The 72,089-nt window shown below is 44.6% G+C and overlaps 1 protein-coding gene across 1 annotated transcript; it reads right to left on the bottom strand.

Moving 5' to 3' along the window:
* Nucleotides 1–65,353: 65,353 nt before the first annotated feature.
* LOC117848934 (protein CURLY FLAG LEAF 1) lies at nt 65,354–68,326 on the bottom strand. The gene is made up of 2 exons (XM_034730561.2): nt 67,890–68,326; nt 65,354–66,303 (listed from the first exon to the last, which is right to left on the bottom strand). The coding sequence occupies exons 1-2, from the start codon at nt 68,097–68,099 to the stop codon at nt 65,737–65,739; spliced, it is 777 nt and encodes a 258-aa protein (XP_034586452.1). The 5' UTR covers nt 68,100–68,326; the 3' UTR covers nt 65,354–65,736.
* Nucleotides 68,327–72,089: the final 3,763 nt, after the last annotated feature.

Below are 72,089 nucleotides of genomic sequence, written 5' to 3'. Positions count from 1 at the left end.
TTACTCATCACCTCCTGGGAGGTCGAGCTCTGGGCCTTCATATTGAGTATCACAAATCTGCTCCACCCCAACGCTAGAGTAGCCAGGTGGAATCGGCATGCCATGGTTTGTATGCCCTAGCATGATTGGTAAAACACTTTTGTACGCCATCTATACATATAGGATAAATAAAGAAGTTATTAAACTCCCAAGGCATGGATCAATTGAGATAATTGTATAAATTATATATATGTATACCTTAATAGTGAGATTGCCAAATGGTCTGTACAGCTCACATGAGGTGCGCTTGAGTGATGTCATCCATAGAGTACCATTGGTTGTCTTGCACAACCATGGGTAAGCTTGACATGTTTTTATCAGGGACCCCTGTGGAAGCACAGCTGCTTTGGCGTTGAGAAGGGCTAATGACATAGTAGGATCCGGCAATGCTCCAGATTGGGCCATCTCAGTAACTGCTAGGGCCACTTGCCGATTAATTTCTTCCTGCATTCTTATATCTTGTTCATGCACTTTAGCTTCTAACATGCGCCGCCACCACTCCTCTTGCTATTCCTTTCTTCTCTTCCGGCTTCTGTATGTGTCGATGTCCCTACGGAAAGCAAACTTCCATGGAACCACCCCGAAGCCTCGGCAATGTCCTGGCTGTTCATGATTCTCGAGCGCCAAAGTCAGCTCATCGTTCTCTCTATCAGGCTTGAACTTTCCTGCATTAAAATCTTCAATGTTTTTGATAAGCCTGAGGGCCTTCTCACGTATTGTTTTGTTGAAAATAAGTGTCCCATCCTCAAGGATAAGGGTGCCTCCATGAGCGTAATAACAATTCTTTGATCAAATGGGCCACTTAATAGTCGCTGGTACGATACCTTGATCGATTAGGTCTTGTTCCATCTTTCTCCATTTGGGAATTGCACTCCTGTAACCACCTTGCCCTAGATGATGATGGTACTCCTTCTTCTGGGCATTGCCTGAGTTGACACGAACCTTGTTCGCACTATCTTCAATCCTCTTGTATTCTAGAAATGAGTTCCAATGATCTCTTAACTTTGTCCAGTCATTAAAATCTGGAGTTCGTCCCTTCTTGATATAGTTCGCATCCAGATTTTTCTTGAAGGTCTGAAATTGGGTTCCCATCTTCTTGAGCGTCCAGTCTTTCACAACTTTCTTATCAACTCCGTCCAGAAGTGTGAAGTGTTTCTTGACATCTGCCTACAACATATCTTTCTATCTCTACGGGAGCACGTATGGATCATCTTTTTTACCCTTCCATTGTCGAATGCTGATGGGCACATTGTCCCTTACAATAGCCCCGCATTGACTCACGAACTTTCTAGCGACTTTTTCAGGAGCAATTGGCTGGCCCTCTTGTGTCACTTCAGTGATGTGAAGCCTTCCCTCCATTATCTTTGTACGACCTCGCGATTTCTTTCGCTTCATCGATCTAAAGGGCTAAAAGTTCAAGATTCGTTAATTAGTACATAGTAATAATGAATATGAAGTTATAGATGGGGTAAAACAATGAAAATGATATATACCTCGCCGGAACCTTCCATCACGGCAATGTCTTATTCTGCATTGTCATCAACGTCATGCTCGGGCTCATCATTGCCATCACCGTACATGTTGAGGAACATGTCCGCCTGGCTACCCTCATCCTTGGTGTAGGTTCTTGGAATGTTTGAGCCACTACCACCAGCAATAATGTGCTCCATTATATACCTTTCATCCTCTTCGTCTCCCAACTCAACTAATAATGGTATTAGTTATTCACACATGTAATCATAGATACATTAAATTAAAGATTGTCTCAAGTAGTACAGTAAATGTATATGCATGAAATCATACAACAACTATGAAACCATACAAAACTTATCATATATAGAATCATATATACACATAGACACATGATTGAAAATATACACTTAAAACCATACACTAAAACTTGTACAATTTATTACATGAAATTAAACATTAAGAATATTAACATGAAATAAATACACATGAAACCATACATTGTACTAATTCACTAAAACTTGTATAATTTTATTAAATGAAACTTACATGAAATTAAACATTAAGAATATTAACATGAAATAAATACACACGAAACCATACATTGTACTAATTTTCTATAATTTCCTAAGCATTTATACTAAATTTTACTAGTTTCAAGACATTTCCACTAATCTACAAAATTATACAAATTTTCTAAGCATTTATACGAAATTATACAAATTTCTACTAAATTATACTAATTTCCCGAGCATTTATAATAAATGATACTAATTTCTACTAAAGTATACTAATTTCCAATGCATTTCTAATAATCTAATAAATTTTACTAAATTATACTAATTTGTACTAAATTATAATATTATCCTAAGCATTTATACTAAATAATACTAATTTCTACTAAATTATACTAATTTCCTAAGCATTTATACTAAATTATTCTAATTTATACTAATAAAGTATACTAATTTTCAAAGCAATTCCACTAATCTACTAAATTTTACTAAATTCTACTAAATTATACTAATTTCCTAATTTAATATACTAAAATCCTAATTAAAAAAAACTCGGCTTGTGTCAGCGCCCGATTGGTGCCGTACTTATCGGCAGACGGGCAGCGGGGGCAGGCCGGGGTATTGGGATGGCGGCGCAGGGTGGCCGCGGCGGATAGTGGCACGCGCGGGGGGGGGGGGGTGTGCGCCGAGCATCATCGGGGCCGCGCGGGCGTCGCGTAGGGGCCAGCCGGAGGAGAAGGGGTGGTCGGTGGCGGTGGTGTGGCTGGGGGCGTGGTTTAGTCCAGGAGGGTGCCACCGGGGAGGAGGAGGGCGCTCGACTGAGAAGGTACCGCAGAGAAGCTGCAGAGCGCAGAGGCGAAGGAGATTGTTAAGACTGGCGGTGGCGGTGCAGCTGGGTGCGGCGTCGGGCTGGGAGGGTGGCACCGGGGAGCCGCGAGGCGTAGAGGCGAATGAGATTGTGGCCGGTAGCGCGACAATATGCGTGGGGGGGAGGGGTGGTCGTGCCAGGGAGTTGGGGCGCGGAGATGAAGGTGGCGGTACGACGGTCTGGGAGCAACGATGACGTCGAGGTAGACGCCCGCGGAGATGACGGTGGCAATATGGTGGCTTCAGAGGCGACGAGGATGACGAAAGGGCATGGCGGGCGATCAAAACGGCTAAGTCCCAGGAGGGAGAAGGGGTCAGGATAATTGTACCCCCCCCCTTTAGTCCGGTTGGTAATACCACCCGGGACTAAAGATCCTTAGTCCCGGTTGGTATTAGCACCTAGGACTAAAGGGGGGGTCTTTAGTCCCAGGTCGTAATACCACCTGGGACTAAAGGGGGGCTCGCGTGCGGGAGATGAAAATGCCCCCTTTTAATCCGGGGTGGTATTACCAACCGGGACTAAAGGGTACTCTCCTTTTTCAATTCTCACACTATACCAGCTACAATTCGATTAAATAGATTTGATTTTTTTATATGTTCTAAATTTCTTTTGTACTTCTATTATCCAAGAAAAATGGTAATATTCAATATTTGAACATGCAAAAATATATTAATTTATCAAATAATTATTTTTACACTTTATTGATAAAAAATCTGGTAATAAATAATTTGAGAATGAAAAATGTATCCAATTGTTTCAAACCTCATAATAATTTTTATGAAGTCCCAATTTCCTCCCCTTTGCATTTCCCGCACAACCTCATAATAATTTGATCGAATAATAATGTGATGACCCAAAAACTCACATAAAGGATGATCATATCTAGTGCATTACATAAATGAGTTTTTCACATCACTAAAATATAATAGAAAGGTTCTCATATATGACCATAGAGCATTACATAAAGGTTTACCATAGTGCATTACAATGCAATGTTAAAAAACTTCTTCTTAATGAAAGTTCCTTCGTCATGATCACAACGTAAGTACGGAGCCTCTTTTTTGGCTAGCATGATGCTTGGGACAACTTCGACAGCGAATGGAGGCATGCCATCAAGCTGATCATAATCATCTGACTAGTCTATTTTGTTCTCGACTTCCACAATTTTTCTTTTACCTGGAAGAACTATGTGGCGCTTTGGCTCCCATGATTTTTCTTTATCTTTTGAATTTTTCTTAGGTTTCCTATACATGTCCTTCACATAGAAAACCTGATGCACATCATTGGCAAGGACGAATGGTTCATCATTATCTCCAGTCTTAGTCAGGTCCAATATTGTCATTCCATACTAATCTTTCATTATGCCACCTCCAATCAGCTTCACCCATTGGCAACAAAATAGAGGGATGTTCAGTGGTCCGTATTTGAGTTCCCAGATCTCTTGTATGAAACCATAATATGAGTACTTGCTCCCATTGCTGTCTATGGCATCTACATGGACACCACTATTTTGGTTGGTGTTTTTTTGATCTTGGGCTCTCGTGTAAAATGTATAACCATTTATCTCGTAACCTTGGAATTTCATGATTGTGCTAGAAGGTCCCCTAGCTAACCAGACGAGTTGTTCGTGAATTGCAGAGTTACCCATAAGGTGTTGACGCAATCAAGAGGGGAAAGTATCCATGTGATGACGTAATACAGGCATCGGATTTTGTCGGGTATTGGAAAAATAGAATCTGCTTGTATTCCTTGATATACGGAGTCACCAAGGATGATTGTTGCAGAACCGTGAAGTATACTTTATGGAACAAATCACTACCATTGCTCAAACTTGATTTGCTTCCAAGGGTGCCCTTTCCCCATAGCCTCCCCTCGTGGTGTGAAACTGAAACCCCAATCGAATTAATTGAGTCAATAAAATCAACACAAAACTCAATGGCCTCCTCTATTCCATATCCCTTGACGATGCTTCCTTCTAGATGAGCACAATTAAGAACATAGTTTTTTAGACTGAGATGAACCTCTTGAAAGGCCACATATTGTGCAGGAATACTGAACTGAGAATAGTAATCTCTTTGACTAGGTGAACTAGGAGGTGTGTCATAATATTGAAGAAGGATGGTGGAAATACCAACTCAAAGCTGACAAGACATTATACCACATCATTTTGTAGCTTTAGTAGCTTGGTTGGATCGATTGCCTTCTGTGAAATCGCATTGAGAAACATGCATAGCTTTACGAGTGCCAATCGTACATTCTTTGGTAGAATACCCCTCAGTGCAACCGGAAGCAACTGGGTCATCAACATGTGGCAGTCATGGGGCTTTAGATTTGTGAAGTTCTTTTCTTTCATATTTATTATTCCCTTTATATTCGAGGAGTACCCACATGGAACCTTGATACTATTCATGCAGTCAAACATGCTATCCCTCTCTTCCTTGCTGAGAGTGTAACTAGCAGGACGTAAGTAGTGTTGTCCTTTATCTCTCTTCTCGAGATATAGGTCATCTCGTTGCTTCATATGTTTTAGGTCCTATCATGCTTCCAGTGTATCTTTTGTGTTCCCGTAACAACCCAGGAAGCCTAGCACGTTCATGCAAAGATTTTTCGTTAGGTGCATCACGTCTATTGTGTTGTGGACCTCTAGGATTTTCCAATAAGGTAGCTCCCAAAATATAGACTTCTTCTTCCACATGGGTGCATGTCCGTTATCGTTGTTCAGACCTTTTTCCAAAGACTACCCTTACATCCTTTATCATCTCAAATACTCGCTTTCCATTACAATGTGCGGGTTTTCTACGATAGTCCGCTGCCCCTTTGAAATGCATCCCTTTCTTTATGAACGGGTTGTTAGCTGGAAGAAATTGACGATGACCCATATACACGACCTTCCTAAAGCGTTTCAAATACATGCTGTCTGTGTCGTCTAAATAGTGGGTGTAGGCCTGATATCCGTTGTTTGTTTGTCTTGAAAGGTTACTCAGCACAGGCCAATCATTGATGGTTATGAACAACAATGCTCGTAGGTCAAAGCTATCTTGTTTATCCTCATCCCACACACGTACACCTTCTTCCTTCCAGAGCAGTAAAAGTTCATCAATCAACGATCTTAGGTAGACATCAATGTCATTGCCGGGTTGTTTTGGACCTTGGATAAGCATCGGCATCATAATGAACTTCCACTTCATACATAGCCAAGGAGGAAGGTAGAACATACATGGGGTCACAGGCCAAGTACTATGACCACTACTCAACTCACCGAATGGATTGAATCCATCAATACTTAAACCAAACCTTATGTTCCTTGCATCACTTTCAAAGTTCGGGAATACTCTACCAATTGATCTCCATTGGGCCCCATCCACAGGGTGTCTCAGCATGTCATCTTGCTTACATTCTTCTTTGTGCCATCGCATTAACTTAGCATTCGCCTTGTTTCTAAACAAATGCTTCAAATGTGGTATTATAGGGAAATACCACATCACCTTCGTGGGAACTCTCTTCTTAGGAGGCTGCCCCTCAACATCACCAGGATCACTCGCCTGATCTTATATCACCGCGCTCTGCACACAGGACAAGCATCCAATTTCTTGTATTTACCATGATAGAGGATATAGTCATTAGGACATGCGTGTATCTTCTGAACCTCCAATCCTAGAGGGCAAACAACCTGTTAGCTTTATATGTTGTGGACGACAATTCATTATTATTGGAAAGCATATTCTTTACAATTTTCAATATCCCTTGAAATGCCTTATCAGACACACCATTTTTTGCCTTTCATTGCAACATTTCCAATGTGGTACCTAGTCTTTCTGTGCATCCCGTAGCACCTGACCAAGATTGTCAATAGGGTCATCTTCTGCAAACTCTTCTTCATTAGCCTCACCCATTGTAGTATCTGCAAAAGCTTGGCCTGCAGCCTAGTTTGGAATGTTGTTATCATCCTCCTCTTCTTTGCTGTCTTCCATTACAACGTCTCTTTTGCCGTGCTTGGTCCAAACCAAATAGTTAGGCATGAAATCGTATCTAAACAAGTGGCTGTGAAGAGTCCCCCAGAAAGAGTAGCCCTTATTAATGCATTGGAAGCATGGACAACATATGAATCCCTTCTCTTGCTTGTTGGCTTTGGCCACTTCAAGAAAATAATGCAAGCCAGCAACAAACTCCTTGATCTGTCTCTCCATGTTGTACATCCGTTGCCAGTCCATCTGCATCGTATTACATGAAAAATGGACATAGGTCTTCGTATTAGATAAAGAACTTGATCAATATTGATAATTTACACCAACCAACCTTCATAAAGATAAAAACAATTCACATGAAAATTACACCAATCAACCTTCATATCATTCACTAGGTCGACAAAATGAAAAAATGCTAGAATTCTAGAACAAGACAATATATATATATATATATATATATATATATATATATATATACATACTAAGGATCACATATGCTCCATAGTAGACTTCACGTAGTCAATAATCCTAAAATAATGATACAACATAGTAGAATATTCACCCTCCAAGTCATCTCTGCACATGACTCAATCTTCTCTGAAGTCTATGGAGAGTAACGTCCACTCCTCTAGTACCAGAAAATAATGGTAGAATAGAAGATCTTTGAGTTCACATACTCTGGCTGAAAATCGTAAAGGAATATTGAAATAATTGTCCAAATGTCTTTTGGAGCAAGTGCCAGATTTCATAATAGAAGTATGGTGGCACACAATAGCCTGTCCAGGCAAAAAACCTGTTCACTGAGCAAGGCCCATTTTGGCAACCCAAAACCAACCAGAAGCCGGTGTGTCAAGGTCAGTGAACAAATCTCTACCTGAACAGGCTATTGGGCCATCATACTTCTATTATGAGAATGTGGCTCCAAAAGGCATTTGTAAAACTATTTCAAGATTCTTTTATGATATTCAGCTAGAGTTTGTGGACTCGAAGTTCTTCTGTTCTACCATTATTTTTGGATTCTTGACTCCGTGAAGTCTACTATGGAGCATCTGTAGTCTTTAGTGTATGTTTGTTGTCCTGTTCCACAATTCTAGCATTAAGTTGACCGGTGGGTGGGTTCATGTCACTCTAATTTAACATGCAAACTATTTATTTACTAAATTTTATTGCAAGGACTAAATATTAAAATACATTTACTCTATTTTTTACCTCAATTTGATTGCAAGGACTAAATATTTAAAACATATTTACTCTATTTTTTCCATACCTAATATTGATTAAGTTCTTTATCTAATATGAATCATATATAACAAGCAAGCTATCCATCCATCAAATTCTAGCTCAAAAACATATATAAATAAAAAATCCTCTCCGTTCTCCCTCATTATAAAAAACTCATTTTTCACTATGTCTAAAGCATAAAACAAAGCATAATAATAATAAATAAAGGGAGGATGAAGTAGCTAACCTTTACAACACTTTTGATGAGTGAAATCCCCACAAAATTGATGAAAAAAAATCGGGCAGCACCTCCCTAAGCCTGCCAAGTTGCCATGGAGAAGGAGAGCCCGAGCTCTCTGTGTGAGTGGCTTGGGCTCGGAGAGGAAGAAGGGGATTTTATAGGCCAGGCGTTTAGTTATTACCAACCGGGACTAAAGAGCTTCATCTAGTCCCGGTTGAAACTACCAACCGGGACTAAATATTCTGTCCCAGTTGGTAACACCAACCAGGACTAGTTGTGATGTCTTTAGTCCCGGTTGGTGTTACCAACTGGGACTAAACGCCCCACTAGATTCCTCTTGATGCTTCTAGCTTTACTAGCCCTTACAACTGGGACTAAAGGGGACTCTTTAGTCCCGGTTGATATTATCAACTGGGACTAAAGATAGATGCTGTCGGAGGTGGCCGTCGGTGGTGGGAATTTGACCCGGGACTAAAGCTGTTTTAGTCCCGGGTCCAAAAACAACCAAGATATATATCCAAGGATCAAAAGCCGTTTCTCTACCAGTGTATATTTCATTATTTGTCCTATATATCTTGTCATGTTGGTGCACCTCATATCAAAGTTATTGTGTAGACAAGTAAAATCCCCCTCCTACCCTCTATATGCTACGCATCCCTCCGCTATCTGCATGTTCGTCTTGTGTCTCCCAATCCATCTCCATCCCAATCCAATGTCACTTGGTTCTAGTGAAGGGAAGGAGAAGATTAAAAGAAGTTTTAGGGGAGGTGAATCTAGCTCATTGGTGTGAACTCGTGGAACCAATCAGCATGAATTTGGAGGTAACTTGTTGATGAATATTGGATAGGGCATGAAAATCGATTGAAACTTGTTGACGCAAAATCTAGATTTCAGGCTCTTACGTTGGCAACACGTGAGGACCTGGGAGATCTGATTAACTCCAGTGCAGGATCCATTCTACTCACGAAGGTGTGCGACGTGCCAGTCAATTTGACTGCAATTGACAAAGGAAGGCTTGGTAAACATTAAATTCTTGAGCCGATAGGATGCGAAGCCTATGAACTCATGGGTGGCATTACTTTGAATAAACACCATTGTAAAAAATGCATTGAATATGATCATGAGGCACATGTAAAATAACAGCATTAATGACATGTGCCATCGACTGGATGAGCCAACGGGCTAAGATGAATCTAGGATTTAAAGTAGTAGCCATTAACACATAACTTGTCTACCACGCATGTGGCAATTCAATTAACAAATCTAATTAATGTCATGAGCCGATAGATTGGACTTAATCGAGAAAGTATGGCGTCATAGAGCATTAACTTTGATTTATTAACCTAAAAGACTAGAGTGTGGCAAAAAGGCCTTGCACAAGTAGCCATCGGCTCGATGACGTCAGCCTACTACTGAGATGGATGGATCAGACTGAACCGAGACAGCATCGGCTCAACAGCAGTAGGCTAACGCTAAGGATCCGAGGGCTAGTGATACGAGGTGCGAGGGTAAAAGATCTATTGGATATAATTAATATAAAGAAATAATTAAAACATGTAAGGTTAAATTAGCTGATGAGATTAGATAACTGGTGAGCACATAAAAAAACAACTAGGAGATCGATACGATACAACACTAATCGGATCTAGGAAAATTTGATAACTTTAAGCATTTGAAATAACTAAGAGATCGACGTGATTCAACTTAACTAAATCAAACAAACTTGATAACTAGCCTTACGATAAGAGGATCAGAATATCATACTGAACCGAGAAAGTTCTGATAGAGGTAACGACGTAATGATCGATAAGGATGGTACTTACAAGCTCGTCAGAGGTCGAAGCCGATGCAGCCCTGCTCACTAGAAGGCACTCATCGAAAGCTACTCTACTCCTACTCCTAGGATTTGTGGCGTGAAGCCGAAAAAAGAACTTGTATTGATGAATTGTATAATTATTCTGGTACAATGCCTTGGGTTTATATTTATACCCTAGAGCAAGCTACAATCCTAGTCAGTTACGATATGAACCATTACAATGAATCCAAAAGTTAACTAAAAATAAATCTCCACTCTTTCCCTTATGTGGTGGAGACACCGCGCTTGTCTTGAACTCTTTCCCCAATTCCCATTGGCTCTTGAGACCTATTCTCCATCGGTTGACACTGGTCAGAAACTGGTGTCAACAAAACTGAGCATATGAGGAATCAATTTGTGATGAGATTGTTCTATTTTTTCTATTGTTTTTGGCAAAATCATGTTTGATTATTTTTTTGCAGCTTGAACGGTTACTTGAAGAACATAGGGAGGGGGTGGTGGTCAAGATTGGGCTATGATGCCACCATGGCTTGTACCTGATCTCGTGTTGCATTTGGTCGGGTTCAAACACAAGTGGAAAGGGGAGGAAGTGGTTACTTGTCTGGATGTTAACCATAAAACCCTAGATGATTGGATGCTGATGAGGTACGTTAATGTAGCAAGACACGTAGAATGAAGGATAAAATTGAGTTTTGAAGAGAAGCGCAAGGACTGGAACGGTAGTTTGGTTAGTCCAAGGACGAAATTGAGACTCAGTTGAAAGTTTGAGATGCTATTCCACCAAAAGAAAAGCACAAATTGACTTTAAAGCCTCTAATAGTACACACACTTGGATTCTTGACACTAACAGTGTAATGTCGCGAGCCACCCTACTATAGTTGTGTAGCGTGCTATGTGCAATCACCTGTTCTTTTTTTTAATCGAACCAGGAAGGAGGGCTGCCAATTATATTAAAAAGAGGATGAAATTTAGACTGGACGAAAATAACAAATGGGAAGGAAAAAAAACACAAACACCGCAGGTTGGATTGGGTCATCCACACATGCCGCACCACACCATTGCACTCAACTCAACAACACATCAGTTAGTTGGATTGGGACATCAACACGTGCCGAGCTCCACTCATCTCAAACACAATCTGCTTGGTCGGATTGGGATATCGACACGAGCCACATAACTGCCCTCACATCATGGCAGCCCCTCAACACTCGCCACCATGGCAACGGCCCTACCACCACCATCGGTCCCCCAGCACCCCCAAACGAGCAGCGCTGACCACCATATGAAGCCAAGGACCTGTGCACCACTTGTGCCATCATAACCGATGATGTTTAGCACCGGACCAACTGCTGCCATGCAGAGTTGGTCACCAAGAACCGCTGCAAGTCGTGTAGCCATCACACCATCGTAGCCGCTTGCACCGTCTCCGATGTTGTTTTGCACAGGGCTAACCTTGCCAAGGAAGATTAGCCACCGCAGCCCACCGCAAGCCGCAAAGCCAACTCACGAGTAGCCACCATTGACTGCCACTAGGCCGCTTGCACCATCGCCAACCCATCAATGACCACCCCAAAAAAGCACACACCAGCCACCGCCGTCGATGGATCCTCCGAAGCGATGTCTCCAACAAGAGAAACAATGTCCTTAGACATCGTCATCGCTGCTCCGACTGGAGGACGACTTTCACCATGTTGATGGCAGTTAGCGCATCAATTCATGAACCACAAACGCATGGATCAGCTGTAGCTTTTCTCTTAGAGTATTCCCCCAGGTTTATTAATTCGTGGAACAAGTGGATTGCTGGCTCTCACTTTATACTAATCTTACCAACCAAATAAGACAATAAGGGTTGTGTGGAGAGACAAACCAATCTAAACTAAGCAAGGAACAAGAAGCAAAGGTTGACCAAGATAGATAACAAAGATAGATATGTGTTCCCTCCCTAGGATCTAGGTTCACATGAATATGCATCTACTACACAAAAGGGGTGCTGCCTTTACTAGCTATTACAAAGATTATGTGCTCGCTCTGCTCTTTCCCTCCTGCATACCGTCACTACACATGGGTACTCAACAACGTCGCTCACACATCTATATCAAAGCGTCCGCAAAGTTAAGCTAATGACCATGATTACCACAAACTCTACTAAGAATATGCGCTGATCAGAACACATATGAATGAAGCATTGCAATGACATAGACCATGAAGAATTGATAGGCATAAAGTACATGTAGCAGTTACATATCAAGGATCCAAACAATCCTAGGGATGAACAGAGACTTTACCCCATCATCTTACAGAGATTGACGCAAAAAGGGGTGAAGGAGACTCTGGAGAACGTTGTCACCGAAGATGGCGGCAAGAGGGTGCAGGAATAGCCTAGGTCGATCGGCCTAGGGTTCCTCAGGCCGATCAGCTTGAGGGCTTCCTTGCACCTCCTAACTCCCGTCAGCATTGGTTGGTGCGGTGAACTGATCTAATCCCTATTTTTCATCTTGTGGTGGTGGCAGCTAGGTCTAAACTCATCGGGATCCCCCTACTTGTTGAAAGTCCTTGGTATTTATAGTTATCAGCATCGGTTGGGGTGCCTTCGAAGCCAAGTTTCTGGAAAATAGCCCTAGGAATGTCATGGGCTTCCTCCTGGTGAAAGGGCATGACGATCGGGGCCTGAAATGGGCTAGGCCGATCGACCTGGACCCCCATGGGCTGATCATCATGCCCTGTTTTGGCCTCCAATGACCGAGCACTTCATAAGAAAGTTGTAGATCTCGTCAAGTTATGCAATGTTTCCTATAAATTCGCCCCAATCAAAGTTCGGATGAGGAAGATATGGCCCATGCAAGTTTAAGCTGCTCCTGTGGGCTTGCAGTTCAATGTTCGTGTTTGGGCCTTCCAATATCCAAAGTTCGAGCCCAATTCTCACTTGTAAGAAAACCCTTCAATTATGTTGTAGTTCCTGTGATTTTGCAATATGATCCAAAATTCAATACATATGCAATAATGGAGTTATTTCAAGTTCCAAGTGGCGGGTTAGTATAAGAATATGCGTGAAAACACTAGTTAAATGGCACTAAAAGTGTGTTAATAATGAGTGTCAACTATTCCCCCATGCTTAACCTTGCTCGTCCTCGAGTAAGTCAATTCTTGCTTAAAAGAAATTAATGTTGCCTTTCAATGTCATCCCTGTACTTAGTTATACATGACAAGATATATAGCTCCCTCTCAAGTGTTTAGTATTAAAGTTCAAGTTGTGACCGGCTTCTTTTTCGTTATGGAAGATAGACTAGCAATAAAGAACAAGTCACAATAAAATAAATGCAATGCTCTTCAAACTTAAGTCAACTTCAGACCCTTACCTTGTTTCATTGTGAAGAGTTTTTCAAAAAGATGCATCTCCAACATAAGTGAGATTCTCTTACAAAAGTTCATGGAAACACTCACCTCATCAAGTCACTCAAACCTATACTAGATTATTTTCAACCTTTTATACTTATATATGAAAGTGGAAGGCTTATGTGGAGCTTGGTAGGTAGAAAACAATCCTAGCAAAATATTTATATCTGAAATATTATCAAACTAAGAGAGAGATCTATTGGATTTACTAAGACTTATCAAAAAGGCCATGGAAAATAAATGTTGGAGAGGGAGAGAGATGGAACACACACATTTAGATAGGTGGACATGTGCAAGTGGCAAATGAATGATCCCGAAGTACAAATGAAGTCCTCATTATCAGATTGCACATGGTTGGAAAATGAGTATGGATCAATCCTTAATCTTGAAAGTACTAGGAACTTTTAATGAAGCTCAAAGAACTGAGGAGCACTTTATTATTTTATTTATTTTTTGTTTTTCATTCCTTTTTCTTTCTTCTTTCTTTCTTTATTTTTCCACATTTTTTTTCTTGTTGCTCCTCAGAACTTCTTGCAACATAGTACTTTTCTCAGCAGTAGTCAGAGATAATGCGATGACTCCTCCCCCATGCTTAGACAATCCTCGTCCTTGAGCATGAAAGGGGAAGAAAGATAAACTACTGAGGTAAGTACCAAAATCTTCAACCTTCACCAAAAAATTATTTATTCCTCTGGAGGGTCATCCACGCCAAAATTCAGAGCGTTCAAGGGTGAAAACCACCCAGGCCAATCGAACTGAGGGTGTCTGGGCTGATTGGCCTAGCCCCTTCTTGCATCTGTTTAAACAAATTTTTATTCCATGCACTGGTGGACGCATCCAAATATTATTTTTCTTAAAAAGGTTTTGATATATGTTTCGGATCTTTGTTGAAGTATTTTTCCATACTCAATAATAGGTTATGGTCAAGGAGGTAATCACAAAAATGATAATTTTGGTTTAGGTTGGATGCCCAGCAAGGTTTGTGAGATTCGTGATGTGGAAATTCACAATGCATGGACATAAATGCTAGCAATAAAAGGTTACACAAAGGAATGACCAGCTTCTAAGTCTCAAACCACAGAAATCAATCCTAATCCAACTCATCAGAATATAATTTTGCAATCTAAAGGTTTCATCATGAAAGTGCATGTATGTATATAGGCTTTGGTAGGGTAGAACATTTCAGGAGATTCACGAATGTAGGTAGTATAAGAATTAATGTTTCAATAAAAGCAAGATAAGTTATAAAGTCATCAGTAAACTTAAATCAGAGAGCAACTAAATGAACGTGGGTCTAGAATATACTCATTTAACCTCCACAATTAAAAGAGTCAGTATTTAAATCAATTTAAGATCATTTTTTAGAGAGTAATTAGTCAAGGCATATATAACATCATGTAGGTAAAACAAAGCGGCAACTTTCATCATTTTTCCATAAGCAAAGACAATATAAAACATCGAGGTGAGCACATGGTCATGCCTTTTATTGCAAATAAAAACAAAACTAGGTTGTCCTCCTAGTGGCCATGTTATTATCACACAAATGTTGCACTAAATTGAAGGTTAAAGGCATATGTATAGACAATTAGAAATAGATGGAAAAGAGAATGTGCAAGAAAAATTTACCGTCCTGTTGATACTTGTGATGAAGTGTAGTGAAGCCCCCCATGCTTGAGCATTGTCCTAAGCATAGAAGAAGAACAATGAGCATCTTTTGGCAGTCATAATCCTCATACTCCATGTGTCATTTTCATCCAGCAAGTCCTCCCCCATGCTTAGCATTTTGCTAGGCATGTAAGAAGAAGACAAAGCATCTTGTGATCATCCTTAATGTTGTCTTTTATTGTCCATTGTGGTTCCCTTCTAACATCTTCATCTGTTAAATTTTTCATGCTTGTGTGTCCATGTGACAATGCTCTGGAGGGTGTAATTCTGTCTTAAGCTTCATAATTTCCTCATGTATGCTCAATGGAAGCATTGCTCAAGCTTCTCTTCATTAATCTCCTCTGTTTAGCTATCATCATCTTGCAACCACCTTTTCTTCATGAATTTTCCCATAAATCCAGAACAGAAAATATACCAAATTATAGAACTATTAAAATGCGTATGAAATTACCTTTCTAGCGAGTGGTCTTTCATCAAAAACGGACTTCATATGAGAGAGTTATGCCCGTTTTACTTTAGCACAGCGCGCTGTCTAGAACCGATTTCAGGACGTGTGACGTTCGATGATTTGGCCATAACCGCTTGTAAGAACCTCCAAATGCCTTGCCGCTTGATTCGTTGGAAAGAAGACTTCATAGGGCTTCTGAATATCAAAAATATTTTGTTGTTTGCCTCTGAGGTGATGCAAAAGTTTGATGACAACAATAACTTCGAGTGCATCGCTCTGGAGATGTTGGGGATCTTAATCTTGTGGTCTTTAGGGCACAATGCCGTGCATCCTTCGGCTTCAAGGTCATCACCGTTTCGGCACAGGCAACTATTATGGTAGCAAAGGTGCTTCATCTCCATAATTCTTGCTTTTACCGAGGTGATGGGATCATAGTAGGTTTCTGCGCTTCATGTTAACAATCTGGATGGCTTTCTTCCTTGGTCACACCTCAGTCACCATAGAACTTCATGAACATTTTGCAGGCTTCAAATTTTATTGCCTCCAAATCTGATTACCATCGAATCATATTCCTCTTATTTATCATCTTTTTATTGTGAGAGCATCTTCATCATGCCTGCAAAACAATTCAAGTGCACATACTACTCCCAGGGTGACGATTAGGAGTAGAAACAATGGCCAACAATCCAACAACACATCCTAAGATTCTTAACTTGTGGCATAATTAGTCTAGTGAAAAGAAAGTTAAAAATCTAATGGCTGTACATGAGTGCAAGGTGTATATGCATATGATAGGAAGGCATATAAGCAAAAACAATGTTTACGCCTAGTTCTAAACACCATGTTTACAACTAGGTTGCTGAATTTCTCCATAGCCATAGAGATTAATTAACCAAGGAAAAAACACCATGTCTGTCCCAAGATCAATAATTCTTTATAGCATAAGAAAAATAAAGAGCATTGCAAAACTTATAAACCAACCAATGCAACATGAAAATAAAATGGATAGCTAGCAAGCTCCATTAAACGGCATGATGACGGTTTGGAATCAAATTTAAACACCACGTTTACACAAGATTGCTAAAGGAAAATGCTAAAATCAAACATTATTGTGAATATAAAGGCATTCATCATTACGTGTAAAAAACAACCAAGCCAACTATATGCGAAGCATGAATGGAATGCAATGAAGGTGCAAGAGAGCTTCAGGATGTAAACATTATGATGATGGCAAAATGCAATGCATGCAGAAAAATAAATATGAACATGAACATGATGATGATCTAAAGATAAAATAAAACCTAAAATAACTAGCCACAAGTTAATCATCATAAGGTGGTGCCATGCATTTTATTCTCTAAAAGAAACAAAAACTCAAAGTACGGGTTGCCTTCCGAAAAGCACTTTATTTAGAGTCATAGAGCTGGACTTTCTCACATACCTTCTCATTATCGCAAAGCCATGGTCCCTTATCTAAGAGTTAAAGGCATCCATGCAGCTCTCATTCACTTCCCATACTGTATATGATCATTTAGACTCAATAGAAGACTTGCCCAAGCTATTTTCTCTCACATCATCATCTCCTTCTTCGTCGTTCTTCACTGCTGCCTCTTCTTCATTGAATTTCTCTACATCTAGTACAGAACATATACCAAACTTCTAATCCATTGCAAAGTGTATCAAATTCCCTTTCCAACAAATGATCATTCCCCTGAAACAGACTCCGGATGAAAGAGTTACGTCCGTTTTACTCTGGCACTACGTTCTGTCCCGAGCTGATTTAAGAACGTGCAGCGTTGAAAGATTTAATCATAACTCTTCGTACGGATCTCCAAAATTAGCGATTCTTGATGTGTTGGAAAGAATACTTGATGGAGATTATCAATATCTTATTTTCTTCTACTGTACATCTTTGATCATGGGCAGAAAATTGATTGCAACAGCAACGTTCATCCTGAGATGTTGATGTCTGACTTGCAACTCTTTGGGCATGACTACTCCACATCATTTGGATCTCATGGTCCTGCATGGTTAGTGAAATTTGGGCCATCTCCCAGCAAGTGCTCATTTAAGGTCATTAGCTTGACCAATCGCAAAGCAAGATCGATATTTGCAAAACTTATTGTAAACATAAGCATCCATAATCACAACCACAATTAATTTGCAAAAGAATATCTTGGTGCAATTAAATGTAGCATATGTTTCTTGCATAGCACTAACATCTCCATAAGGCAAAGGTTCTAAAGGCATAAAAGAAATATGTTCAAATAAAAGCATTGACTCTTTATCATTGTCAACAAACTCTAGCCTATCAACATGATAAACATAGGTGCAAGGCACAGAATTTAATATGTCTTTCATACTATTGGTTGAACATAGACATTTCAAGATATCATCAATGAAACCAATAGTACCTTGAGAGTTTGATGTGTACCTTAACCTTGGAGCTTTTTCAACAAGAGTGATTTTTGGTTCATTTACTGGAGTTGAAAGCAGATTGATCTCAATAATTGGAGGTGGTTCTTTATCATTGTCTTGCAATTCCTCCAGCTCTCCATCATGTGGAACATGCAGTCCATGAGCAACATTAGCAGGAACTTCTTCTTCAAAGTCTTCATTATTTGGGATCTCACCCACATCTTCATCTTCAAAGTCTTTTGTATTGCCTTCATTATCTTCCATGTGCCACATGTTATCAAGATCATTTGCTGTAGACTCACTCTTTTCTTCATCTTTGAGCACACCATGTCCTGATTCTCTGGTGTTCCAGCTTCAATAGAACACACGCTATAAACTTGGGCAGAGGGAACTTCTAGATGTGCAAAATGCTTGCTAGCCAATCGGCATGGACACCGCCTGGCCTGTTTCTACGTTTTCTCTGTGTCATCTTTCTCCCACTCATTCTTCACATTGTGTGCTCTTGGTTTCTGAAATTTATCCTCTGAATCTTTACCCATATCACCAGAATTATTGGAGAAGAGATCTTGAAATATTTTTGCAGTTGTCTTCAAGTCGGAAGTTGTGGCGGAATCGTCCGATTTAAACTGGCTTAAGTGCACCTAATCACTATCGGAACATCAATTACTCAAAACGCACTTAAAACAGTTTAAATCCAATAGTCCATCGAGTGTCCCTAGGACGCCTCAAATCATCCATAACTTGAATCGTAGCCATACATAAGGATCGCTTCCACAAAGGGAAAGCATCAACAAATATTATATTTTTACATACATATTGAAGGTGTGAATTATTACAAACCATAGATTGAGACAAACTTAGAGTTTCGAACATAAAATCAGTCTAAGGGGTAAAGTAATTAAACAACTAGGTTTCACTCTAGGGTATTACGAGACTCGTAAAATACCTTAGTTCTTCGGGCCTTCCTCTTCGGTAGACCCCTACTCCGTGTCTGAAAACAACAACAAGGGATCCGTTGAGTACGAAGGTACTCAGCAAGACTGTCCCGTCTAACTAGTATAGATAATTTTAAATAACGTTTCAAGGAACATAATAGCTTTTTAGTGTACTAGCTGACTCACATTTTGGCAGAAAGCTTACTACTAGTGGAACCTTAGTTTTTTTATTTTACTCAAGATTAGTTCTTACTAACCAGTCTAGGTGAATAAAACATTTTTATCAAGTGGAACTAAACATCATACAACAATATTAATTCAAGGAGAACATTATATTCAACTTGATTACTCTACGATGCTTAAGTGATGATCAAGTGCATTCATAACCGAGAATTGTGGTGATCCGGACCGATTTACATCCTGCAGGAGGATACCTAATCACCAGCCATGCACAACTGATCGGGTTGCACATAATGACCTTTCGATTAGCCATACCCAAAGATCGGAAATATAATTACCTGAACCCAGAGACGCACCCATACATGGGACCCCATGTCTGGCCTGATCTCCATGTGAGTTTCAGGCTATGCCCCTACCTTTCTTCCGCATGTCAAGCACGGGTAAGAACATTTCCAATCAGAGAGCCAACTAACCTACCAGGCTTGCTAGTCCCCAAAGACAGTAAGCAACTAGTTAATATCACTTGATCAGTAGTTAAAACAACAAACGGGCCTTAAACAGATTAATCTTAGTGGATAGAACTACCACCTCTAGCTTCTATCCACATCTTCAAAAATTGAAAGCTATTTTCCTTGATCAACATGTATGACAATATTAACGTTAAGTGGTTGAGTAACAAAAGTTACTTCAAGGGAAATCTAAGCATTGCTAAGCATGGAATGGTTACTAATTATTTGAACAGGTGGCAAAGAGGTCCTACAAACAAGGTTGGATCATGCACAAGAGTAGGTTTCAATCAACTGCTAGACTTAATCCATAAATAAGGAAATAATCAATAATTTGGACTCATGAATAATAATTTCTGAAATTAAATAGGTGTAGATGCACCGGGGCTTGCCTTGGTTCACAAAAAAGTTAGTTTCTTCTAAAGATTAAGTATTTATTTAAATACCTTCATTAAAGGCACTAAATAAATACTGAAATTTTTATTACCTTATCCTAGGGTTTAAGAATTTTTAATGCATAAAGGAAAATAAAATACACCTAATAAAATTGGTTTTACTAAATTTGGATAATTCTGCAAATTATAATTAATTAAATATGAAAATAGAATTTAAATCTAATTTATAAAACTATAAATCAATTTCCTCCCCGAAAACCCCCTTCTCGAACCTTTCTCACTCACCCCCACCGTAACTCATACTCACTAACACGTGGGCCCAGAACTAAGCATAGTGCCCCCGACCCAAACCGTGGGTTCACCGGTGGGTAGGGGCGAGAGTTCGCTACCGGCAAGTGTGGCGGAACTGCTCAAATAAACTTAGCTAAAACACAATTAAGTCGTCTGCCACGCGATTTTGTGCTTTAATCACGTTAACTCGGCAGTCCGTCGGATTTCATCCGATAAACCACTACACAGGATCGAGAAAGCATAGCTCACACGGAGGTGAGTGGTTCCAGAGAATACAATAGATCACCCACATTAAACCAGTACATTAATTTATTACAACACCAGGTTCGAAATTCAACAAAGTTTGTAGAGTTCTTAGGCAGCGGAAATAAACAAACAGAAGCTAGCGCCGAAGTCGGATGTCATGACGAGGCCAATCATAACATCAATGGTCCCTGTCCTCGCCGTTCGAGGAGGGATCCCACTCGACCGTCCACCCAGGAGGAAGCTGGGGAGGCCAAGTGCCACTTGCAGCAAACTCAGAGCGTCAACATCACCTGAAAAGATATGCCACAACAAGGCTGAGCGACTACGCTCTACAAGACTTAACCGACCGGTGGTAGCTACTCCACCAACACCTAGACATGCAAGCTTTTTGGCTCTAGGTTTTGTTTTGCCAAAAGCAACTAGTGTAGGTCCTTACTCTCCATATTTTAGCCACAAGTTCTACATTTAATTACCAATCTAAGTTAGCAACTATACTAAACAAGCATAGTTGTCCAAACAATTAGGACAGAAACCATGTTAGATCATCATCATCTATCATTCTTACTCAGTGTAGCATAGCGATCAAGCAGTCCCAAACTGTGAGAGGCACATGAATTGATTCGAATTTCTTAACCATGCATGGTGAACCTAATCTCATGACATCCGCGCACCACGAAGGGTCGCTTCACTTGTTGGCCATCCCCATCAATTCCTAGGCGCGTGTCAGGTCCAAACCGCCTTTGGCATGCAATGCTCCACAGTCCCGGTCTCTACCGTACTGTGACCGCACTTGCACCCACATGATGCACCATGAGAACTACGTTCCAAGGATAGCAGGGGTATAAGCCACTTGCCAGTTCAATCAGGTACTAGGCTTCCCCATCCCATACTAGGTATGACATTAGTACTTTCAAACATTTGATCACGAACACCATCACTTTTTGACCTTAATCCAATTTCATGTAGACAGACGGGGCAATCCACCGACCACCAAAATAGTTCACAGAGCCCTGCCCCGTTCATCGTCCTTATAGTTGTAGCATAAGTAAAGCAATCAACTCCTATAACTCGCGAGTGATAGGAAATCACTCGACTTTTACCGAGTCCTATTTAGCAAAACAACTACTCAGCCTATCATACTAGTGTTCAGATCAAGGGGAAAATAAGTCATGCATCTACGGTTTCAATCAACTCTTGGAATGTAAATGCACACACATAACAACAGAAGGCATGTGCAAGTATAGAAAAACTAGGTTATGCTTCGGGGCTTGCCTTTAAGTGGGATGGTAGCGAACTGGTCCTCGGCATACTTGGGCTCGGCTCCTGCAGGTGGCGGCTCAGCTACGACTTCTTCTTCGGGCACCGGACGCAGCTTGTACGTGCCGTCTGCGAGGTTCAGCTCTACACGAAATGTAATGCAAGGGTAAAACACTTAGACGGTGATTTCAATAGTAAAAGCAAGGACTCAAACCCAAAACTATAGCAAAACTATAGGAAAAGGTGCGAAACTCACTTTATCAGATTCTACTCAGAACGAGGATTCCAACCAAAGTGATTTCACATTTTTCTAATCTTTCCTCGATTTAAGATGGAATTTCCAAGTTTCTATCGATTTCATCCGAGTTAAAAGAGTCGGATCGGGGAAAACTTACGATCTGACCCATAGACTTAAGGAATAACTGTACCAGGATCCTCAGATTTAATACAGAGAAGTCCTCGGAATTTTACACAGATACCATTGGTCAAAAGAAAAAGACACAACCGAGCCCTCGGGCGAGGCGGACAGCACTCAGGTGAGTCGGACAGGGTCGAGAAGAGTTGGAAAGGGGTCGGAAGCTCACCTTCGGTCGTACTGATGAGGTCTCGGGGTCGGGAAGAAACAAGCCGAGGCGGAATAGGGAACAACGATGGCTCGGCGGCGATCCGGCGAGACAGGGGCCTCAGAGGCTCCTTGGGCAGGTTGGCGAGCTCTTCGAACGGGTCAGCGAGCTCCAGGCGACCAAGGCGAAGCTGACGGTGAAGGAGTCGCTGCGCGGGGCTGGCCGGAGTGGCAGCTCCAAGTGCGGCGGTAAGGTTCGGCGGTGCTTCGGCGGCGGTGGTGCTTCTCGTGGACAACAAGCAAGCTCTAGAGCTGCGCGAGAGGATGGCGAAGCGGCTGGTGGGGTCGGCAAGATGCGGGGTTGGGTGGAAGGGGGAGAGAGTTCTACGATGAGCTCAGGCGGCGGCGCTTGAGCGCGAAGCAGAGGAGTGTGCAGCGGCGAGTGCGGTGGTGAAAAACAAAGTAGGTAGTGCGGCAATGGTGGTGGTAGCTAAGGGAACTCTGGTAAGAGGCTTCGGTACCCCTTTTATAGCTATGCGGAAGTGTTTGGAGGAAGGAAGCAAGCTCGACCGTGCAGAAGGATAAGATCAAGGGAGAAAGAAGTGCTCTGTCGCGGCGGCGATTGGTCGGCGCCTCCATTGGCAAGCTCGGACGCAATCTTGCCCTGGTTGGGCAGCAAGGATTTGGGAGCTGGGCAAAGCGGGTTTGCTGGGCACGTGGATCTGCCAGGTCTGCGGACATGTGTGGTCACGGCCATCAATGGCGGCGGCACCATTGGCGGACAGGAGGGAGGGAAGGGCACTGCAAGCAAGGGCGCTGCAGGTGAGGTGACAGGGCGAGCGGTGTGACGCGAGCATACGCGGGACTAGCGGCTTTGCCGGGGCATGCTACTGGCAAGGTGGCGGAGGAGCTATCACTGGCTACGTGGTGGTTGGTGAAGACGGCAGCGTCGTGGGGCGCGCGCGCGGACAGCGCGACTGGGGTGTGACGGGAGGGTTGGAAGGCGTTGGGGTGCGCGGCCGGGATCCTGGTGGGGCGGATGCGCACGGGAGGCGAGATGGTACCGGCGCGGCGGCGGCAGGTCTTTGGTTGCGGAGTGGCCGGGGCGACAGCGGAACTGCGGGCAGTGCGCCCGGCGAGGCCGGCGAGGCCTCGGGCGAGACGAGACGGGACAGAACGGAGGGCCGTGGGTCGTCGTCGCGCGCGACTAGGAAGCGAGGCGCGTCGACACATCTTGTCGCGGCCGGTGATTGGGTGAGGCGACGCTCGCTAGCGAAGTCATGCCACGCGGTGGCGGCGCTCTGGAGCGCGGCGCACGCGCGCTCTGGCGCTGTCTAGCTGCCGGATCCGCGAGATCCTTCACCGGGCCCAACTTCAAACTTTAGGATCTCCCGATTTTCAAACCGCACCACGCTGAATCCCTTTATAAGAGTTGTAGAACACCAGACCAAGGTCCAACTTTTGTTACTTGATCGAGTTCAAAAATGCGGTGGATTTGGAGATTCAAAGCTCCAAAGTTTGGAGGAACGACGGTTTTCGAGACTTAGAGAAAAATGGTGGTTTGGCTTGTTTAGGGGTCGGGGCAGATTTCCAGACTTAGCCGGCATGGCTATAGGGGCTGAGTTAACCCAACTAGGGGACTTTGACCTGGATGTTGCCAAAGCTCTTCCTTAAGCACAAAAGGGGTTGTTCTTACGATTAAAACACTGTTTAAGCACCCGGATTGTTACAGCCTACCCCCCTTAAAAAGAATCTCGTCCTGAGATTCGAGTGCAAGGACAACTAGTGTGGTTTGTGGGTCTTACCTCCTTGGCTGAAAAGAAAACCATGGAAGTGTTTATTCAGATATTCCTCTGTTTCCTATGTCGCTTCATCTGCAGTGTGGTTACTCCACTGAATCTTATACATCTTCACAACTTGTCATCGGGTGTACCTCTCCTTACGATCGAGGACTTGGGCAGGATATTCCGCATAGGATAAGTCGGGTTCAATTTCAAGTTGTTCCTGCTCCAAGATTTTAGTCGGGACTCGGACACATTTCTTCAGTTGAGAGATATGGAAGACGTCATGAATAGCTGAGAGTTGTTCGGGTAGTCGGATTCGGTAAGCAACGGGTTCACATATTTCCACAATCTCATAAGGGCCAATGTAACGGGGAGCCAATTTCCCTTTTACCCCAAACCGTTGTACACCTTTAGTCGGGGAGACTCGGAGGTATACATGATCACCAATGTCAAACTGCAAGGGTCTCCTCCTTTTGTCGGAATAACTTTTCTGCCTTGATTGAGCGGCCTTGAGATGTGCCTGAATCACTTTTATTTGTTCTTTGGCTTCAATCACCAGATCAGGTCCATAGGTTCTTCTCTCTCCTACTTGTGACCAACTCAATGGTGTTCGACACCTTCGGCCATACAAAGCTTCAAATGGTGCCATTTTTAAGCTAGACTGGTAGCTATTGTTGTAAGAAAACTCTGCTAAGGGTAAGCATTTATCCCAATTCCTGTCAAAGTGTATGACGCAAGCACGTAGCATGTCCTCTAGGATTTGGTTTACCCTTTCTATTTGACCATCAGTCTGAGGGTGGTAAGTGGAGCTACGAATTAGCTTGGTGTCAAGTGACGATTGTAGTTGTTCCCAAAAACATGCCACAAATTGAGCACCTCGATCAGAGATGATCGTCTTTGGAACACCATGCAAGGAAACAATACGGTCCAGGTATATCTCTGCATATTTCCGTGCTCTATAGGTAGTGTGAACGGGAAGGAAGTGTGCCGTCTTAGTGAGGCGATCCACTATCACCCAAATAGAATCGTGGCGCTGAGAGATAATGGGTAATCCCACAATGAAATCCATGCTGATATCTTCCCATTTCCAAGATGGAATAGGTAGCGGTTGCAAGGTACCTGCTACCTTCAAATGACTTGTCTTGACACGTTGACACGTGTCGCATTCCGAGGCATAGCACGCAATCTCCGGTTTCATTCCACTCCACCAAAAAGTTTGACGGAGGTCATGATACATCTTATTGCTATCAGGATGAACCGAGAACTTGGAGAGATGTGCTTCATCTAGGATTTGCTTTTTAAGATCAGGGTTAGACGGAACAACGAGTCGGTCTATATAGTACACTATCCCATTTTCATCTTGTCGGAAATGGTTATACCCCTCATCCTTCTGTGCAACTTTCCCCTTAATTAGCTTTATTTCCTCATCTTTTAACTGTGCTGATCCAATCTGGTCTTCTAAGGTAGATTCAATGGCAACATGACCTAAGGTGCCATGGGGAATGATTTCCAAACTAAGTTTTCCCATCTCATGACATAGGGTTTCTGTGAAGTTAGTTGCCGACAAACAATTGCAATGAACCTTGCGGCTAAGAGCATCTGCTACCACATTGGCCTTGCCAAGGTGATAATGCACTTCCAATTCATAATCCTTGATTAGTTCTAACCATCTTCTTTGGCACATATTAAGGTCCGCTTGAGTGAAGATGTACTTGAGGCTCTTGTGATTGGTGTAGATATTGCAGTGAGTGCCCATCAGATAGTGTTTTCATATTTTTAAAGCATGAATCACTGCTGCCAACTCAAGATCATGTGTAGGGTAGTTCAGTTCATGAGGCCGTAATGCTCGTGAGGCATAGGCAATGACTCGGTTGTCCTGCATAAGAACACATCCAAGTCCAGTGCCAGAGGCGTCACAATACACGTCGAATGGCTTAGTAGCGTCAGGTTGCGCTAAGACGGGGGCAGAAGTCAAGAGTCTTCTCAGGGTGTGGAAGGTTTCTTCACATTTATCACTCCACATGAACTTGGCTCCTTTCTTTAACAACTCCATCATAGGCTTAGTGATTTTTGAGAAATCCGGGATGAATCGCCGATAATAGCCTGCCAGACCAAGAAAACTTTGAATTTGATGAACCGAAGTGGGTGGCTTCCCGTCCATGACCTCTTGTACCTTGCTAGGGTTGACTGCTATGTCATCCCAAGAGATCGTGTGTCCCAAGAATTTCACACTTTCTAACTAGAACTCACACTTGGAGAATTTGGCATAAAGCTGATGATCCCTCAAACGCTGAAGAACCACATGAAGATGCTCGGCATGTTCTTCTTCGTTCTTCGAGTACACCAAGATATCATCAATGAATACCACAACAAATTTGTCCAACTCAGGCATGAACACCGAATTCATGAGGTACATGAAATAAGCGGGTGCATTAGTGAGTCAAAAAGACATAACCAAGTACTCATAGAGTCCATATCTTGTGGAGAAGGCAGTTTTGGGAATATCACAGGGTCGGATCTTGATTTGATGGTAATCGGAGCGAAGATCAATCTTTGAGAACACTTTAGCTCCAGCCAACTGATCAAACATGACATCAATGCGGGGAAGAGAATACTTATTCTTGATAGTCACTGCATTGAGGGGTCAGTAATCCACGCACATTCGTAGACTCTCATCCTTCTTTTTCACAAACAAGGCTGGACAACCCCAAGGTGAAGTACTTGGGCATATGAAACCTTTCTCCAACAACTCATGCAATTGGGTTTTTAACTCAGCCAGCTCTGCCGGTGGCATTCTATAAGGTATCTTGGAAATAGGGGCTATGCCGGGGACCAACTCTATAGAAAACTCCACATCTCGGTCGGGCGGCATGCCTGGCAAGTCATCAAGAAACACAGCAGAATACTCACAGACTACAGGGATGTCTTCTAGCCGTGTCTCAACTGCGGGATATGCACAAGAATTTACACATTCTTGGCGGGGCAATTGGACAATAGAGTTGCCCTGGTGAGGTGAGTTAATATGGACAGTTCGGGCTGAGACATCCAGCATGACTTGGTGTCTAGTCATCCAATCCATCCCCAAGATAACATAATTCCCTTCTAGACCAAGGATGATGAGATTTTCCTTAAAGAGGGTTTTGCCTAGCTTAATAGGCACATTGACATTCATCTTAGCTGATGTGATTTTCCCACCCAGGTAGATATCATAAAAGACCCTTTTGTTTGACATTCTTTCAACCCGTATTTGTCACTATTTTTTCTCCGAAGATGACAGTGACACCACAAACAGCTGACTGAAGAACTGTACGCCTATAACTCCTCAAAGTCGTCCATGTAGTCCACCAGATTATCTTGGTCTGAACAGCAGTTATGCAAGGGTGAGTACACTTATGGTTGGTACTCAACAATTCATGGGGAACAGTGTCATGTAAGGTCAATCAAGGTGAGGTTAAGGCATAATCAACATTAGCTTTTAATTTAGTTGGTCAAATTTTATTAGCAGTTAACTAAGTGTAAGTTTATACCATCCGAAATTAAATCAGAACATAAATAAAGTAACAACATATGCATGAATGAAATAACAAAGACTTAAGTCCATCTTTCGATAGTATTATCATGTGAGGGTCCAGGCCGCTCTTAACCATGAGCACGGCTGATCGATCAGTTTTACACTCTGCAGAGGTCACACATCTTTACCCACAAGTCGTGTAAAAGTTCAATAGAACTTTGGACCCAACCATGTGGTGTCTACAAGGCACCATACCACACTTCCGAGGTGTGATTGCATAGGGACGCTACGAGGCCTTTACAAAGATTCCCTAATAAGAAGGGGTCCGCTAAGGTTTCATGATCAGCACAGTGTATAACAGTCCCCTAATGGTATACTATCTTAGCAAAGCCCACTTCCCAAGAGAGCGAGTGATATACACCAACTACTGTCTTCCCCTCTTGCCCTTTCAGTAAGACCGCTTCAAACTAGAGTTTCTAATTATTTAGCCAAGACTAGAGCCATGTAGTCTTGTGGTAGCACTATTTTCCTAGGTGGTTCTCCAAGTTCTGATTAAACATTTATGATCTTGTATCAATGAAAGGCATAGCATAAGTAAAGCAGGATTAACCATTGATTTCAGTTAAACCACATAACCAAAGTAAGCACTAAGCATTAGCTACCCAACATAAAAGTAAACCCAGTTGGTCAAGGCAAAGGTAAATAGAATCTAGGCGAACCTTAATTGGGACCCATCAAGATTACAACTATTATGTGCATAGCAATGTTGTATTGAACATGAAAGTAAAGGTGAATAGGACTTAAAGAAGTGATCAAGGACACGACTTGCCTTCTTGGTCTTGCTCTTGTTGTTCGTACTCCTCGAAGGCTTGATCTTCAAATCCCTCGAACTGCTGACCGTCTACACGCGTCACACGAGCACATACAAGCAAATAAATGCATAACATAAGAAAACAGTACACCAATCATAACAAGCAGAGAAAACAAGCTTGAAAAACTAATCTACGCATTAAAACGAACACATGGATATAAAGAACGCTAAAAACAGAGCTAGGATGCAAAAGATACGCGTAAAACAAGTTACAAGGGTCTATCAGCGAGAAAACTAAACTTACAGGGGTTAAACAACAAGAAACCAAGGACCTATATGTAGTTACACATATAAACCGAAGGTTTAACACGCAAAAATGCAACTTAGGATGGCAGGTTAATTTTACAAAAGCGTAGGGTTTAAAACAGAACAAAATAGGACCGGCTTGTAAATACTTTTGAACTAGATTGGACTGCGAGTTGATTTGCAGAAAATGCAAGGGCTTAAATGCAAAAGAGCAGCGACACAGAAATAGAACAAAACAGGACCACGGTGGCGGAACGGCAAATCGCGGCGGCAGAAACGGCGACGCTTCACCGGTGACTCATCGGAGCTGCTCAAGAAAGAGCTCCTAGCCACGATTTGACGCATAGTTTGCACGGGAAGCATGAGAAGGGAGATGCGAACTCGTTTCGGCGGTCGGCGGTAGCCGAGACTCACCTTGTGGCAGTGCTTGGCGGCGGCGAACTTGCAGCAGCTATGGAGCTTGGGTGGTGGCGGCGCTAGACGAAGCACGAGAGCTGGCGAGGCTTAGGGTTTGGGGAAAAACCGGGAGGGGCGGCTATTAAAGGACGGGGCCCTCGACACGACACGGCACGAGGTCGAGTCTGGCGCGGAGCTGCCTACACGAGGAAGGAAAAGAGCGGGCGGAGAAATGGAAGGCGAAGGAAAGGAAAGCGGTGGAGGAAAAAGGAAAGGAAGGAGGAGGAGTTGACCGGCGGGGCCCGCACGGCAGTGAGAGAAGGGAGGGAGGCCGCGAGCTTGGCCGGAGCGGGGGTTTCCTAGGCCGAAGAGAGGGAGATGGGCCGAGGCGAGGGAGTTGGAGCCGGGCTGAAAAAGGAAGAAAAAGAAAGAATGCAGCCCAAGAGGAAAAAGAAATGAAAGAAAAGAAAGGATTTTGAAATGAAATTTAAATTTGATTCAAACAAAACCAACTAAAAATTATGCACCAGCATGAATGCTCAATGAACTCCTATGATGGTTTAACTTAATTTTGGAAAATGCATTTAAATGCCTAAAAATTTAAATGCGACCCTATTTTGGATGAATTTTATTGAGTTTGAAATTTTAGAATGTTTGGGTGTTACAAATCCTACCCCCCTTAAGAAGAATCTCGTCCTCGAGATTCGGATGATTCGGCAAAGAGATGGGGAAACTCATTCTGTAACTCATCCTCTCTTTCCTAAGTTGCCTCGCCCTCTGTATGGTGACTGCACTGAACCTTGCACATCCTAATTACCCGGTTCCTAGTAACCTTTTCCAAATTATCCAAGATCTTGATGGGATACTCCGTATAAGTGAGGTCATCCTGGACATTCAATTCCTCCATAGCCAATTGTTCTTCTTGAACTGTGAGGCACTTCTTGAGTTGTGAGATATGGAACACATCATGTACATCTGATAGCTGATTAGATAACTTCAATCGATAGGCTACCTGTCCCACTCTCTCAAGAATTTTGAAAGGTCCAATGAAGCGAGGTGACAACTTCCCCTTTACCTTGAACCTGTGCATACCCCTGATGGGCGATACTTTGAGATACACATGATCACCTTCTTCAAAGGTTAATTCTCTTCTCCTGGTGTCAGCATGACTCTTCTGTCGAGATTGTGCAGTCCTGAAGTTCTCTTTGATGATCTAGACCTGTCTTTCTGCTTCTTGGATGATTTCTAGCCCAAACAACTAGTTCTCTCCAGTCTCACTCCAGTAAAGAGGTGTCCTGCACTTTCTACCATACAATGCTTCAAACGGCGACAGCTTGAGACTGGCTTGATCGCTGTTATTATAAGAGAACTCTGCATAGGGCAAACTTTTATCCCAATTACCTCCATGCTTCAATGCACATGCTCACAACATATCTTTCAGTATCTAATTTGTTCTCTCACTCTGTCCATCCGTCTAAGGATGATAAGCTGAACTAAAGTTTAACCTTGTACCTAGAGATTCATGCAACTTTTGCCAGAAGCGTGATGTGAACTGAGTACCTCTATCGGACACTATCTTCTTGGGCATACCATGCAAACACACAATTCTTGCCATATACAACTCTGCTAACTTGGACCCAGTGTAGGTAGTCCTTACCAGTATGAAGTGAGCTACCTTAGTCAATCGATCCACTATGACCCATATCGAGTCATACCCATCTCGGGTGCGAGGCAATCCAACGATGAAATCCATACCGATTTCTTCCCACTTCCATTCTGGCACCTTCAATGGTTGAAGTAACCCAGCTGGTCTCTGGTGTTCGGCTTTGACCCTTTGGCATATGTTGCAAATTGCTACATGGGCAGCTACATCTCTCTTCATTTCGGGCCACCAATACTTCTGCTTAAGATCCTAATACATCTTGGTACTCCCGGGGTGAATGGAATAAGCTGAATCATGAGCTTCTTTCAAGATCATCTCATGGAGATTTCCCACATTGGGTACCCAAATTCTCCCTTTGATCCATAAAGTTCCCTGAGAGTCTTCTGTGAAATCTGTGACTCTCCCCTCCTTTACCATCTCCTTAATCTCCTTGACCTTGGCATCCTCAAGCTGTCCTTTTCGTATCTCTTGCTCTAGAGTTGACTCCACTTCCATCGTTGCTCCTTCAGTGTGAGCAACAATGCTCAAGTTAAGCCTCTCAAATTCCTTCATCAGCTCATCAGGCAACTGAAATGCTAAGGCCAAATTAGCATGACCCTTCCGACTCAAGGCGTCTGCAACCAAATTAGCTTTATCAGGATGATAATGAATCTCCAGATCATAGCCATTGATAAGCTCTAACCATCGTCGTTGTCTCAGATTGAGGTCCTTCTAAGTAAAAATATACTTGAGACTCTTATGCTCAATATAAATCCGACATTTAGTTCCAAGAACATAGTGCCTCCAAATTTTTAAAGCATGTACCACTACGGCTAACTCTAAATCATGAGTCGGGTAATTCTGCTCATGTTTCCTCAACTGTCTGGAAGCATAGGCTATAACATGACCTTCTTGCATAAGAACACAACCTAAACCTTGTCGAGATGCATCGCAATATATGTCAAAGCCCTTCTGCAGATCTGGCATTACCAACACTGGAGCTGTGGTCAACCTTTTCTTCAATCCCTCAAAACTGGTCTGACATGCCTCTATCCACTTGAATTCCCTTCCTTTTTCCAATAGTGATGTGAGGGGTTTCACTATCTTGGAGAATCCTTCAATGAACCTGCGGTAGTAGCTTGCGAGTCCAAGAAAACTTCTGATTTCAGTCATTGTCCGCGGTGGGTTCCATTTCAGAACATCCCTGACCTTGCTTGGATGCATTGCAATTCCACCGTTGGAGATGATATGACCAAGGAAAGAAACCTCTTTCAATCAGAAATCGCACTTATTGAACTTTGCGTACAGTTGATGTTCTCTCAGCTTCTAAAGCACTAACCTCAAATGTTCCTCATGTTGTTCCTCATTCTTGGAATAAATCAAGACATCTTAAATAAACACCACAACAAACTTATCCAGGTACTCCATAAATACCTTATTCATCAGATACATGAAGTAAACTGGAGCATTGGTTAGCCCGAATGACATAACCATATACTCATACAGACCGTATCTAGTAGTGAAGCCAGTCTTGGCTATGTCAGATGGCCTGATCTTCACCTGATGATAACCCGATCGCAAGTCAATTTTGGAGAATACCTTGGCTCCTCTCATCTGATCAAACAAATCCTCGATGCGGGGCAATAGATACTTGTTCTTGATGGTTACCTCATTGAGTGATCTATAGTCCACATACATCCTCTTCGTTCCATCCTGCTTGGGCACAAAACTAACCAGTGGTCCCCATGGTGACGAACTGGGCCAAATGTAATGTTTTGCCAACAACTCCTCTAACTGTTGTTTTAATTCCTTCAGTTGATCTACCGACATTCTACATGGACGTTTGGAGATAGGTGTAGTACCAGGTAAAAGATCAATAGCAAATTCAATTTCACGGTCAGGCGGCATACCTAGTGTTGACGCTTTTTCTAGTAAACACACGAATTGCACTTGCTCACGCGTGCACCAAAGATCACCTTGTCAGTGTCGCTAAACTAGGCCGGTCAGACCGGTTAGGCAGGCCTGTTAGACCGGTCCTTACAGAGCCGCTACGAAAACCTAAGATCGCCGCCTCGGGAGGAAACCCGTCGGAAGTGGCGCGCCTAGGGTTGCTCTGAGATTGGTCAGGCCACTCAGAGCTTCCTCAACCGCCGTCGAGATGAAGGAGGAAAGCAAAGGGGATGGAAAAGCTAGGGTTTGGAGATAAAAGGTAAAAAGATTTGTTTGACGATTGGGTATTAGCCCTTAATCGGCCAGGGCCCTCTATATTTATAGGGTGGGAGGCATTTTCCCGCAAGAAAGTCCCGTTTCAAATCCAATTCAACCAGGACTCTCGATTTCTTCTCGGACTAGGGCAGACCGGTTAGACCGGTTAGGGAACCCAGTCAGACCGGTTTCACCTGCCAAATCTTTCAAGCCTGATCGGTGGTGCTGCCACTTTTGGGCATCAACACATGCCCCCTATTTCTTCGTAAAGCTTGAGTACCAAGAAATACACCTAAGGACGATGGATTCCACTAGCCATTTGTTCTGAGGGTGATACGTCAATATATCGGCCATACCGCTTCTATGCGTCTTGCCAAACACTTGGATGATACTTCTTCAAGTACTTCCCATTCAGAGCTCTAGGAAGCAGAAACCCACTTAAAGTTTCCACCATATAGGAATTGCCACAGAGCACACTTGTAATCTTGTATGGTCCTTCCCAACTCGGAGACCACTTCCCAAACTCATTACTCTTAGCCCCTATAGGCAGAATTGTTTTCCAAACCAAATCTCCCACCTGAAATGTTTTGGCTTTAACTTTTTTATTGTATGCTTTAGCCACTCGAACTTTATCCCTTTTAATCTTAGCCAAAGCTTCCATCCGCTTGTCGGTCACTTCATCAATATTATCCATCATCAAAGTATAATAAGTATCGAAATCAAGATTATCTTGCTTAGCTAACCTATATGCACCCAGATTTACCTCGACGGGAAAAACGACTTCTTGACCATAGACAAGCTCAAAAGGAGTAACCTTAGTCACGTCATGTCTAGAAATACGATGAGCCCATAAAGCTTCAGATAACACCTCATGCCATCTTTTAGGATTGTCTTCTATCTTCTTCTTGATAAGCTTAATTAATATCTTGTTGCTAGACTCGGCTTGACCATTAGCTTGAGCATAATAAGGAGATGAATTGAGCAGTTTAATATCATAAGATTCCACAAACTCACGCATCTCTTTGGATATAAATGAAGTCCCTTGATCAGTGGTCAAAGTTTGCGGAATACCAAATCTATGGATAATATGTTCCTTGACAAACCTAATCACCTCTCGATGTATCATTTGCTTAAGGGGAATCGCCTTAGTCCACTTGGTAAAATAATCAATAGCAAAATCACAAAACAATGCCCCTTTGACGAAGTGTTTACACCAAAACTTACGAAGAAGGGTGAATTTTACCAACGAAATCCAATCCCCATCCTCTAAATGGCCACGGCTTTATAATCGAATGCATTGATGCAGCAGGTACCAACTGAACATCCCCGAACTTTTGACACTCTTCACAACCTTTGTAGTAGCAAAAACAATCGGCTATCATATTAGGCCAATAAAAACCAGCTCGCTTGAGGAGCCACTTCATCACACGAGCCGATTGATGCGTACCACAAACCCCTTCATGCACCTCTGCCATTGCTAACCTAGCTTGATCAGAATCCAAGCACTTCAAAAGCAATCCATCAACCGTTCGACGATATAACTCATCGTCCATCAACACAAACTTGAGCACCCATCGTCGAACCTTTCTGTCAACCAAGCACTTAGATCCTGTAAATAATTAGTCAGAGGTGTTCTCCAATCATCCACTTCGTATTTAGCAAATTTGGGACGATTCAGAGCCGAAGTGGACTTTTCTCTAGACAGACCGATCAGACCGGTTAGCTGGGTGGTTAGACTGGTTTTGGACGCCGGTTGAACCGGTTCCTCCAGGACGTAGCACTCGGCCTCAAAAAGCGTCGGCTTTCTTTCATGAAAGTTCCTTTTATGGACATTATAGCCAGACGCTTGCTGTGCTAGAGCATTAGCCCTCGGATTCTCTTCCCTCGGCATATGATAAATAGTAAATTCATCCATACAAGCTATTATGCCTAAGCATTTATCAAGATAAGCATTTGAAAACCCGTCTAAGCATTGGCATACCTTAGACACTTGCTGCACTACCAGCACAGAATCACCATAAGCTTCAACATGTTTAACCCCCATCTCTTGCAAAATTTCCAAACTGAATAACAAGGCTTCGTACTTAGTTCGCTTATTGGTACACTTATGATCCAACCGGCTAAGAAACTCAAAAACAGCCGCGTTGGGTGAAATAAGTACCACACCAACGCCGCAGCCACTTTTGCAAACCGATCCATCAAAGTGCAACTTCCAAGGGGCAAAAGTAATATAACTGACATTCAAATAAAGTTGCTCATTAATCCTATGCTCAACGATAAAATCGGCTACAATTTGTCCTTTCATCGATTTCAACGGTTCACAAACCAGATCATATTCGATGAGAGCATAAGCCCATTTACCGATCCTACCACTCAAAATAGGTTTTTGCAATATGTATTTAATTATGTCGGTTTGACAAGCCACTATGCAAGTATTTGATAATAAATAATGCCTCAACTTGGTGCAAGTATGATATAATGATCAACACAATTTTTCAATAAAAGTGTACCTCGTCTCACATCTAATAGTCTTCTACTCACATAAGTAACAACATGCTCCTTCCCTTCGGTTTCTTGAGTCAAAACAGCCCCAATAACACCCTCTTCGGCAGCTATATATAATTTAAAAGAAATACCATGCTTCGAAGCCTGAAGAATGGACGGTGAAGATAAATAACTCTTAATTTCCTCAAATGCTTCTTGCTGTTTTTCCTCCCATGTAAAATCAGTTTCATTCTTCAACCGAAGTAAAGGAGTAAACGCATTCACTTTTCCGAACAAGTTGCAAATAAATCTCCTCAAATAATTCACCTTGCCCAAGAACTTCTGCGACTCTTTTTTGCAAGTAGGAGCTTCTAATTTTCTGATAGATTCAATTTTCTTAGGATCAATTTCAACTCCTTTCTCATGCACTACAAAGCCCAAGAACTTCCTAGTCGATACACCAAAAGCACCTTTGAGTGGATTCATCTTTAATCCATACCAACGCATTCTTTCCAATGCAAGTCTCAAATTAGCCAAATGGGATTCAGGCCCGGCCGATTTCACAACAATGTCATCGATATATACCTCCAGCACTTCTCCAAGCAAATCATGAAAAATTAAATTCATAGCCCTTTGATAAGTAGCACCAGCATTTTTCAGACCAAACGTCATAACGATCCACTCAAACAAACCAACAAATCCTGGACACACAAAAGCCATTTTGGATACATCCTCTTCGGCTATAAAAATTTGATTTTATCCAGCATTGCCATCAAGAAAGCTGATCATTCTATGACCAGATGCAGCATTAATAAGTACATCGGCTATAGGTATAGGATATTCATCTTTAGGCGAAGCCCTATTAAGATCTCTAAAATCAATACACATACGGAGCTTGCATGTACCTTTCTTTTGAACAGGCACAATGTTAGAAATCCAATCAGCATATCGACAAGGCCTAATAAACTCAGCATCAAGTAACTGATTGATTTCCCCTTTCACTCGGTCATAAATAATAGGATTAAAACATCTAGCAGGTTGTTTATGAGGCCTAAAACCAGGTTTGATAGGCAGCCAATGCTCAACTAGCTCGCGACTTAAACCGGCATACTCTTTCAATAATTTTATTAAATCGGCCTTAAAAATAGGCTCAAGATTCTTGTTTACAAATGTCGGTCTTGGTACAGTACCATCACCAATATCCACCTCCTCTAAAGGATCAGCCGACGTAAACCCTTATCCTAATTTACTCATGTCATCAAGATCTTCAATGGCTTCACACATATCGTTCTTTTGCGCCCGATAGTGCTCTAGCGTTTGCTGTAGCCATTCCAGATTTGCATCCATTATATCATATGTGATGAGCTAGCCGACCATCAATCAGCTTTAGTATAGCAGCGACAAAGCCGTTCTTTGTGCAACTAATGTACGCACAATCAGAAAGATCTATGCCAGATAAGCATCTAACATTATCGTGAACACTCATGGTAGAACTATCGGCCACAGCAACACAAGCTGATGTATCACCATGAACAACCTCCACTTTATCACCAATCCACTGAATCAAGCATTGATGCAACGTAGAAGGAACACATTGATTTGCATGTATCCAATCACGACCCAAGATCAAGCTGAAGTTACCTTGTGTTTCGGTGATGAAGAAAGCAGTAGCCAACGTCTTACTCCCAACGGTAAGCTCCATAGGACGACGCCTTTAGCTCCCATAGGCTCGCCTCCTCCCACACCGCTAACAGTCATGTGGTCTTGATCAGCTCCTCATCTGAACCTCCAAATTTCTTGAACAAAGAATAGGGCATCAAATTTACAATTGCCCCTCCATCAACCAACATTCGAGAAATCGGCTTCCCATTGATGTGACCTCGCATGTACAACACCTTTAGACGGTTTTCAGTAGTTTTAGGCTTCTGGAATACTGCTTCCTTAGGCCCAAAGTCTAGGTGAGCCAAATCTTCCTCCGAGAGCACATAGCCATCCATTGACATATGAACCACATTTATGTCCAGTGTCATCCTCTCCGGAGAAGAACTGTAATCAACAAGTTGTTCATCATCCTCTGTCTCATGGACTGATGCCAACTCTTCATCGCACGCCATAAGGTCAGAAAGAACGGAAACGGGTGAAGTTTCTGACGAGACCGGTTTGACCGGTTCCTGGATCGGTCTGATCAATTCCTAGACCAGTCTGACCGGTTCAGGGGCTGGCTCAAACGTCTCGACCCTTCTGACCGGTTCCTCGACCGGTCTGATCAGTTCCTAGACCGGTCTGACCGGTTCCTCAGCCGGTCTGATCGGCCCGCGCCGGGCTGACGCTCGCCCCCACCGCCACCTCGCCTGTTCACTGCCACAGCCTCATCGCACGGTGGCTGTGGCGCAGCATGCCGTGCCGGCCTCACTACCGCCCGCTCCATGTCGTGCCGGCTGATGGAGCACGTAGATCAGGCCTCGGGGGCGCTAGATCCACCCTCAAGGGCACCGGATCTGGCGCCCTGAGATGCTGCCGCCACCCGTGCCCACTGGCGCTACCACCGGCTCCACCTCCCGCCGCTGCTGCACCAGAGTGGGCCTCCACTCCTTCCGGCCACTGATGAGCTTGCCGCCCACCCATCCAGCCGCGTACGCGAGCTCCGCTGCGTTTGGCAGCGGATCCGCCATGGCCACCCCGCGTCATTCCCCCACCCGGTGCTAGCTCGCGCGGCCGAATCCGGCAGAAGAAGCCCTGCCGCTGCCATCCTAGGGGCCCGTGCAGGCTTCGAGTAGCCTCTCTAGCAGCGGCGAGGGGAGGGGAGGAGAGGAAGGGATGGCGGTGGCTGGGGCTCTGGGCACCACCTGAGTTGCCCGAGCGGGGGCGACGTGGGGACAGAAGGAACGAGTATGTTCTGTCGCTATTTTGATGTCCGTCACCTGTTCTCTCTAAAAGAAGACAAAGAAAATATTGGTGCACAGTACAAGATTGCGCCACATGAGAGGAAGAAGCAAGCTGGACTCGATGCATGCCAAACGGCCTGCTGCCTCACGCATGCCACCTGAAGCAGCGACTGTTGCCGCTACTAGGCTGTGCGCAAGACTGTTGCTCGTCGTCGTCCTTGCTGTCGCGATTTTAAATTGTTTTCTCGGTGAACTGTAGATGCGCCTTTCTCCCGCGGCCTGCACCTGGACGCGGGAGACATGCGCAGTAGGCGATCTGCCCCCTAGCGGAGGTGTGGGGCGGGAGCGTATATGTGTGTGGCTGTGTGCCTGTGTCGGGGTAGACGTCGCCTCGTTTTCACTGGTGTTGCTTTTACAGGTTAGTAATAGTTGACGACGATGACCTATCCAAAGCCCCAAATTTTACCACGAAAGCGGCATGTCCTCACTCATTGTGACGAACCTAGCTAGGTCAGGGGATCAGTGGTCACTGACGATAAACCCACTGTGATCCGCTAGTCATCACCGGCCTTGCATTTGCTCCAAAACGACCCTAGCTAGCCCGAGAAAACCAGGCTTCTGTTGTGGTATGAGTTGGGCATCTCTAGTGCCGCTTGTAGTCTGGACCGCACAGCCACCCCCATGGCGCCTTATGTCGCACCATGGCATCCAAATAGGGCACCAGCTGGACTGGGACAATATGCCTCGATAGATACGGACGAGAAGGACCATACCCTGTGGGGTCTGTTCCTGCTTTTGTTCAATGATGGAAGGAGTGAGGTGCATGAGATGTGATCTTTCCTAAAAAAAAAAGAAGTGCATGAGATATAATGACTACAATAACATGAATAGGATATTTTAAGAGAGACAAGAATAATTTAATTTGTTAGAGTCAGATAAAAGTTTGTAGAAAAATTAAGTAGTACATTTAAATGCCATTTCGTCCTCTATTTCTAGGTTATGTGGATCAGAGTTCTGTTTTCCATTTTGGAATGTGGTTTTTGTGAATTTTATAATCTAAGGTCATGTTTGTTGTTTTAGCTTGCATATAGCAGTAAAGTGCAGGTTATTACAATTTGCAAGCTGGGGGAAGCAGATTATTGGATTGCGATGATCTCTGAAAGCTAAAGCATGTTTTTTACAAACATGTCCTAAAGTAGAAACAAAAAGTTAATTAGTCTTTCTGTTCTCAGATTCCAGTATCTACGTTGTCACAGTCCAGCAATCCACCTCCATTGGCGGATGCAGCCCCTAAGGTTACGAGGGTTTCATCTTCCAGCCATGCATCTATGGGTCCACCGGGAGGCTTGGACAGTCCTACAATATGGAACTGTACACCGAGACATGTCAGACATGAAAACTATGGTGCAAGATGGCGTGGTCTACGTGGAGGACAAGGGCTAGTCGAGGATTAGCTAGGAAACTACTCGTAGCAACTAGAGTATGACTCTCTAGTCAAATCCGACTAGTATTCTTGTAAACAACCAACCTGTAACTCTACCCCCAACAATATAAGGCGAGGTAGGGACCCCCTCCAAACAACATCAATCAATACAATCCAACCAATATACATGACGTAGGGTATTACGGGGTCCGAACCTATATAAATCGTGTGTTCGAGTTCACCTTCAAGTTTCTGATCTTGACGAGCCCCACGCATAAAACACTACCTCGGCTACCCCCTCGGTAGGTTGCCGAGTCTAAACACCGACAACAAGCGTGCCAGGTAGGGGATCTCACCAAAGATCCATCGGCGAACTCATGGCTCAAATCATCATCAAGCCCACTGTCGCGTTCAAAGCAGGGGCAACATTCATCTTTGGCAATTGGGTTTGTGTCACGCACGGCGCTGGAAATTTCCACCGCCACATCGCGCGGGCCCTGGAGGAGAAACACTACGACATCAATCTCCCGCCAAGCTTTGGAGGATTTTGTTGAAAAATTCAACGAAATTTTCGACCTCTTCTGAGGCTCAAGGGAAAAGTCGGAGTACAACTCAACTTCTCCCACCAGTCAGACTGGTTCCCACGAGCCGACGCTTGAGCCATCGTGCGAATCGGTCTACAATAAAAGTCGATTCCCATTCAGACTCCAAAACTCGAGCGCTGTCTATCAAGCTTCCCTGTTCAGATCTCAATCCAACTCGGATTCGATTGAGGACCTTGACTACTACTCGGATCCGGATGAAGAGACTCCTTTATTACATCCACAGCAGGGCTTGATAATCACATCCACTCCACACGGTTGATTCGTCTACAGGCTCGACATGAAGCCATCTGCTCTCGCCAAGGACGACGAGTCACACCTTGTCGCGTACCTCGATACTCTTTCTTACTAGGAGCGTACCCCTCTGTCTCCTATCCACGAAGAAGACAGGCCTACGGAGATTGTCACGTCAAGCTCGACTAGTTTCTCTCTGGAGCGGGAACTACTCGCCATCGTCACTCCTCAAGAGGGCGACAGCGAGGATCCACTAGAAAGGTATCCGCAACATGAGCGCCATCTAGACGACGTGTCGGCGGATGAACTCTCCGCCAACGTGCAAGGAGAAGAGAGAGAAAGTCAAAGGACACATCGACGAGCAACAAACGCGATACGAGCGGATCGTCGCCGCCACCTTGCATCCGACCTACCGATCGTGAACTTGGACCACGTGTTTGAAGCAGTTCAATCACGTCATCACCACACTCCTGTTGCCACCATCGCCTCTATTGATCTGCTTACTCACGTGATGACACAAGATAAGTACACCACACAATTGGCTCTATTGGCGGAGCATGCGTACGAGCAACTTGATCGACAGGACTCGATCAGCTCAGTTCAATGCACCTCTTCCCACCGCGGCAGTAGCGCCAGATCAGTCGCAATGAGGATGTCAGACCTAGTTAGAATGAGGTTCTCAGAATTAAGAACCCCAAGCCAAGTCAGCACAGTGCAAAAAGTAGTCAGACAGCACCCTCGGGAGGCCGTGGCCACCGTGGGCCCAATCCAGACCCTGAGTACCTCGCGACCTCCGTCAGGAGATCAACAAAAATCGCGATGCCCGTAACATCATCGAAGGGCATCGTCGCGAATGCGAGCAGTAAGTCGACTACTCGGGTGAAGACTCTGACGAGTTCCCCACCTTCTCCAAATGAGTACGCAAGACGGTTCTACCCGACAAGTTTAAACATCCGGGTATTACCAAGTACGATGGAAAGCAGGACCCAGACCAATGGCTACGGTGCTACTCTTTGTCAGTCCAGGCAGCAGGAGGAAACGGCGACACAAAAGTCATCTACTTTCCCATTAGGGCCAGTCACATGCCTCAAATCCCTAGAAAGGGGCTCCATCGACACGTGGAGTCAATTGAAGGCGGCATTCACAAACAACTTCGATGGGGCAATGCAACATCTTGGAAACATGATCAACTTGTCGCAGGTCAAACAGCAACAAGGCGAGACCCTTGCACAACTATCTACACTATTTCTTCGACAAGGCGAGACCATAGAGTGCTTCCAAAACATCTCTATGACCGCCGCCGGATGTTCCAAGACTTTGGCAGAAGACGCCCGAAAGATATCAAGTCTCTTAAAACCATGATACAAGCCTGGGCGAATGAAGAAGACAAAGGGATCAAGCAATTCAAGTCTAATCATAACAGAGCTCAGAACAACAACAACCAAAGCAACGGCCAACACAACGACAAGAACCGCAACGACCGTCCTAATGACAACCGAGGCAACTACTCGGGTGGTCAAAATCGCAAAACAAAGCTAGAAAATACTGTCACAGTGATGTCCCAGTCCTCCAAGAAGTGTGGCGGAAATCAAGAGAGGACTCCGTTCAAGGAGCTCCTGAAGAAGCAGTGCCCATGGCACCCACACTCCAAACACTCTATGATGGATTGCTATAGCCTTCGCAGAGTCATAAAAGATCTGCCAGAACCTTCTGGAACAAAGGACAAAGGCAAGGTCAAAGAAGACGAAGATGAGGATGACTATGGGAAATTCAAGAACCCGTCCAACACCATCAACGTTATCATCGGCGGCACACCGGGTAGTGCCACCAAGCGGTCCCATAACTAACTCTCCAAGAGATCATGTCCATTGAACCAGCAACACCTACGTTCCTCAAGTGGTCCAAGGTGCCAATCACCTTTTCAAAAAAGGATTAGTGGACCGATTTCTCCGACCCAGGACGCTACCTCTTATCCTGGATCTAGTAGTCGTAGGCTCTCGACTCACAAAAGTACTCATCGACGGCGACAGTGGCCTCAATGTGCTCTTTGCCAAGACTTTGAGGAAGATGGGCCTCGACGTAATAGAGATGCTCACCCCAACGAACTCTCCATTCTACGGAACTGTTCCAGGTAACGCGGTTATACCCCTTGGTCAGGTGGTCTTGCCAGTTACCTTCGGGACCAAGGATCAATACCAGACCAAGTACATCCAGTTCGAGGTGGCTGGCTTCGAAACATCATATCACGCCATCCTCGGAAGACCAGCACTGGCCAAGTTCATGGCCATCCCACATTACATGTACCTAGTACTCAAAATGTCGGGACCCAAGGGAGTACTCTCCCTGCGTGGAGACTTGAAGAGATCATACGACTGCGACAAAGAAGCCATGAAGTTTGCAGCGACTACTCAGGTGCCAAATTTAATGATGCAAGTCTTCACCACATCCAAGAAACTATCCCCAACAGAACTCGATATCCCAGAGAAGAAGTCGGGGGCAGCCAAGGTCAAGCCGGCAGGTGAAGTTGACATCAAGGTTATTGATCTTGAGACTGGTGATAGCTCGAAGACAGCCCTAATTAGCTCAAGACTGGACCCCAAATAGGAAGACGCGCTCGTCGCTTCCTCCGGGCTAACCGAGACATCTTTGCATGGAAGCCATTGGATATGCTGGGGGTGCCTAGGGAGTTGATCGAGCATTCACTGAATGTAGATCCCAAAGCTACGCATAAGCGACAACGACTACGTCAATTTGCCCAAGATAGGAAAGAAGCCATCAAAAAAGAGTTGGCCAAACTACTCGCGGCTAGCTTCATAAAAGAAGGCTATCATCCAGAGTGGCTGACAAACCCATCTTGGTGTGGAAGAAGAACAACAATGAGTGGAGGATGTGTGTCGACTACATGGACATCAACAAGCACTATCCAAAGGATCCCTTCGAGCTCCCTAGGATTGATCAAGTCATCAACTCGATCGCTAGATGCGCTCTACTTTGTTTTCTTGACTGCTACTCGGGGTATCACCAGATATCTCTCAAGGAAGAAGACCATATCAAGACCGCGTTCATCACCCCGTATCGAGCCATCTGTTACACCACAATATCCTTCGGGTTGAAGAACGCAGGCACCACATATCAACGAGCCATCCAAGAGTGCTTCAAATAGCAACTACACTGCAACGTAGAGGCGTACGTGGATGATGTGGTCATAAAGACCAGAAATCCCGATGAATTTATTGCGGATCTAGAAGAAATCTTCGCAAGCTTACGAGCATACCGGTGGAAACTGAACCCAACAAAATGCATGTTCGGTATACCCTCCGAAAACTACTCGGGTTCATCATTAGCCATCGAGGAATCGAGGCTAATCCCGAAAAGGTTGCTACCATCACTAACTTGCACACTCCATCGTGCATCAAGGACGTCCAGAAGCTAACTTGATGCATGATGGCCCTCAACAGATTCATCTCAAGATTTAGAGAAAGGGGATTACCCTTCTTCAAACTACTCAAGTGGCAAGATAAATTCCAGTGGACCGAGGAGGCAGATCAAGCCCTTCAACAATTAAAGGACTTCTTATCAAAGCCACCGGTCCTCACGGCGCCTACTCCCAATGAAGACTTGCTGCTCTATATCGCCGCAACCACTAATGTCATCAGCATGGCAATCGTGGGTGAAAGACTAGAACCAGGCCATGTATACAAGTAGACCCGTCTACTTCATCAACGAGGTGTTGTTAGACTCTAAAACTAGGTACCCACCAGTACAAAAGTTGCTATACACAATACTACTCACCTCGCAGAAGCTACGACACTACTTCCAGGAACACAGCATCTCCGTCGTCACAAACTTCCCCTTGGGAGACATCCTGCACAATAGAGATGTAACAAGAACAATCTTCAAGTGGGCAGTAAGACTCGGAGCCTTGTCCTTGGAATTCAAGTCAAGGACTACCATCAATTTGCAAACACTAGTCGATTTTATGGCAGAGTGGCAGGAAAATCAAGTACCCACACCGACAGAACGCCCAGAGCATTGGGTCATGTACTTTGATGGATCGCTCAAGCTCGAGGGCGTCGGTGCAGAAGTACTCTTAATCTCTCGCAAAGATGAACAACTCAAATATGTGTTGCAAATCTTCTAGGAGGTGTCCAACAATGAAGCTGAATACAAAGCGCTTCTACACGGGCTCCGCCTAGCCATCTCGCTAGGAATCAAGCGGTTGTTGGTCTATGGCGACTCACTGGTAGTCATCAATCAAGTCAACAACAAGTGGGATCACCACAAAGACAACATGGATGCGTACTGCCTTGACGTACGCAAACTGGAGAACAAGTTCTCTGGTCTGGAGTTTCATCAGATGGCTCATGACAACAACGTAGCCGCAGATGTCTTGTCCAAGCTCGAATCTACTCGTGCTCAAGTTCCAGCTGGGGTCTTCGTCCACGAACTACACAAGCTATCCATAGTGGAGCCGACACCATCTAAAACCACCGATCGAGGCAACGAAGCACCAAATTGGGAGGTTATGATGATCGATGTAGATTGGAGAATCCCCTTCATTGACTACATCAAGGAGCACAAGCTGCCACTAGACAAGACAGAAGCAGAGCAAGTCTCACGACATGGCAAGAACTATGTTCTAGTCAGGGATAGGCTCTACAGATGAGGCGCATCATCAGGAGTACTCATGAAGTACGTCCCACAACAAGATGGCAAGGACATACTGGAGGATATCCACAAGGGCATTTGTGGCAACCACGCATCATCAAGAATGATCATGGGTAAGGTTTTCACAGCAGGATTCTATTGGCCTACAGCTCTCGCTAACACTGAAGAACTACTCCGTCGGTGTCAAGGTTGTCAATTCTTCGCCAAGCAGCAGCACGTCCCTGCCTACAAATTAATCACCATACCACCCTCTTGGCCCTTTGCATGCTAGGGGCTAGACATAATTGGCCCTCTGCCTATGGTGCCCGAGGGCTTCAACCGAGTACCCGAGGGCTTCAACCGAGTACCCGTGGCGATCGACAAGTTCACAAAGTGGATTGAGGTAAAACCAGTAACCTGCCCCAAGGCAGACAGAGTACTCGACTTCCTCGATGAAATCGTCCATCGCTACGGCTTTCCCAATCGCACCATCACTGACCTTGGCTCGAATTTTAACAATCACGAATTCTGGGAGTATTGCAAGAATAGCGGGATCGACGTACGTACGTCTCTGTCACTCATCCATGAGACAATGGCCAGGTTGCGCGCACCAACGGGGTGTTATTAGAAGCTTTGAAGAAAAGACTACACGACATTGGAAACACCAAAGGTGGCAAGTGCCTCAGGGAGCTACCCAATGTCCTCTACGGGCTTCGCACATAGCGTGCAAGCCTACAGGGTACTCACCCTACTTCCTAGTCTACGGATCAGAAGTCGTTCTCCTGCCGACATCATGTGGAAATCTCCAGTAATCGAGCAATACGAGGAGGGTGCGTTAGAAGAAACAAGGCGTCTAGACTTAGACAGCCTCGAAGAAACTCGCTGTGCAGCACTCGTCTAGTCAGCAAGATACCTTGAAGGAATTTGCTACTATCATGATTGCAACATCAAAGAACATTTGTTCAACACAGGTGACATGGTCCTCAAGCGTATTCAAGACACCAAGGGGCTGCATAAGCTAAATTCGCCATGGGAGGGTCCTTTCAACGTCTCCAAGGTCACCGGACCTGGGTCGTACAGGCTCCAAACTTTCACTGGCAAAGAAGTCGACAACTCATGTAACATCGAACACTTGTGTCAATTCTACCCATAGTTTACATATTCATGTAAATTGGCCATCAACCTCAGTTGTATTATTACAATTCAATAAAGCAGATTTTTTTTATTGCAAAAAGACTAGTCTCTGCCTAACTACGGTTGCAAAGGCAAGATCGCTGAGCTAGTCGGCTCCTCCGGTTACTATCACCCAACCCATGGCTTGTATTCACAAGTCTGCACACATAACTATTCGAGTTATTCAACTAGTTGGATAACAGCAACTTGCCCAAAAGCAAGCCTGCACATAAAATTACTGAGCTAATCAGCTCCTTTGGACAAGTCTGCCCATCGACGGCCTTCGCAAAAAGAAGTCATCAGGCAAATTGGGAGTTACCTATACTACATGAGTTCTTATCTAGACAAGTTTGTCTAGTCGCAGCTTGTATTAGCAAGTTTCCAATTCCAGGCCTTTGGAGCACATCATCCGAACAACCCAGAGAGGTTGCAATGGTAGGCTCCAGTTTATGAAGTCCTGCAGAGTCTACTCACTTGAAGAGTTTGACTATCCAGATACACGAGTGCTGGTACTCCGCAAAAGGAGTTACATCCTAGAAGGTACTCTAAATAGTGTATCTGAAGAGGCTCACGAGAGTAGCCTTGTGCGCAGACACTCATGACTACCACACGAGCAAACATCAGGGTAGTTCGTGAGATGCACTAAACCGAAAAGACTCAAACAAGTCGATAGCCAAACAAAAATTGCGACAAGACTTCAAATAATTTACATTTCATATTCATTACTTGTTTATATTCCAACAACTTAATGCTTTTTGCAGCTACTCAAGGTCTATCTGATCGGCTACTTCCTTGGCAATAGAAGCCATCTCCTCCAAAAATTGTCAGAACTGCTCGTCAGAGCAGTCCTCCGTGATGCCTTTCACCACAGAAGCCAAGTTGGCTTGTGGGTAGAATAACTTCACCATTGCCAGCAGCTGCATGGAGACGGACTCTGCAGTCTTTTGGATGTAGCCGATGATCTTCCCGGGTACTTCCTTGAGTACTTCCGCCAAGGAGCAAGGCTCTACGCCTTCTTCTTGGGGCTCCACCATGTCAGTGATGGGCTGAGCGGCTTCTGATAGCTCCTTCAGAGTGAGTTTGGTCGCCACCAGCTCAGCCTCTTGCGCTCGGAGTTTGGTCATCAGATCTACCAATTCGACTTCTCCGTCGACGCGCAGCTTCTTCTCCTTCTTGAGCGTGTGCTCTAGGGTCTCATACTTTGCAATCACCTTGTCGTATTCATCCATGACTCGACAATACGAGTTCTACCAGTCCATGGCGCGACCCTGGAGATCCTTATTTTTCTTGGTCAGCTCTACTAGAACAAAGGAAAAATGCAGGTCAGAAACTTCAAGTGCAAAGGGTACTCAAAAACCAGCGGGTGATGACAACTTACCTTTGCATCAATTCCTCAACCCCTCGTTGAGTTTTTGAAGGCGATCTTTCTCCTCCAGACTTTCTGCACAGTGTTCCGGTAATGAGCAGCTTGGCCATCATATTTCATCAGTAGCTGGGAGGAATATTGCCGCTCCTCGGCTAGTTTCTGCTCCAGCGTCTAGGCCCACATAATGGTGTCCCTGTACCCTTGGATATATTTTGACTTCTCACAGAAGCGCTGGATTAGTTTCTACAAAATAGAGCAAAGCACTCGTGTAAGCACCGTGTACCAATTTCAAAGACAATGACTAAGGCAGAAGCGAGACTTAACTCTATGAATTTGCCCACACAGCGATGCATCCCCATGACTGTAGCCTCCATTTCAATGGTGGCCAAAGGGTCAGATATAAGCTGGATCTTCTCTAGGTCCACCCAGGAACAATCCAGGTCTCATCGTGCTCCTCGTGCTCCCCGGCATCCGGTGCACTGAGAGGGACCAGCGCTTGGCTAGTCGACAGACCAACCTTTGAAGGCAAGGAGGAGGTCGCCCCGTGACTAGTCGATGGCCCCACCTCAGTCGGCGGGACAACTGCCAACACTTGTAGCACCCTAGCAGCCTCCACATCAACCTCAGGCTCGAGGGCTACAAGTGTAGCCTTGACTTCATCAGTGGTCGCCTCGGCCTCTGGCTCCACCTCAGCCTCTGGCTCCGGCTCGGCTTTCGGATTCAGCATAAGAGCCACCAACTCCATCACCACTACAGAGGTACTCTCCGCGATGGCCTCGACCTTCGGTAGCTCGGGGGCTAGCACTACAAAAATGTCAAGTGATGACAAGATATCGTGCACAAGTGCTGCTACAAGGGATACCGCACCTGGAGCGACTTTAGGCATGGGCTGCTCCTCCGGTGGTGGAACTGCAGGCTCCAAGGCAAGCTATGGGGCTAAGCGGCTGCTGCTATCAGCACCAGACTTAAGGCTTGGGCCCCCAATATCCACACTGGCGGATTTCCTAAAACAAAACAAGTGTCAAAACACACTACACAAAGTGCCATCAAGTTCAAATCAATACTCAGATACTTACTTGGAGGACCTCTTAATCTTGATAGAGGGCTCAGCCCCCAGACGCAGCGACTTCACGGCAGGTGATGACTTCTTGGGCGCGGCTCCTTGGGTCGCAAATGGATCCTCGCAAGCCTTGGTTGTCATCCCCACCGTTCGAGTAGTATGCGCCGGGATAGGATTGGCCTTGCTGGCAGGAGACTCCCTGTCATCCTCCAGCTCAACGATGGTCAGCAATTTATGCTGCACGACTTCAGTAGCCGTGTTCTCCCCCTCTGTCTCCACCACGACTACCTGCAAATCATCCATGTCAGACTCAAGGTTAAGCGTGGTGATATAGTAAATAACTTATGGGTACTTGATCCTCAGGATCTTGTCCATCTTCAAATGTAATTACCGGAGGTGGGACTTCATCGGCGGACGATTTCTTGGCCACCCGCTTGATGGCGACAGTACACGCCTTCTTCAGGGGTGGAGCCAAGTCAGACTCTAGGATGCCTAGCTTCACACTTGGCCATCCCATATGAAGACCCTACCTTGTCTGAAAGACGGGGCTTGACAACGTACTTCTCAGCAGTCTTCGACTCAGAGCTGCTGAAGGAGGACCAATCCTCCGATTCTTCCTTCTCCTCCTCCCCTTCAATCACCTTCTACACAGCCTCAAGGGACTGTGCATGAGGAGTAACATCAGCTCCAGGTGAAGGAGGGTTGGAGCAGTACAAGTGGAGTTCTTGCTGCAAACACAAGACAAGTTAGCTGCTTACCAAAGTACAAAAATTAGTACTTGGGGGCTACAGGCCACGGGTACTTACAGGATTTGGCGGATTGGCGGCGCAGTGTTCTCGCACGATCGCTGGGATGCCCCTAATGTGCTTAAAGAAGCGCTTCATTCGTGCCATGACTTCATCTGCGGACAAATCCTCAGACGTCATCCGCAACAGGTCATTGGGACCCGAGTAGTCGTAGCTCCATGTGCAACGTAGCTGCAGCGGCTGCACATGCCTCCTCATGAAGCTGAAGGCCACACCGATGTCGGTCAGGCCTTCCCTCTTGAGAGTGGTGATCTTCGCTATCAAATCCGGCAGTTGGAAACTGTCGATAGTACTCGGCTCGGCCAGTCAGTGGTTATTCCATACTGGATGATGGCCAGTCACCTTCGAAAGATGGGGCTCATGGTTTCCAATGTAAAACCACCGTTGCTTCCATCCAGAATGGGATTCTATGAGTTCATAGTCCAAATATTGGCCCTTGATCTGCTCCCTCAGTTGGATTCCTGCCCCCTCCCTCCCCGCTACTTTTGTGTGGTCCATCCGAGGCTGGGGCTTCACTCTGAAAAACTTTCTAAACAACTGGAAGTGGGGTTGAATGCCCAAAAATGCTTCGCAAAGGTACACGAAGATTGCAACATGCAAAATGAAATTGGGGTTGAGGTAGACTAGCTCCAAATTGTAGTACCTCAGTAACCCCCGACAAAACTTGGGCAACAGGAGAGCCAGTCCGCACTCGATGAAATGCGCGAAGATGACTGTCTCATCGGGGTAGCACTCTAGAGGCTAGGGGTTGCCGGTGGCTTCCCTCCAATCGATGAACTCCTTCTCCTGTAGAAGATCAGCATCTACCAATGCCTGGATATCAGCCTCCTTCACCACTGATTTCCTCCAAGCGTAGGCCTGATTCAGCGGCGCCGTCTGATCTGTCTTGCTGTACTTTGGCCCCAGCAGCTGGATCTCTTTCTCCTTCTTAGCGGCCTTGCGTTCCTTCGTCTTCGCCGTCTGGATGGACGATGCCTTCTTCGGTGCCATTGCCACACAGGTCTTCTTGTGCATAAGCACAGAGACTAGGCAGTGGGGGAGGAGGGCACTCTAGCTCGAGAATGGCAAGCAACGGTGCTAAGGCTACAGTGCAGAATGTGAATGAGCACAATGGCTTGGGTGAAATGGAAGCGATGAGCCCCTCCGATATTTATAACCACGGCACAGTTAACCGAGAGGCAAAAATTACAGGGAATATTCCATTTTTAAAAGCCCTCAGTTACTGTTGGAACAGTTTCCAATTTTCTTGAAAGAGATAAGTTTACTGAAGCCGAATGGTCACGTTGACCAAATGTTGACCTGTATACCCAAACTAGTCGTGTAACGGCTCATGGGCTGTGTGCCACGTACTCGTTGGACAAAAGGTTTTTTCTTCGGATGTTAAGGGGAAAGAGATGTGAAATTACAAGATTGACCCTCAGCCTGATTCTTCGATTCAACCTAAGGCTCGGGGGTTACTCCATATGGAGTGCGATTTTCGTCGCACTTCCATAAAAAGATTCAAGGTTGAAGATTCAAGACTAAGTTAAATGAGGCTTGAGCACCTACTAGCTGCATGGCAATACTCGAGCATATTCGAAGACTCAATCTGATGGAGTACTCAAAGGAGCACCACAAACTAGTTGGAGACGTCTACAGAAGTACTCAGAACTGCTGCATTTGACAAAAAGTACTCGGGGGCTTGTCGGCCATACATCTATGAGCCTACCAGGAGGCTTGGATAGTCCTACAATACGGGGTTGTACACCAAGACGTATCAGACATGGAGACTACGGTGCAGGATGACGTGGTCTACGTAGAGGACAAGGACTAGTCGAGGATCAGGAAACTAGTCGTAGAAATTAAAGTAGGACTCTCTAGTCGAATTCGACTAGTATTCTTAAAAACAACCGACCTATAACCCTGCCCTTGGCAATATAAGGCGAGGCAAATATCCCTTCCAAACAACATCAATCAATACAATCCAACCAACACACAAGACGTAGGGTATTACACGACATAAGCGGCCCGAACCTGTCTAAATCATGTGTTTGAATTCACTTTCAAGTTCCTGATCTTGGCGAGCCCCACGCATAAAACACTACCTCGGGTACCCCCTCGGTAGGTTGCCGGGTCCAAACACTGACACCTCCCTCCCCTCCCTTCTCTTCTTCTTCCTAAAAAATCATGGGGACTAAGGGGAGGCTCCATTGTACGAGCGAGCTTCAGTCCCCTCCGGAGAGGAGCATCGTCTAAATTCAGCATATTGTTACTTGACACAATGAGTGTGACAAATGTAAACCACTCAAAAACCAATTCTCAAATTAAAGGACCAGCATCTCCATATCTCCAAAGGATGGCACGCTGAAACCACAAGTTCTTGGCTGCCCTCACTTTGCTGCAACTTTGCTCAGAGACGGAGCCAGTGTGTTCCCTGAATAGTAAAAAAAATTATTCGATATTTGTCAAAAACCACCTCATTTCTTGTCGGGGTGTTTGGATACCCCATGCTAAAGTTTAGCACATGTCACATCGGATGTTTGGATGCTAATTAGAAGTATTAAACATAGGTTAATTACAAAACTAATTGCACAGATGGAGTCTAATTCGCGAGACGAATCTACTAAGCCCAATTAGTCCATGATTTGATAATGTAGTGCTACAGTAACCATTTGCTAATGATGAATTAATTAGGCTTAATAGATTCGTCTCGCGAAATAGCATAGGGGTTCTACAATTAGTTTTATAATTAGTTCATGTTTAGTCCTCCTAATTAGCATCCGAACATCTGATGTGACACTGCTAAAGTTTAGCACCTAGTATCCAAACACCGACTATATCGCTCAGCAAAAATCGACATTCCCCATCGATAAATAAAGATTTGGCTCCCGCACCCAGGCTTGATCTCCTCGTACATAAAAGGAACAGAAGGAGAAATATGAAACTAGGGAGGAGACAATAGACGATCACTTTCTCTTGGACTCTTCAAGGCTGCAAGGAGATCAGGAGAGGCCTCGGATGCCCGACCATGGCCGCCTTCTTTGTGGGTGGGAAGAAAGAGAGGTATAATGAGAGGACAAAGATATTATGGCCCACGTATAAGTGAGAGACAAAAGGGAAAGATGCCCCAATCTACAATTTGTCAACACAGCTACCAGTTTTTGGACCTATACAAGTTTTTAACAACCGAAACTTTCGTAATCCACACTCTGCATTTTAGAATACATCTAGCTGAAAGAAACATTCCGATGGGGTCCTAGAATCCTTTCCTCACGCCTCCAAATAATTTACTGCAACATGCATGTGTGTAAACAGTTGAGAAAGCAACAAATGTCGGCCCAGTTCACATAGGGTGGCTGGTGGGAGACCGTTTTGTCCGCCCACAAATAATTCCAGACAACACACATGTACGTAGTACGTACCAATTGCCATAGACAAGCAGACAGATCGCGAACGGGAGGAGCGAGGGAGGATTGGAGGGTCCAACGCTACAAATCTAGGGTCAAAAGGGAGCTAGCTTTATTTGCAGAGAGAGGAGCTGGCAGATGCGCACTGGGCCTGCATGCCATGCCATGCATGGTCCATGCATGCAAGACAGCAAGAGCTAGTGATCGATGTATGATGGATTCCTCCCTACAGAAGTTGCGAGAGACAAAAGAGAGGACAGCAAGAGAAGATGGGCGCAAACAGTGATGAAGGGGCGTCCACCCTTTTAGGGCTCGAATCATAAGGCCATCATGCACACCCGGCCCGGCCGGCCATCCCCATCGATCCCGCGCACCTTTTGTTGCAATGCAAGCTGCAACTAATACCCGTGCACGTGATTCTACCATCATCATAGGTGGCTGATTGAGCACTAGTCCTTCAGTCCCACAATACTACGTGTGTCCTTTCTTTCATATGTAATTTCTCCGTTTCAAAACGTAGGTCGTTGCGGCATTTCTACATACATAAATTTTGTTATATATTTAGAAATAACACTATATTAGGTGTATAGTAAAATCTATATATCTAGAAAAAGTCAAAACGACCTGCATTTTGGAACCGATAGGAGGGAGTAATATATAATAAGCCACCACCTGGTTATTCCAAAAAATAGCCACCCTGGGTCTCCATGGTCTGCAATTTTCCACTAAAACTTTTGAATTGGACCAAATTTTGAAAAGAATTAGCACATGAAAAAATGGATTTTTATAAAGAGAGGGACAGGTATTGGAACTAGCATGGATACTATATAGGTCTCGTTTGGTAGAGTTTCGGCTTCTCATAAAACAGCTTCGGCTTCGGCTTTTTCGGTGGAGTGGCTTTTTTAGTGAAGCTGAAGCCGTTTTGCAAAACATTTGGTAAAACGGCTTCTCAATGGCAATATATGTAATTTTATGATCACTTAATGCTTGGAGAGGGAGGAGAAGCCGGTGAAGCCACTTTTTTCGGCTTCTCCTCTCTAGTGTAAGCCGTTTTGCGGCTTCTCCCCGGCTTTGGTGATGAAGCCGTTTTGAAATTGACCCTTTGGTAGGGCTTCACCAAAAGCCGGTGGAGAAGCACTTTGAGAAGCCCTACCAAACGGGGCCATAGTATGCATATACTCCTTTGTTTGTGTATATATAATTATATATATAAATTATTTCTCGTTTGTGTACATAATATAAATCTCCCTCGTTCATCTGCTCTTAATAATAAGTACAGTCCTAGCCTATGCATTGTTCAGCTAGCGCATGCATGCATGCAGAGGCACAGGCCCGGATGCGGCCATCTGAAGACACTGTTCCTCCTCCCTGTAGCCTGCGTGATCTCTGGCTCTCCCGGCCAGGCCAACAACAACATGGACGCGGGGCCCCTGTTTGCAGTTTGTTGGGCCTCCTCCGTTGCATGCTGGGTCCACGGGTCCACCAGGGATCTGTTACGGCAGGGTGAGTGAGTGACCCCGTTTCTTCCTCCCGGCCGCAAAGCGAAGGACGTTGTCAAGGAAACAAACAAGGTTACGTCCCTTCCATGCAAGCTGTCCTATGTTGGTCGTACGCACTGCCTGCCCGTAACATGCATTTTGCAGCTGAGAGAAAGAGAGAGGTAGACGAGAGTTTGTTTCGGGGCATACATGTAACTATTCCCCGGTACATCCATGTATGCGATGTTGATCCCGTTTAGATATGTTAGAGCTTACACCTAATAGTTATTCTAAATTTACTATTCATTTTAGCTTTTATAAGTACATAAAATTCATTTTAGCCTTTTATAAGTACATAAAAAACTATATATTTAAACCTAGTATATGTATATGTATATAGTTAAAAACTATGTATTTATAGAAAAGTTAAAATGAATAGTAATTTGAGATGGAGAAAGTAATACTTATGATTAGCTGTGCGGAGGCAGCTAACTAGGAATTAGCTAATACTGCTTTGATCAATTAGAACTAAAATTATCGAGATAGCTCTAGCTGGATATGGATCACCGTCCAGGAATCGGATGATGCCCATGCGCCTAAGAACGCATGCATGGATCGACGCATACGCATGTGGTGAGTTGCCAATGGAATGCAACGGATGCATCATGCATGCAGGCATGGCTGCCGCATGCATGCTCGACCCATGTTAACGGCGGCGACGAGTATGGTGTCACGGGGAGCAGGGACAAGCGGGCACTGTGTCTCACAAGCAAGGGCACCTTGGCGACGGGGATCAGGGGATGGGGGCACGCGCGTGCTGCGGGCGTAGCAGATAGTGTGGTGATACGTGATCGCGTTTGCGTGCATGCATGCGTGTATCTACCAGCAGCAGATGACACAGTGGCAGCACTGTTCAAAGTAAAAAGTGTTGTTGCATGGTGTGTGCATCAGCGGCTGATGTGTGCTGCCGACCTCTCTCCGTCTCGATCTCTCTCTCACCTGACCTCCATCCCTGCCGATATCGAGAGCAATGTAATCCTATATATATACAAGATCGATGGAACAAACATGTCGTTGGGCGCAGCATGCATGGTGAGCTAGCTGGATCTCGCTCGCTCTCCACTGGGAGTATTTGGACGAGATCCAACGGGTTCCATGCACTGTCACCCAGCTAGGGTGGACGGCGACGTACCCCATCGATCCACCCGGAAAATATGCTACCTACTCTATACCACTCCAGAAAAAAATTTGGTGCATGAGGGCTGCAAAGCGCCCTCCGTGCAGCTCTATCCCCTATGTGCACCACGTGTCTACCGAGAACATCCAATGCCTCATCTCTTTGCTCTCGGTCGTTCGGCTCCTTGGATCCATGGTTCGGCTCTGCTCCCCTGCACACAGCTCTTTTTCCCTGCCCTGCAGACCGCAGCCCACAGCCGCGGCTCTTCTTCCCTGCCCGTCGTTATCCCCCGATCATCATGCTCATCATGGCCAGAGTTAGGCTAGGCTAGGAACCCCGGTCAACGAGGAAGTGGTTGCTCCGGCAGACGAGCTGGATGTCCGTCGGCGTCGAGGGCGTCGAGCAACTCCCGATCTCGACGCTGGGACATGGGCACCGGGACCTGCACCACGGAGGTCCTAGCAACCGCCGCCGTGAATGTCCACAAGAAGCGGAGTGCGCAGGAGAGGTCCTTCTTCCCGATCGCGGCCACAAATTCGCGCCATTCCTTCACGGAGCCCACCGGAGGCCACAACAGACTACATATCCGGCGGCGTCGAGATTTAGAACGGGATCAGGACAGTGCTGAGCCGAGTCGAAGAGCGGAGCCGTAGGAGACTAGAGAAACTTACAGCCATATGTTTTGTGTTTGGGAGAGCCGAGTTGATCATGCGTGCTAATTACCATTGGATCCTGTGGGAGCCCACGCGGCGCACATCTAGACCAGGGCTGCACACAGTGGTGGACCCAGCATGCAGCGGGGGGGGGGGGGGGGGGGGGGGGGGGGGGGGGGGGGGGGGGGGGGGGGGGGCAGAACCCTTCTACTTCCTCTTCTCCCACCCCTCTTTCCATTCTTCTTATCTTTCTCCTTAATGGAGAATGCAGCCTGTATTCCTCCACTGGTTGCACGGAGGGTGCTGCACGGAATTTTTTTTCCTACAACTCCACCCCCGAAGGCCGAACCCGAAGCATACACGCCACAGCTGATAGTATAGCGTATACATTGGTTACAACATCGGGGCTGGCCTCAACCTCACCATCTACCTCTGGAGTACTTATTAGTTTGAAACCATAAAAATAATATGTACAGATTTGTCTTAAAAAGTATTGCCACAATATCATACATTTATTAGGTATTATAAATATATTATTGTATAAAAATAGCTGCACCTTAAAAGACAATACAAAAGGGGAAAACTGTTGGGTGTCATTTTTAATTGGACGAGGCGGCGAGATGATCCAACCTAACATAAAAGGTACTCATTATGTTCCAAACTATAGTTAAGTTTCTTTGTCCTAATTAAATTTATCTAATTTTGACTAAGTTTATAAAAAAACATCAACATGTGCAATATCAAATTAGCTTCATTATTGTTCCACTTCCATCATGAAATATGTCTTTATAATACAGTTGGATGGTGTTATATTTTTCTATAAATTTTGTCAAAGTTATATAGATTTGACTTAAGATAAATAAAGGGAACTATCTAGAGGGACCATGGATTTTCATGGTTTATTTATGGCATGTTTGGCTGGTTGTCAAACATTGCATTGTCACATCAAACGATATCAGCATGTCCCAGTTCTTTAGTATCAAAATATAAAGTAAATTTTCCACGTTTCTTCATGAATTTAAGCTTTTTAGGCTAGAATAGTAGGCGCGCATACAACTCAATATTGATATATATAAGTCATGAGTGTTTGTTTTATGAGAAATTTTATAATTGTGGTTTATGTAGCGTGTAAATTTTGCTAGCCACACCCTTATATACTCATAGCTAGGCAAAAGACCCAACATTACTCTCTCTCTCTCTCTCTCTCTCTCTACGTAATATTATGATATATTAAATTCTTCGCACACTTCAGCCAGCAGCAAGAGTAAATTCTTACCACACTTCAGCCAGCAGCAAGAGTAATTGCTTAGCACGTCACCTGGGGTACTGTCATGCATTTGGTTTGTGCCATTCTTCCATACTCATTCAAACTGGAAACTGGACCCATTTCTGCCAAAAGCACGAATGGTGTTGAATTTTGCATCACTGGAAAGTTAGAAACAACTCGGTTCAACTCGTCCCATCTTTCATCTCTGACCTGACCACCCCGGAAACCACAGCCAAAGATGCGCGGGTATGTCAGAAGACAGTATTGGAGTGTTGTATCTGTGCAGGGCCCCTGCTGAGATTCCCTCTTGAACTTGCAGTATGTATTTACCGTATTTTCCTGCAAAAGACTGCATCCTGCGTACGTGTGCTTTAACAAACAAAAGCATGTAGCGCCACGCGTGAAAGAAATACAGCTGAACTAACAGTCTGATCATTTCCAAATACGGTCCACTGAACTGTCTTGGGGGTCCACTGTACAAAGTAGGTAGACAGTACGACCTAGGGAATGTAACATGAATGCATATGAATGAATTTGATCGCATAAGAAAAATTCCTTTGTATCTATTTGGCCATGGCCCATGGCAATCTAGCAGCATTAAAGTCCAGTTTTTACCATTTCAAAACACTCAAACTGCCACCCTCAGTAGTAAAACCAATACACATACTTCCAAATTCTTTTTTATAAAAAAAAGCAGCATTTATAAGAACACCATTTGACTGCATAAGACATCGATTTAATCATGTCCGTGATAGACAAAGTGTATGCCATTATCCAAATCTTCAGAATTTTCATTTTAATCTAAGTTGTTTGTTGTGCATTTTTTGTCAAGTTAAATTAGTTGGTTAAATGCAATTATTATTGAGATTTTTTACTATGCTTTTAAAGTATCAATAGTACTTGCAGGTACTTTCATTTCTTATCCTTCTTCTCACTATTTATGTACTTAGTCCCACCAAGTTGGTACTTATTGGTACTTCTCTTTAGGTACTTCATGGTACTTCCTTTGTTTCCACAATTCGATTTCGCTGGATGGACGGCTCTCATTTTTTTCAAGCCTTTAAAATTTCTATTATTAAAAATTAAAAAATTTGCAGCTGATATATTTTTAACCAGTTTATTGAACATTCTAGATAAATTTTAGAAAGCAAATGTTCCATGTATGCCTTTTGTGACTATGATTTGGCAGAGAATACCCTAATTAGTAGTTTAAAACCGACATATAGTTTAAAACCGACATAGAGTAGTAGTTCTATATGCAGAAAAAATAATGTACTATTGCGCAAGTAGCCCTAACTGATCTGAGGAGTGACACTTTCGCATACCTAGTTGGCAGTTGTATGCCAGCCTAGCTGATGTGTAAGGAAAATTTTGAACCCCCACATGGGGCCTGTGGGCCAATGATATTTCCACGGAAGAGCTTGGGCTCGTTTGGAACATAGAAATTTCACTTTAATTTTCCCTTAGGATCCTTGGAATTGAATTACATTTTAATAAGCATAATTTAGATATAAAATAATTAAGTTAATATAATTATACGTGAAATATATTTGTATATTATTGTTGGCCATATGAGAGAGATACTTATATGTTGCACTTCTGCTATATGCTGCACTTCTGCTATAGGGAAGTGAGTCGAAGAGTGTGCTATAAGTTGCACATTAGAAATATCGCATGAAGATCTATAGAATCAATTTTCATCTTCCACCCCATGAATTTAAGATAGGCTTATATCTAAACTTTAGAAAATTGTGGAATGCCACATTCCAAGATAATAGTATAGTAGATTCCAATTCCTTCAAAATGAAGGGATCCAAACAGGGCTTTAGTGGTAGTTGATTTACCGTGAGAATCCGGGAAAATTATCCGCTTTCAAAACCATGCCTATTTTTGAGAAATGGCACTAATTATCAAAAGCAGGCCAATGCCGTTACAATTTGCCCCTTGTTTGAAACACCCCACTAGTATATGTATTTTGCATGTACTTTATATGCATCGGATAGAATTGGCCTCGTCTTCAACCATCCATCTTTATCTGGTTGTCTCTCTGAACTCATAACCCTCTTATTTGGGGGAACTCGATGGATGCCAATGTGATCCTCCTCATTGACACGCTGTACGTCTTGGCCCATCTACCATAGGGCACTGCTTCTATTCTCCTCGCTAGTGGGTTCAATTGTTGAGCATAAGGGGGATGACCACCCTCCTTATTCGCTTTTATAGTTCTGTTCGTGGCTTGTTCGTTGCCACATATGTTAGTTGACGAGGACAACTAGGCAGAAATGAGATCCTAGATTGCACAAGCTTTCTTCATGGAGATCATCATCTTGATGGCATGGGCCATTTGGATCACTCGAAACAACTTCATCTTCAAACAACATCGAAGCAAGTAGGTCCTCCTTTAAGAATGAATTTGTCTTGGTTATCCATAGGGCAAAGAGCAAGTATTTCCCAAACATAGCACTATGGCTAGACATCTTATTGTGATTTTCTATTTCTTTTTCCCTGGTTGTAAAGTTTTTACCTTTTGTTAGTATATAACCAGTACGGTTACGAGCCCCTCCTGTCTTATAAAAGAAAAGGGCGGAGATGAGCGCTGGGTAGCCATTCTAGTGGAGCTTGATGCTTGCGTGTCACAACTAGAGGTGGCTGATGGATGAGGTGGGGAAGGTGCATCCTCGTGCTATCTGTCGCCAATTGGAGCATAATAGGATTCAATGGTGGTTCCTGTACCTTGTTGTGACTATTGAGGATGGTAAATTAGCCGCAGAGATGGATAAGCCGAAGGAGATGGGAGCATTGTTGTCTAAACTTTTACACAATAACATTAGTATGACTAATTGGAGATTCTTTTTGTAGCATCTGTGTTAACCTTCAGGACGCGTTAGAAAAGAAAAAAGAGGAATCTTAATAATCCTCAAAGAATCAGAAACATCATGCTATGAATCCGATAGACACTAATCACCACCGATAATTGTACCCATTAGAGCTATTATATTTTCTAAAAAATCCACTACTCTACCATTATAAAAACAATCTAAAGAGCCCTAAATATATATTTAAGTTACCTACCTTTGTAATTATGCAAAAAAAAATAATCTTCATCTACAATAATCGCCTATCTCACTATATAAAAAATAATCTTAAGTAACCCATTAAATTTACATCTAAATCACTCACATTTTCTATAATTAAAAATAACCTAAAGCTCTTAAATCTACATCTAAATTACCTACACATTTATGTATAAGAAAAATGTCCAGAATACATCAGTATATGAGTGTCTATTTACATATTTATGTAATTGTTAACATAGAAAATACCAACATAAAATGTGTATACACATGTGTCACCACGTAGATCATGCATACATGTTAAACACATACCTCAAACTAAAGGTTAAATTAAACACATATAGAGCTTCCATGCAAAGTGTAAAAACTATAAATGTGAATAAGAAAGTGTGTAGAATTTTTACTAACTAAAGTATATCACAACCTAAAGATAAGAACATATGTATATGGATATTATGTTAAAATATTTAACAAATGAGAGAACACAATGTAGCAGTTTTTTTATTAACCATAGGTCAAGGAGGAGCTATATTGTACCAGCACTGTTATTATGATTTCTCCAAGTGGATGGGCATATTTTGATAGCGTGTAATTAAACCCCATGAAGCTCCGGGGATATTCGAGCAGAAATACAGAATTATCGGCAGGCACAGCTCTCTCTCTCTCTCTCTCTCTCTCTCTAGCTTGCATGTTGCATGAGGTGAGGTGCTACAGCTGCTAGCCTGTACTAGCTAAAGGTACAGTAGCTATCTAGCTGCTGTGCTGGCGGGCGTAGCTGGTGGCGCTGAGCATGCACACCCAAACACTGCGACCTGAGCCGGCTGGCATGGCCCCCCTTCCTGCACAGATTCCCCTTCTGCCGAACCGAGGAGGGAGGAAAGGTTCCCGTCTGACCTCTCTCTCTCTCTCTCTCTCTCTCGTGTGTTGCAAACACCAGGCCGGCCAGTCCTATCTGTCTCAGTCCCTCTCTACACAGACATGCATCATGACCACTTTTCTCCCTCGCCAGAGACATACGAGACGCAGATAGAAACAACGGCGTCCCAGCTTTCCTGCACCCCGGCGTTTACCACCCCATTTGTCCTCGTTGCTCTCGTTCGACTATATTCTGTGTGTATGCATGCATATCCCCAAGATCAAATCTTTTAGCTCTACCCTGTTGTATGCGTGCACAACCATCGTGTTCGATCCATCTCACTCCTCTTGCTACGTACCTTCCAACATGCTGTACTGGACGTTTGTTTTCTGGTGCACGACCCCAAACCATCGTCGATTTGAGCTGCTCAATAGAAATAGACATGTATGATGTTGTCATTGGTTCCGAAAATCACCATGCTGCTTTTGTATATATACATATATACCTATAGAGCTATGCTTGGAAAATACAGAAATATACAGGAGAATATTGAAGAGACAAACAAGAAGGTTAGGGTAGAGTGGTGAAGAATCTCTTGTTACTTGTTTTTTTTTATTTTTTTAAGATGAGCATAGTACAATTTTCATTAAGAAGAAGAGAATTACAATGATGCAACTTTAGGAGAGACCCTAAAGTGTAGAGCTATAAGAACCAACTCCAACAACAGAAAAAAGGAACCACAGCACCACCACCACCACACTAAACACGACCAAAGACGCCTGAAACCTGTAGGAGATAAGGACATCACGAACGCACGCACAACACCAATTGCCTAACAACCCGAAGCCAGCAGAGGTAGAGCGAGAATGTCATGCAAGACAATACCTCCAAGGGAGGAGTGACGCTGGCGCCGCCATGGTCCATCTGTCCACAGAGGAGCAGACCAAGTCTTCACCTAGCAAAACCAAATGGATTTGATGGCCACAACAATGCCCCCCAGCGAGGTGAGCTACGTTAAGAAACGCAACCGTTGTCAACATCGGCGAATACCAGGCAAAGCTTTCGCTAAGGACCCCAAAACCAACTCCACGCAGCCGACCGCAAAGGTCTGGATGAGAGGCAAATCGATGGGATGGCAGCGAGCAATCCACGATGACGATGATGGGAAACATCCGCAGGCTAACGACCGCCATCACAACGACCAAGGGCCTCTAGCCTTGTAGCCCATGGAGCGGAAAGACGACCTTGAAGAAAACGACTGTGACCTTGTGGGGAAGGTAGTGGGGGAGAACAACCTTGGGGCCACCCGGGCACCCCTGGACAGCGGATCCGAAGACCGGCGGCCTGAACCTACCCCTACCGCCAGAGGAAGAGCGAGGATGCAGTGTGAAGGAGCGACCTTGTGCCACACCAGCCATCGAAAATAGCGAATCCGGTGACTCCACCTTGCGAGCTACAACAACACCGTCAATCCCCCGCCTCTTGCCCATCCTCCAAGCTCTAGGCGTCGTTCCCAGTGTGGCGGTAGCATCAGGAGCAGGGTTCGCCCTTGCCGGCCCAACCGGAGGCCACAGCAAGTCACAGGAGACAAGCTGCCTCGGGCTCGGGGAAGATGGTGGCCAGCGGATCCAAAGGAAGAGCTGGGGGGAAGCGACCTTGCGCCACGTCGGCCACCGGGAAGAACATCCGGCGGCTAGGGGACTGCCACCACACCCGGATGGCAAGGCCCCCGACCCGGGACGCGCGGATCAGTACCCCAGACAGCAGATTCGGTGATCGAGCCGGCCAGAGGGAGACCGGCGGCGATTGGCGACGGGCAAGCCGACGGAGGTGACATAGGGTTTGCCGGGGGAGAAGAGGCCGCCGCCGACGCAGCCCAGTGGGCGCCTGCGACAGCGGCAATGGCCGGACGGGTGGAGCGGGTGGGGGCCAGCGGCCCACGGCCACCGCGCGCTGCCCGCCGAAGCTCCTCTTATGGCGACCATGGCGGCTCCGGCGAACAGGAGGCCAACCCCGACGAAGTAGGCAAATCCGGCGAGGAGCGTGGCAAATTTGGCAGCCGGGAGGACGGACCAGCCTTCGGCGCCGGCGGCGACCTCTACCAGTGGAGGGAGACACAACCGTGTTGGGGCTGCATGAGGAGAGAAGGGGAGGTGGACCTCGCCGCCGCACAGGCTTCCGATGGCTAGCTCTGGCGGCGGCCTGGCTGGGAGAGAGGGGGGCTTGGTGGCGGCGGCGGCGAGGTACCGCCCGTGTCCAACCTCCGTTCAGGTTCCCTAAACAAACAGTTCTATTTTTTTTACTTGGTTACTTGTTTAGCTGTACTTTGCTGGGACGGCAGATGCCTCTCAAAAGCATACCTCTTTTGTTTGATGCGTTTGTTGCCTTGTTCGTAAGGTTTCAGACTTGTCTGTAGTTTCACCGCCTTGTCATGTGTTGTGGACTTGTCTCCTTCCAGCCAGCCTTTTTCTTTTTTTTTTAGTTATAGGTGAGGAGAAAGCTCTACAAACATGCTACTAATTCAGTGCCTCTTCTTTTCTAGGTTCCAAGTTGGATAATGCTTCAACACCCTGATTAAATGGTATCTTGCATAAGAAAAGAAAGAGAAAGAACAAACATGCGTGCTCCTCCTAGAACTTGCCGAAAACAAAGTAGGTGTAAAGCATAATCCACTTTGCAAGTTGCTGCTTTGTTTCATACGAGTCCCTAATTGAAAAGGCCCTGTCCCACCATTATATTACTCCACAGTAGACACTAAAGCCAATGCAACCAAGCATGTGTTCAAGAATAAAGAATCAGCACAAGAGCTAGATTTTAAGTGTCGATAACCACAAGAGTAATGTAAACAATAACGTACTGTCCCCGTTTTGAACAAGGATAGTACAGTACTAGTTTGTATAATACAAGACAAACATTCCAGTTCCACTGACGAGAGCATAGCACACCAGCACAGTTGCTGCACGTGAACCAGCTGCAGCCTGCAACCTGATCTCACTCCCTGCCTCCTCCCCATATCTTCTTTTTTTTTTTGGAAAAACTCTCCCCATATCTTCTTACAGAATACAATGCTACAATAAAAAAACAAAATATACATATACATATGTATATACACATATATATAATTATATCTGATCTTTTAAAAAAGAAAATAAAAGTATATCTGTGGAGAATCTAATAAGCAAGCATATGTTTCTCTCCCCTCATCACAATCACAAGTGAGGAATTTTGGTTGGCAGAACATGCATGGCATGACAGGTGCAGGCAGGGCCGGCGTCAGATACGGATGAGCACAAGCTAGCTAGGACCGGAGGGGAGTAGTCGAGTAGAGCTCTAGCCTGGCCGAGCTGAGGTAGCAGCAGAGCAACCAGCAATGCAGCAGCAGGCCCGGCCAGGCCAGGCGCATCGTCTGTATTCTACTACACATGCACTCGCTTCCAAGCCGCACACCAAAAGAATATGGCACCGCCAGAAAACAAAGCAGCCCGGCCCACCAGTGGTTGGTAAACTTGTACACCATGCTGGATCATACACATTCATAAATGCTGGTATGGTCTGATGTACAAGCTACCAAAGCAAGGGCATATATATAATCCACATGAGATAATCCATGCCTGGAAAATGCCAATGCTAATGCCCAATGCCAAACAAACAAAGCTCAGGCACAAAATTGGTTATTCTTGAAGCTGAGAGGGTAAATGAAGAACAGAGCAAATGAAGAAGAGGGGTTAGTCTCTCTCCACCTTGTTAGAATTTCAGAAGCAGAGGTGAAAGGGAAAAAAACAGTGACATCCAGGGAAAATACAGTAGCGAAAAATGAAAAGAAGGAAAAAAAAAAGAACTCAGGAAAAGATTGTTCTCTGCTCCCATACATTGGCAATTGGCGTACAATGTAGCAGGAATCAATGGCAAAGATTGGATTTGGGGACCTCTCTGCAAGAAAAACTAGTCTTATCGAAGATCTACCAAGGCCTAAGCAACAGAGCTTGCACGACTGCGAAGAGGTCCCCCTACAATTAGCGAACTACGGCGCCGGGGCGGTTGCGCCGGCGGCGGCGATGAGCTGGCTGGCCCCATCGACCTCAGGCGTAGCCGTTGCGGCTGAGGTGGAGGAGGCCGGAGCTGCCGCACTTGGGGCACACGTCGGCGCGCTTGGGCACCATGAAGTACATGAAGCAGGCGCGGCACCCGGCCGCCACGAGCACGTGCCCGGCGCCGAGGCCGCCGCCATTGTCGCCGGAGCCGGACTCGTCGGTGGGGGAGAAGGACGAGAGCGTGGACGAGACGGCCGAGCCCCGGCTGCTGCCCGTGCTGCTGGAGCTGCTGCTCGTGGTGCTGCTGCTCTCAGCCTCGTCCTCGTCATCCTCGCCGTCCTCTTCTTCCTCGTCCTCGTCCTCGTCCTCTTCCTCCTCGTCGTCGTTGTCGTAGCCGCTGTCGTTGCCGGCGACGGCGCCCCGCCACGCGCCGGCGACGTCCACGCCCACGGACGACACGGAGGTGTAGCCGGACGACGGGGTGGACGCGCGGCGGGTGCGCCGGGACGCCGACGACGTCGAGCGCGGCGTCGGCGAGGAGAAGGCCGACGTCGTGCGCGGGTCCACCGTCGTGCGGGTGCCGTCCTCCCAGTTGATGTAGTACACTTGCCCCGTCTGCACAAATCAGCTCAGATATACACATATATACATCACAAATCTGCTAAAAAAATGCAAGAATGTACAGGACTCCTAGCACTTGGATTACAAGAATATGCAAGTACACATTTGGGCAGCCTGCAAGAGCAATTAATGCTGCAGCCACAGCCTAAGTGAAAACTTAGTGATGCACACAAAGTACTACAGGGGATTGAGCAGATGACCAAAACTCTGGATCAAATGCCATTAGTATCATCTTTGTTATGTTCTGTTTGTCTGCATATAACACACGAACTAGTGGCATTGTGGGGGGCAGGGCACTATGCAGGTATCGGGGAACAGATTGCAGCATGGCAGCCGGGAAGGGCTGGAAAGGAGGTGAACACCACCACACATGCCTTCACGAACATCTTCTTTCTCTGGGATGGAAAGGAGCTTTTCAGCAAAAGCTTGCCGATGTAAGAACTTTTTGCCTATGATGATGTTAAAAAGATGCTTTCTTTCATTGATTCTCTGAATTTCTGAGGGGAGAATCAGATGCAAACAATGCAACTTGGCTTCAGGATGAAAGTAAACGCGGGGGGAACATCTTGAGTTGCGTATTACAGGCCTTTTCAGCTAATAATTATGTTGTGTGCTTGCTTGTTCAGAAATAAGTGGGTCAGAAGGCAAAGGCATGGGCTCCAACGCAAAGATTTCTCTGGCGAGGAAGCACTGGTGTGCAGGTGATTAAGCTCGGTGATTACGGCCAGGACCAACAGCAGAGCACTGTGGTCCAGAAGAAATCCGCGGCCAAATCTGGAGTTCCAGATAGAGACAGATTAAAAAGGACCGGATACGCAGGGGAGTGTCAGGATTGAGAAGACAAACAGATCTGAACTTGGCCTTAATTAGTTCCCTACGGTATGAAATTGGACAAGCAGATGGAACAAGAAGAGCGCATTCATGTCCATGAGAGGCTTTGCAATCAACGCTGAAAGCTCCAATCTTTCTGGGCTCGACCCAGAACCAAAGACAAGTTATTCTTTCTTTCTTTCTTTCTTTCCGAAGAACTGAAACGAAATAGGAAGGAGATCAAATTAAAGAACCGCCAAGGCGTGCAGTGCCTGCCTGGCTGGAATATCCGCGCGACTAATCAAGAACAAGGAGAAGGAAATAATCCGGAATCTCTGGTCAAACAATCCGTCACCAAAAAACAAACACAGGGAAGGAAACCGAAGAACAAGGAGGAAGAAGCTGATCTGAGCCGGGGGCGCGCAAGGCAAGAATCCAAGAACAAGGGAACAAAAGAGGGGGGACAGGCCGGCGGGAGCGAGTTAATGAAGGAAATCTTATCCCCATCCGACCGGCCCTGCTCGCCACTTTCGCCATTAATGAGGGAATGATTGATCCATCCATTCCGGTTCCAGCAACGCGCCGCCGGGCGTCCGCACCTACCTCGGAGACCGTTGGCCATTTATGGCCAAATGATTGGGAAACCCGCGCGCGCCACCGAGGAGCTAGCCTCGGTGGCCATGGCGGCCGACCCACCCCGGCCCGTCGCCCGTGACCGCGAGGATGGAGGAGGAGAAGCCGATAGATACGATAGATAGGCAGCGACATACCCGGATGTCGAGGCACTGCTCCCAGTGAAAGGGCAGCGCGACGTCGGAGTTGAGCTCGACGGTGACGCCCTCGCTGTCGTCGCCGCCCTCGCCGCCCCGGCGCCTGCCGCTGCCTCCCCGGCGCCGGCCGCTCCCGCCGCCACCGCCGCCGTTGAGGGAGCAGTGGCGCAGCGAGGAGGCGATCATCTCGATGTTGGGGGCAGTAGTCATCAAGGCCAGGGGGGTGGGGCGCCCCGGCCGGCCTGGCAGGTGTGGGTGGGAGTGGGAGGAAGAAGTGCGCGAGAGGTATGAGAGAGCGGGGGGAGGGGGCGAAGGGAAAAGGAGGCTGCTTTTCGCTGCGGTGGTGTTGTGGGTGCGAGTGGGGGGCAGCGCGACGCTGTTGCCGCTATGCGGGCTGCGCCTCCTTGTAGAGCGAGTCCCGCGGCAGCGGGAGGGGAGGGAGGGGGGAGGCTGGGTGGGCTGCAGCCGCCCACTGTTATATACTGCGAGGCCATGTGTAATCCTTGGCTCATTTCTTGATGAGGTATCTTTGGTCGATTTCTTCTTTTGTTCCTCCTAGCCTTGTCACGGGTTGTTTTATTTTGGCAGTGTTATGGGCTTTGGAGGTTCAAGCATTGGTGGCTTGGCTGTATTTGGGTTGATACATGCTCTTCTGTCGTTAAACTGTGCTAACGGTTTATTTACACTAGTCTATCAACCCATATTTTTCCCATGGGCTAATATTTTTAAAATATTGTATTTCAAAATTATTTACAAATTAAACTCCTAGCTAATAATAAAAAATTTACCTACTACTCTCTCATTTTTTTAATACTTCAATGTAATACTTATATAAATGTGTACTTATCTTTGTTTAGATATGATTGATTTTTAATTTGTAATTACTTTATACATGTTTTCAACCACATTCATAATTTTTTTTCATTTTATCTCGCACCTCCATACATTACGTTTAGCATAAAAATCACATCACTTCTTTTTAAGTTATACTTTATAATGATATGCATGAGTAAATTGGATGAAGATTATGGGGATAATTAGATTATTTTTATAATGGTAGAGCTCGGTAATTTAGATATAGGTTTAGAGTTTATTTTAGAATATTTTCATAATGATACTGGTGGGTAACTTTTACAAAATATTATAGACCAATGCCTATGATTATTAGAGTTTACAGGATTGATGTTTGATGTGTTCTGAATTTTGTGACAATTTATAAGATTTGTCTTTCTTTTTTATTGTGTCTTGTGAGAACTAATGTGAAGTCTTCAATGGAAAAAAAGGCCACATTGCTCCAAAACTATCACCTTGAGCTACCTCTCATTTGTTAAATATTTGAACACAATACTTATATAGATATATACTTATTATCTTCATCCGATTGTGATAGATTTTAGTTAGTAATTAGTCTATAATGTTTCCATCCATATTTATAATCTTTAACTTTTCACTTTGCATCGCAAGCATGCGCTTAAATTTATTTAATGGATCTTAAATTTGAGCTATAATTTTAGCATTGAAATCTATATTCTCATCACTTTCTCCAAATCTTTCTAAATGGTAACACATACGCATCATGCGTATGTACATAATTATTATATCATATACCAATAGTGTAAGAAATAGACGATTCATAATATATTTTTAAGTAAGGTGATTTGGATTCAAATTTAAGGTTACCTCATGTTGTATTTAATATTGGCATATGTGATTAATATGGATGCAAATTTAAGGGGGTACTTTAAGTTATTTTTTAAGTATTACTAGTGCGCAATTTAGTTGCAAATTTAGGGGGTTATTTTCAATTATTTTTATAATGGCAGAACTGGGTAATTTTGATAAATATTAGGGGTTACTTTAGTTTATTTTATATAATAGTAGAGGTGGGTAATTTAGATATAGATTTATTTTAGACTATTTTTATAATAGCATAGGTGGATAATTTTTTTAGAAAACATAATAGATCCGATGCCTACGATGATTTGAGTTACCTATTGATAGCTAGATATTTTGCTTTTTTTAAGAATTACTATAATTTCTCTCTTTTTTTAGAGTGTCCACCTAAGATCATAGGTGACTTCACCTGGAGGTTTCAAAAGAACCTCCAATTAATAATAGTAAGATGCATGGTATGAGATTGTGAGAATATAAAATCTACGGGGCCAAATAAGGTCATATGTTAACATGAAGCCATAAAACTATACATTTTTTTTCATTGAACATTAATATTTTTGAAATTATTATAACTTCTCACCATGATTTTCAACTAACGAATGAATTGACTCTGGTCTAAAAAAAGGTTATTTATACTTACAGGAAAGGTATAGTTATCACCTGAGCAAAATAGGCCCGGCCCGAGCCCAACAGGTAAGCCCAGGCCGACACTCATTTAGGGCCGGACGTGGCGCTGATTTTCGCGGCCCAAAAAAGTAGGTGGGCCCGAGCCCAGCCTGAATAATAAAATGAATTAAATTTACTCTAAAAAATGATGGGCGGCCCAGCCTGAGCCCAAGTCCGGCCCGAATCAGGCCCAATTTTGTTGGGCTGTTGGAGTTAATGGGCGGAGATTTTGGGCCCCAAAGAAACTGGGCTTTTTGTTGGCTTGGCTCAAGCCTAACGGGCTAAGCCCAGGCTGGCACTCATTTAGGGCCGGGTGTGGCACTGATTTTCACGGCCCGAAAAAATAGGTGGGCTGAGCCCGTCCTGAATAATTAAATGAATTAAATTTACACTATAAAATGATGGGTGGCCCAGCCCGAGCCCGAGTCCGGCCCAAATTAGGCCAGATTTTGTTGGCCCGTTGGAGTTAATGAGCGGAGATTTTTGACCTGAAAGAAACTGAGCTTTTTGCCGGCTTGGCCCAAGCGTGGTCCGGCCCGAGATTTGCTCAGTCTAGTGGTCGACTGAGCATAAAAAGCCTCTGTAACATCGTTTTCAGTCTTTTGAATAGAACTGCTTAGAAAATAAGCAATATTTTCATTGATACTCGAGTTTGTCTAATATACTCTCTAGCACTTGGTCGCCACACAGCTCTTTCCACGCCAAACACAAATGGAAGGGTCACGCGACTCGCATGAGGCCAGCGCATAACATGTTCATATACACACATCAGAAGCATGTTTGGACACACTACTGGCTACCATATAAGCATGGAGTGTGCCATTGTTTCATGATAGCTTAGGCAGCTTCACATCGTTGGCTACTATCTAAGCTTGCAGTGTGCTGATGATTTCCGCTGGCTCCTATTTGCTTTCAAATGTTCATAACAGAGCTTTAGAACTTTCACACCATTAGCTTAATATCTAAAGCCTGCAGTGGTCCGTTGTTTCCATTGGCCTCAACTTGTTTTAAATGTTCATGATAGATTAGGCACCTTCAACATCGTTGGTTGCCATCTAAGCAAAAAGTGTGCAACTAGTTTCTGTTGCCTCCTGCCTTGCTCTAAATCATTCATGATAGCTTTGCTGCCTTCTGTTTACCGCTAGGTGCCATCTAACCATGCCATGTAGTGTGTGCCACTAGTTTCCGTTGCCTCCTACCTTGCTCTTAACGGTTCATGATAGATTAGGCATGCACCTCCATTTGCTGCCACTAGCAACATTCATCGTACTGCTTTCTTCTATTTAGGCGTGTGTAGCTAGTGTGTCATTGGATGATTTACACCTTGCTCGATCTTAAACACTCCTTAGAGCGCCCCATTCATCACACACCATTATATTGGATCGGATGTTGTCTAACAAACAATCATGATATAGTGTGCCACTTGTTTCCGTTGCCTCCACCTTGCTCGTAGACGTTCCTATTATCACATATGACAGCTTAGAAAACGTCTTATCATGACAGCTTGGACATGTACATTCAGTACAATGTTGGGGGGCGTTTGGTTCCTTTGCTTATTTTAAATAAGCATGTGTCACGTCGAATGTTTAGATACTAATTAGGAGTATTAAACGTAGACTATTTACAAAACCTATTACATAATTAAGTGGAGGCTAAACGACGAGACGAATCTATTAAGCCTAATTAATCCATCATTAGCAAATGTTTACTATAGCAACATATTATCAAATCATGGACTAATTAGGCTTAATAGATTCGTGTCGTTGTTTAGCCTCTACTTATGTAATGGGTTTTGTAAATAATCTATGTTTAATACTTCTAATTAGTATCTAAACATTCGATGTGATGGGTGCTAAAAAT

This window comes from Setaria viridis, chromosome 1 (genome assembly GCF_005286985.2).
Source record: "Setaria viridis chromosome 1, Setaria_viridis_v4.0, whole genome shotgun sequence".
Lineage (NCBI taxonomy): Eukaryota > Viridiplantae > Streptophyta > Magnoliopsida > Poales > Poaceae > Setaria > Setaria viridis.
This window is presented reverse-complemented; position numbering and strand designations above follow the sequence as displayed.

What these genes read in the sequence shown, in the direction of transcription:
- LOC117848934 (XM_034730561.2), bottom strand. Translation starts at nt 68,099, where the DNA reads ATGACTACTGCCCCCAACATCGAGATGATCGCCTCCTCGCTGCGCCAC. An exon ending in AGCAGTGCCTCGACATCCGG is followed by an intron (nt 66,304 to 67,889) that starts GTATGTCGCTGC and finishes TGATTTGTGCAG; the next exon opens with ACGGGGCAAGTGTACTACAT.